General features: G+C 41.3%; 1 protein-coding gene across 1 annotated transcript; it reads left to right on the plus strand.

The window, feature by feature from the left end:
- Window positions 1–7,736: 7,736 nt before the first annotated feature.
- On the plus strand, window positions 7,737–37,466 carry LOC127029099 (interleukin-6 receptor subunit beta-like). Its single transcript, XM_050914740.1, has 15 exons — window positions 7,737–7,803; window positions 8,938–9,249; window positions 10,963–11,095; window positions 12,171–12,331; window positions 12,677–12,828; window positions 15,305–15,464; window positions 27,771–27,853; window positions 29,048–29,267; window positions 30,380–30,556; window positions 30,641–30,742; window positions 31,296–31,442; window positions 32,321–32,461; window positions 33,749–33,845; window positions 35,229–35,310; window positions 36,187–37,466. Exons 1-15 carry the CDS (start codon window positions 7,737–7,739, stop codon window positions 36,910–36,912), a joined length of 2,760 nt encoding a protein of 919 aa, XP_050770697.1. The 3' UTR covers window positions 36,913–37,466.
- The last annotated feature ends 33,991 nt before the right edge of the window (window positions 37,467–71,457 follow it).

A 71,457-nucleotide genomic window follows, 5' to 3' on the forward strand; every position in this document is an offset into this window, starting at 1 on the left:
TTGGTTTATTAGCGAATAAAGGCAAGCAAACAGCGCTGGGTGCGCGGGGAGCCTGGGCTCTACCAACACGCACACCTACAGACAGCAGCATATAGCGTTTATAGTCTATACTCTTACATATTTAACAGGGTGATGCGATATGCAAATTGTCCTTCGCTTCGTATTAAAATGAGCTTTGCAAGTCCCTTTCACATGCGCACTGCCTCTTGGTGGTCTTGGGATGAAGTAAGAGTCTTCCTCAGCGACCTTTATACAGATTTTTAAGGTTGAACTCTTCGCCTTCTTATCTTGTGCAGCGCGTGTCTTCTGTCATTCCTTCTGGTAATCAATCATCCCCCAACGGGTTTTAAGCTTGTACCACTTAGAAACTTACAACCCCATAGATAAAGGAACTTCTGCAGTTTGCGATTACACAATCTTCCCCGTCAGGGTCCGCAGTTGCATTAAAACAATGGTGCTTTCACTCAACTATGTCTTCATATCTACATGAACCAATCCTCCCTCTTCTATTCTGTTTTTACTCACACGAATCACATTCACATTTCTCACAATCCCTACGAGCCTGTGTCTCGGCTGTGGAAAAACTGTCTGAAAAGTCCGAAAAACTGATCGAACTGATCAAAAAGTCCTACTCCCCACCTGTACAGACCAATATCTCAGCTATTAGGAGTGAGCATTCCTCTGATCAAGAGAGAGAATGTAGAAGGTATACACCATGGGGTACCCTGTGGTTTTACCTGCGTGACCACGGAGAGGACATGAGGAAGTGGGATAGAAAACCTACCTCGGTCCTAGATGCACAGGTATGTGAATTGAAAGGAAAAACAACCCGAAAAGGGGATTCTTCCAGGAAAGATGCCGCTCCGGTTTCCAGACAAAGTAGAAGGGCTTCTGACCCTCTTGAAGGGACCTCCAAGTCATTTTTACAAGAAGTGAGTAACAAATACTCTGACCAGGATTAGAGGGGCCCTGCCTCCAGCCAGGTGGAGGAAAGGGACAACCGGGTTTATTGGACTGTGTGGATTCGATGGCCTGGCACATCACACCCACAGGAGTATAAGGCTTTAGTGGACACCGGTGCACAGTGTACTCTATAACTTGATGGCATTAAAGGGGCAGAACCCATTTGTATTTCTGGAGTGACAGGGGGATCTCAACAGCTAACTGTATTGGAGGCTGAAATAAGCCTAACTGGGAATGAGTGGCAGAAACACCCCATTGTGACTGGCCCAGAGGCCCCATGCATCCTTGGCACAGTTTATCTCAGGAGAGGGTATTTCAAGGACCCAAAGGGGTATTGGTGGGCCTTTGGTATAGCTGCCTTGGAGACAGAGGGAATTGAACAGCTGTCCACCTTGCCTGGTCTCTCTGAGGACCCTTCTGTTGTGGGGTTGCTGAGGGTTGAAGAACAACAGGTGCTGATCGCTACCACAAGGGTGCACCGGCGGCAATATCACACCAACCGAGACTCCCTGATTCCCATCCATACGCTGATTCGTCGACTGGAGAGCCAAGGGGTGATCAGCAGGACTCGCTCACCCTTTAACACCCCCATTTGGCCAGTGCGAAAGTCTAACGGAGAGTGGAGACTAACAGTAGACTATCGTGGCCTGAATGAAGTCACACCACCGCTGAGTGCTGCTGTGCCAGACATGCTAGAACTTCAATATGAACTGGAGTCAAAGGCAGCCAAGTGGTATGCCACAAGTGATATCGCTAATGCATTTTTCTCAATCCCTTTGGCAGCAGAGTGCCGGCCACAGTTTGCTTTCACTTGGAGGGGCGTCCAGTACACCTGGAATCGACTGCCCCAGGGGTGGAAACACAGCCCCACCATTTGCCATGGACTAATCCAGAATGCACTGGAAAAAGGTGGAGCTCCAGAACACCTGCAGTACATTGATGACATCATCGTATGGGGCAATACAGCAGAAGAAGTTTTTGAGAAAGGGGAGAAAATAATCTAAATCCTTCTGGAAGCCGGTTTTGCCATAAAACAGAGTAAGGTGAAGGGACCCGCACAGGAGATTCAGTTTTTAGGAATTAAATGGCAAGATGGACGTCGTCACATCCCAATGGATGTGATCAACAAAATAGCAGCTATGTCTCCACCGACTAGTAAACAGGAAACGCAAGCTTTCTTAGGTGTTGTAGGTTTTTGGAGAATGCACATTCCAAATTATAGTATGATTGTAAGCCCTCTCTATCAAGTGACCCAGAAGAAGAACGATTTTAAATGGGGCCCTGAGCAACAACAAGCCTTTGAACAGAATAATCGGGAGATTGTTCATGCAGTAGCCCTTGGGCCAGTCCGGGCAGGACCAGATGTGAAAAATGTGCTCTACACCGCAGCCGGGGAGAATGGCCCTTCCTGGAGTCTCTGGCAGAAAGCACCTGGGGAGACCTGAGGTCGACCCCTAGGGTTTTGGAGTTGGGGATATCGAGGATCTGAGGCCCGCTATACTCCACCTGAAAAGGAGATATTAGCAGCATATGAAGGAGTTTGAGCTGCTTCAGAAGTGGTTGGTACTGAAACACAGCTCCCCGACTGCCAGTGCTGGGCTGGATGTTCAAAGGGAAGGTCCCTTCTACACATCATGCAACTGATGCTACGTAGAGTAAGTGGGTTGCACTGATCACACAACGAAGTCGAATAGGAAACCTTAGTCGCCCAGGAATTTTGGAAGTGATCACGGACTGGCCAGAAGGCAAAGATGTTGGAATATTGCCAGAGGAGGAGGTAATGCGTGCTGAAGAGGCCCCAATGTATAATAAACTGCCAGAAAAGGAGAGGCAATATGCCCTGTTCACTGATGGGTCCTGTCGCATTGTAGGAAAGCATCGGAGGTGGAAGGCGGCTGTATGGAATCCTATGCGACAAGTTGCAGAAACTGCAGAAGGAGAAGGTGAATCGAGTCAGTTTGCAGAGGTGAAAGCCATCCAGCTGGCTTTAGACATTGCTGAACGAGAAAAATGGCCAATACTTTATCTCTATACTGACTCATGGATGGTGGCAAATGCTCTGTGGGGGTGGTTGCAGCAATGGAAGCAGAGTAACTGGCAACGCAGAGGTAAACCCACCTGGGCTGCCCCATTGTGGCAAGATATTGCTGCCCGGCTAGAGAACCTGGTTGTGAAAGTACGTCATGTAGATGCCCACGTACCCAAGAGTCGGGCCACTGAAGAACATCAAAACAACCAACAGGTAGACAAGGCTGCTAGGATTGAAGTAGCTCAGGTGGATCTGGATTGGCAGCATAAGGGTGAATTATTTCTGGCTCAGTGGGCCCATGACACCTCAGGCCATCAGGGAAGAGATGCAACATATAGATGGGCTCGTGATCGAGGGGTGGACCTGACCATGGACACTATCGCACAGGTTATCCATGAATGTGAAACATGCGCTGCAATTAAGCAAGCCAAGCAGGTAAAGCCTCTTTGGTATGGGGGACGATGGCTGAAATATAAATATGGAGAGGCCTGGCAGATTGACTATATCACACTCCCACAAACCCACCAAGGCAAGTGCCATGTGCTTACAATGGTGGAAGCAACCACCGGCTGGCTGGAAACATATCCCGTGCCCCATGCCACTGCCCGGAACACTCTCCTGGGCCTTGAGAAGCAAATCTTATGGCGACACGGTACCCCAGAAAGAATTGAGTCAGACAATGGGACTCATTTCTGGAACAACCTCGTAGACACCTGGGCCAAAGAGCATGGTATTGAGTGGGTGTATCACATCCCCTATCATGCACCAGCCTCGGGGAAAATCGAGCGATACAATGGACTGTTAAAGACTACATTGAAAGCAATGGGTGGTGGGACCTTTAAACATTGGGATACACATCTAGCAAAGGCTACCTGGTTAGTCAACACTAGAGGATCTGCCAATCGCGCTGGCCCTGCCCAATCAGAACTTTTACGTACTGTAGAAGGGGATAAAGTCCCTGTAGTGAACATAAAAAATGCTAGGGAAGACAGTCTGGGTTACTCCTGCCTCAGGCAAAGGCAAACCCATTCGTGGGATTGCTTTTGCTCAAGGGCCTGGGTGCACTTGGTGGGTGATGCGGAAGGACGGGGAATTCCGATGTGTGCCTCAAGGGGATTTGATTTTAGGTGAGAACAGCTAGTGAATTAAATTGTATGATTTTAATTGCTATATAACCTTGTCACTGTATGTTATCATTACTATAGTTGTTATATGCTATATCAACAGTATTATAGTAAGAATAATTTAGATTAATGAAGAATGAACTTTGACAAAATCTGAGTGAAGTGCAGTAGTGATGGAACCAGGACTGACTTCAGCATGCAACAATCCAGCACCACACACCATCCTGCTGCTGCGCCCAATGTCATCTGCCCGCTGCACTGCACCAAAGCCGGATCTTGCTCTGCCGACTGAGCGGACTTTGCATCATCCCTCCTGCCCAGACAGACTGTTATGACAGACGGAGCCCAAAGTCATGGACTGAATGAACTCAACGAACATTTTAAATGGACATTGTAAAGGCTTATACATTAAGGGAATGATATCTGTGTGTATATGTATTAAAAGGCAGTAAAAGTGGTGGTGATTAATTGAAAATGCATTGGAAAGTGTGGGACCTGGATATGATGTAGATGGTATAGAATAAGGGGTGGATACTGTCCTGGTTTCAGCTAGGACAGAGTTAATTTTCTTCCTAGTAGCTGGTATAGTGCAGTGTTTTGGATTTAGTAGGAAAATAATGTTGATAACACACTGATGTTTTCAGTTGTTGCTAAGTAGTGTTTATACTAAGTCAAGGATTTTTCAGCTTCTCGTGCCCAGCCAGCAAGAAGGCTGGAGGGGCACAAGAAGCTGGGAGGGGACACCGCCAGGACAGCTGACCCAAACTGGCCAAAGAGCTATTCCATACCATATGACATCATGCCCAGTATATAAACTGGGGGAGCTGGCTGGGAGGGGGATCGCGGCTCGGGAACTAACTGGGCATCGGTCAACGAGTGGTGAGCAATTGCATTGTGCACCACTTGCTTTGTGTAGTTTAATTCTTTTAGTATTACTATTGTCATATTATTATTATTATTATCATTGGTTTTTTTTCCTTTCTGTCCTATTAAACTGTCTTTATCTCAACTCATGAGGTTTTTTCCCTGATTCTCTCCCCCATCCCAGGGGTGGGGGGGGAGTGAGCGAGCGGCTGCGTGGTGCTTAACTGCTGGCTGGGGTTAAACCACATTACTGTACACTTGTAATTAATATCTAAAGATGTATTACACTTAAAACTGTATAATGGTTTTCGTATCTAGCCCAGTGAGAGTACTTGAGTGTAACATAAAAAAGGAATAGCTTTTTGATTCTCAATTCCATACAAATACAGTCTGATTATAAATGTCTTGTTATTTAGTAAAAAAAATTCTAGTGATAAATATAGATGCTTGTTAACCTAATTGCCAAGTCTTCTAATCAGCAATATTTCTAGTATAAAATTTTTATATAGCAAATTTTGGTGGCCTTTGAGTAATGAACTCGCAAGTATAGATACAAATTGAGATTCTGCTGAGTGATTCTGATGGCTATTATTTTAGTCTTAACTGAAACACACCTATGTTGGTGAGCCCTACAAAGACTCTGCTGTAAAGGTTTGAGATTGGCTTTCATTTAGTTGTTGGTTTCTAATTCTTGTGAATAAATAGTTTCTTTACATTATACTGTTTACCTTGATTTGTAAAAACAGATGGCTTAGGTGTCCTGATGCTTAAGGAATGGGATTATAGCTTGGTATTGATACATCAGTACTTAAATGTCTTGTCTAGTCTTATTGACCTATGTGAAGTATGCCTTGCATCTTTCTATCATTACTAAAAAGTAAACTACTGTTGTGGTTTAACCCCAGCTGGCAACTAAGCACCATGCAGCTGTTCGTTCACTCCTCCCCAGTGGGATGGGGGGGGAGAATCAGAAGAGTAAAAGTGAGAAAACTCGCGAGTTGAGATGAAGACGGTTTAATAGGTAAAGCAAAAGCTGCATGCGCAAGCAAAGCAAAACAAGGAATTCGTTCACTGCTTCCCATTGGCAGGCAGGTGTTTAGCCGTCTCCAGGAAAGCAGGGCTCCATCACGCGTAACAGTTACTTGGGAAGACAAACACCATCACTCCGAACATCCCCCCCTTCCTTCTTCTTCCCCCAGCTTTATATGCTGAGCATGATGTCATATGGTATGGAATATCCCTTTGGTCAGTTGGGGTCAGCTGTCCCGGCTGTGTCCCCTCCCAACTTCTTGTGCACCCCCAGCCTACTTGCTGGTGGGGTGGTGTGAGAAGCAGAAAAGGCCTTGACTCTGTGTAAGCACTGCTCAGCGATAACTAAAACATCCCTGTGTTATCAACACTGTTTTCAGCACAAATCCAAAACATAGTCCCATACTAGCTACTATGAAGAAAATTAACTCTACCCCAGCCAAAACCAGCACAACTACATGCAGTCAAAACCAAGGAATATTTCCTGTCATAAACTGCAGTTTCTTTTCCCTCTGATAATAGTAAATGCAGCTTTTAAACTTTCCTTTCTAAGGAATAATGTGGAATTCCTTTAAACTTATTCTTGAGTTGCCTTTTATTAGGGGTAAAGCTCAGAATACAAGTTTCCAAAGAAGCTTTGTCAGATCAGTGAAAATAAAACTTAAGAAGCAGGGATGCTACAGGAAATCTCATCTCAAATCTTAGTAAACCTAGAGATTGTATGTTTAGTTTCTAGCTATAAGAACAAGATGAAGTCTGCTTGTAGAAATGAGTTTGTGGACTAGATGCCCTATTTGACTAAGCCAATCTACCTGTTCCTTTCAAGATGCATAAATGTAGCTAAACATAATATAGCTCATATGCCTAGTATCTAGAGAATGGTCACTTGCCTTTAGTAATTTAGGGCTGCTTTATAACTGCAAGTTGAGAAATCCAGATGAGACTTTGTGGCTTCAAAACAACTGAAGTGGAAGCTGCCTTGTGAATACTTCAGTTTCTCTAAACTGTTTTGTAGAGTTGTCAAAAGGGAAAACAAGTGACCTCTGCTGTAATACAGAAATAAAGAACATAAGATGTTAAAAAAAACTTTCCAACTTTTGAGGAATTACAAACTCCCTTGTAAGGTTTTTGAAGAATTAGGTAATGCTTTTTCTGTAGTAGTCAACAGTTCTTGATATGAAAGTGTTGTGCTTTGTAATTCTTAAATGTACTTTAAGTCACTCTTGTGAATGAGACACTTGGTTTTGTGGTGAGTTGTTCTGAACCTTGTGTAAGGTGTTTATATCGGTGCCTTTGAAAGCTAGATAAGTATGGTAACCATAATCAAATTCATAGGGTTCTGCTTTAAAACCTGAGCCACAGTGTTATGCTCTCTCTTCTAACGGATAACCTCCCACAGAAGTACCAGTGAAGTTTGTTTCCATATATGACAGGAAAACCTTAAGCTGATGCATTTCTTAAATTTGTAACTAAAGAGGCTTTAAACTATATCAGTTGTCTTAAATAGACATTAGATTTTGTTATAACAGTGAGTAAAATGGAAAGAATATGCCCCATTCTTTCTCTAGAGTGGGAAGATACTAACTCTTTCAGGAAAGTAAATGTGCATACCTGAGAAATTGTCATAGATCAAATACAGGTCTGAATTTGACAGTGATCTAAAGTGGAGAGTAGTAGCTTAAATGAAAAAAAAAAATTCTTTCTCTGTTATAGGAATTCTGTGCAGCATGTTTTCTGGGTGGAACTGGGTGGCTTATGGCTTATATCTGTTCTTGGATATTTGTTCTCTTGAAGGTAAGACTTCTGTCTTTCAAATATAAGAGACTTGTAGAACGTCTTTAATCAGATGCTTGAAGCACATGTTTGCTTTTTGTCTAGATACTTGTGGGGTGGGGGCAGAAAGCAAGATATATTAGGATAGAGAGACCTAGGCTGTGCTCTTAATCTTATGGTAAAATAATGCAATGTTAAACCAATACTAACTTCTGCTTCCATTCATTACTGGTCTGTGTACAGAGATAGCGAAGCGACTTTGGTCAGTGGAAGATTGCTTTGGTTCCACTGACATCACTGGAGTTGGTAACTGTAGCAAACTGAAGTTTAATTTCACATATGCCAAATGGTATCTAAATGAAAGCATGTCTTGGACTAAACAACTGTTAAAGCAATAAGTTACCAGTGAACTAGTGTTGTAGGCTCTATGATCAGGTTAGAGCCACAGGCCAATTCCATTGTATAGCAAATGATCATCCTGAAGATGTTTAGTATGGCTGTTGATTCAAGGCAGTATTTCAGTCAGCTGACCTTTCATCTTTAAAACTTGACACTTTTCTATTCATGTGCCTGTGTAGCAATAGCCACAATTTTATTGTGTTGAAGCTCCTTTGTAAAAAGAGTACTATCAGATGTGCAAAGTTCACTATAATTTGCAGATACTCTTATAGTATACATATTGAAGCTTTTGAAATAGACAATTATTTAACTGTTTGCATGTAACACTTCTAAAACTAGTCCATCACAACAAAGGTGCACACTTATCCCAATTTTTTCTTAACTTTCTCAACAGAAAAATACCTTTTTAACTGCAAGAGTAACCTCAAGTATATTACCCTCCTCCTTCAAAACATACTAAACATTCAGTCCTTGACTCTCCTCTCTCTCTAAAGGCCCTTGTTTATTAATTGAGCTTTTCTTGCTTGGTAAAACGTTTTTGCAAAGCCTAGGGAACACTACACTGGTTTTGCCCCTTAAATCTGTGCTTGGTGGTCCATTAACACATTTCAGTTTTATAACTGTCAAGTAACTAATTCATTTCCTGCTTAGACACATGTTGTAATATTTTTAACATTACAGTAGTGTTGTATCAGCACTATTAATTATGGAATGTTCTGTAGGTTTGGTTTTTTTTATTGATGCCACTCTTTTTAGTTTCAGGTGGACTTGTACAGTCATGTGGTCATATCATTCCAGAGTCTCCTGTATTGGCCCTTGGTTCCAATTTCACAGCATTATGCATTTTGAATGAGAGCTGTCTTGACTTTGGCAATATATATGCTAATCAAATTATCTGGAAAATTAAAAATAGAGTGGTACCTAAAGAACAATATCATGAAATAAACAGAACGGTTTCCAGTGTCACATTTAATGACACTTCTTCACTAGCTACTCCTCTGACCTGCAACATTTTAGCAGATGGACAGATTGAGCAGAACGTTTATGGAATTACAGTTACGTTAGGCTGTAAGTACTGTTTTTCTTGCCTTTTATTCTGGTCTTAAGAAAATTGCTTCTGAGAAACAGGGAAGAGAATGCAAACAATGAAAAGTGTGCACGAGATGCTCAAAGCTGGTAAATATGCACAGAATAAAGTTTTCTAAAAAATAAACTACTCTGGAGTATTTCATAAACAGAAAAATGTTGAAGCAGAAAGATTTAAATTTCAGAAAGATGTGAATTTAACTGAAATAGATCCTAGGAAACAAATTAACTTTTACTTCTTGCTGCTGTTTCAATGTTCAAGAAAATACAATAAGGTCATATGTCCTACTTAATGTTTTCTTCATTAATGGACTGAGAAATAGTTAGTCCATCTGTACCACTAAATCAAGCCTGAACTGCCTTAAGGATGGAACATACTATTTGGATTACTCTATCCTTATACATAAGAAAATACTTTTAACTAATTATAAACTTTCCTTGTTTAAGCACAGTAGCACTTGCATAGTTCTGAGCAAGTGCTCTTTGAGACAAGACTGAGGTCCTTAAAGTAATGCAAATAACTTCATATACTACTGCTTAATTAGTTGGTGGACAGTTTATAAAATGATGGATAAGTGTTCATGTATTCTTAATTCCTGAGTATGAATGGCTGATGAATTATGTTGCCTCCTAGTGTTGTCAAAAGGTATTGCAGTTGTTGCATGGTCTGTATACAAAAGGCTGTCTTGAGTTCACAATTTAAACTACTGTGGTTTTAGCATGAGTTACAAAATGCTTTCACAGAAAAACAATTTCTTCTATTTCAATTTCTGGGGAGTAAATTTCTTACCAGAAAAGATGGGACAGACAAAATACATGGAAAGGTGAGGACAGATACAATATCCTAAGATGATAAACTGAATGACAGTACAGATAACATTCTACAGTTGTAATTCACGTATGAATCTTGATATGCATTTGTATTTAAAGCTGCTGTGTCTTCATTCTGTCAATTAAAGAAAAATTCTGTAAACAATGATAACAGGTTTGAGAAGAATACAGCTATTCAGAAACAAAACTATAAGCATGTTCATAAGGTTCTGTTTAAAATAGCATTTTCTGCTTGAAAATTCAAGTACATTACACTTGTAAATAGTGATATTCTAAAAGCTAGAAACAAACTCAGTGTTATCTTTGTATGCTATGATTTGAATTTAAGAAGCAAAAAAAAAAAATTCAGCTGCTCTCTGAAAAAGTTTCTTATACACTACTAAAGTGCATTGATGAAGATCCTTTATCTTTCTTGTAGGTGTTTGCAACTAAAGCATCCCTCTTCCTTAGCTGGGGGGGATAGACCTATCACAGTTGCCTTAGAGCTCAGGTTATTGGCAAAGCCAGTATATGCCAATGCAACTGTACTGCTTGCTAGTGTTTTTTTCTGTGGGAATTAAAATAGATTTAGATGAGAGATAGTTGATATCTTTTTCTGCCTCAATGAGAAATCTTCTGTGTGGTTTCTTACTGTGTCAGGTGCTTGTTCCTTATACAGCCTACTGTTTCTCAGAGCAGCTGTTTAAACTTCTTGACTTCCATTGCTGGATGGTCTCTAGCACTTTTTACCACCTTGTTTAGAAATTTGTATGACTATAAATACTTCTGACGTTCACTGAAATTGCTCTAATGGGACACTTAACATGATTCTTACTGGATTGAAATGTGTATATAGATTAATTATTGCTAACTTTTTCTGTACAGTGCCCCCAGAGAAGCCCAAGAACTTAAGTTGTGTTGTGCATCAGGTGTCAAAACTCACATATCCTATGACTTGTACCTGGAACCCTGGAAGGCACATGTTCCTGGACACTCATTTTAGGTTGAAATACAGATGGTAAGTAGCTCTCTATAGAATATCTAAATACTTTTTGAAGAATGTTTGTAGGCTAAACAAAACTTCCTTGAAATTCCTTGATACTTTGGACAAATTCTTAACTTAAATCCAGTTTTCTGAAGCATTGTTGTCTATTTTGGGGGGAAGGGAAGAGTTGAAGTTCACATTTTAAAGTAATTTAAGTCCGACTAAACTTTGTTGCGCTTGTTTTGGAGTAACAGCTATGTCCTATTTTTCTATTCTTCAAATGTGATTAGTGTGGCTTGAGTACAGTATGCATAATCATTAGGTGGCTGGACCCAAATTATGTATTTTATGTTTTTTCTGTGGTGACTATCACATTCTAAACAAGTAAAGAAACCAACATATAGTGATTGGATTTTGTAGAGGTGTTGTCTGTTTGTCCCTAAGAATTCAGAATGGTTTGTCCATGATTAATCCTAACATGAAAGCTTCAGCAAAAGTCTTTATCCTGTAAAAGTAAATTGACTTTATTTTTCAAACTCTTCAAATGTCTCTTGTAGTTTAAAATGGAGTGGACAGAATTGCTGCTCCTCTCTGGAAAAAGGAATGGCTGCCTGCAGCTTTCAGTCTCCCCTGTTCCTCTGAAGTGTTTTGGTAATGAGTGTAGTAGAAAGTATGGATAATGCTATGCAAATCTCCTGATGCCCCTAGAACTGTCTCTGCTGTTAGTGCAGCAGCAGATGATGAACAAAAATAATGATGTGTAGTATCTGTAACACTGTACTCTTGAAGGGTATGCAGGTAAAACTGACTACCTCTTCTAATGCATGAGTATGCTTATAGTTACTAGCCATATTGGTTATGATTAAATGTAACAATTTTATTGTAATGCAATTGTAAAACAATTCTATTGTAATACAACCTTGCATTTGTGGCTGAACAAGCTATTCTAATCTCTTCACCTTTTCTTCCTGCCCCCCCCAAAAGATAAGGGCAGAGGGGGAAACGTACGAGCTATGAACTGATTGATCACTCTGATCTACTTTAAAAGATTCTCTAAAGGAAACCAAACTTAATGCTTTCTACCTTGTTTTTCCTTTTTTTTATTTAGGCCACGAGATAACTTTCCTGACTGCATACCAAAAGATGTAAATAATTCTTGTACCATTACTGATGTTCAGTTCTTTGTTAACCTGGAAGTCTGGGTAGAAGCAGCAAATGCTCTTGGGAAGGCTGAATCTGATCCTCTTGTTTTTGATCCCATTGAGATTGGTAACTATATGCCTCTTAAGCTTTAGTAGTACATACAACTGCAGTTTCTGTGCATATTGCTGAATTGGCATATTAATGTTTCTTCAGTATAAAAATTAACACTGCCAAAATATTGTTGACTAGAACTTGAACTGTGCTGGACAAAGGTAGGGAACGTGAGTTATTTGATCACCATTCAGATAGCAAGTTCTTGTTAAGTAATCTGCTTTAGAAACTGGTGTGAAGTAGCAGCCATTTGGGTTTGTGAGAGGCCTTAATGGTAGTGTTACAGCATAGTGTACCAACTGCTAGAGGCATGATAAAATAATACAGCTGTAGAGTTGACTCTAACTTCTTCTCTTCTAGTTAAACCTCTGTCTCCACGCAACTTATCAGTCAACTCGGGAATACTGCCTACTGTTCTGAAGCTTTCCTGGGAGAACCGGATTTCAGCAGCTGTGATGAAACTGAAATTCAATATTCGCTATAGGATCATTGGTGAAACAAATTGGATGAAGGTACGTCGTGGTTTAACCCCAGCCAGCAACTAAGCACCACGCAGCCGCTTCCCCCTTCCCCCTTCCCCTCCCAGTGGGGTGGGGAGGAGGAGGGAAAAAAAAAAAGTAAAACTCGTGGGTTGAGATAAGAACAGTTTAAGAACTAAAGTAAAATAAAATACACTACTAACTAAGAAGAATACTAATAATAATTGTAATGAAAAGGAATATAACAAAAAAAAAAGAAATAACACCCAAGAAAAGACAAGTGATGCACAATGCAATTGCTCACCACCTGCTGACCGATGCCCGAGCAGCGATCTGCCCCTCCTGACCAACTCCCCCCCTGTTTATATACTGGGCATGAGGTTCCATGGTATGGAATATCCCTTTTGCTAGTTCGGGTCAGCTGCCCTGGCTATGCCCCCTCCCAGCTTCTTGCATACCTGCTTGCTGGCAGAGCATGGGAAACTGAAAAATACTTGACTTAGTATAAGCGCTACTTAGCAACAACTAAAAACATCAGTGTGTTATCAACATTATTTTCCTACTAAATCCAAAACACAGCACTGTACCAGCTACTAGGAAGAAAATTAACTCTATCCCAGCCAAAACCAGGACAAAGTAATACAAGTAATGTCCCTTGTCACTCTTCTGCTGTAACCCAGCCATTTGTTAAACTGCAGCAGAAGTTCCCTTACTGCTGCAGTTCAGAGTGTTCACTTTATTATCCTTAGGACTTATGTGGCCTCCCAAGGTAGTCTATCTGGCCTACTCATGAAGGCTGTGAGCTAGGGTTTTTGGCAATCTAGAGTACAGTGACCTTGTCTTTTCTTTGTGGACTTCTCTGCTCTCTTCCCCTTCATGTTGCAGTATGTTTATTTTGAATTTTCATTCTGTACATGCAATATCTAGAACATTCATGAACTTCAGTCTTCCCACGCACATGCAAAACTACTGATCTAAATGTCATTTAAAGCTTGGGCAAATGCTGTACAGTGTTGGGATGCTTTTTTGAATTTGCTGTACCTGTACAGTACAGTTGTCCTGCATACATGCCTTAAGCTTGATGCAATCAAGAAAAGAGTAAGGAGTATGCCTTACATGTAGTGCATGTCATCAAGAGGTTTTTTTTCTACATCAGTCCATGGACATATTTTCAATAGCTCCTCAGTTTTGCCTGCCTTTTAAGCCTTCTCTCAGAGCAGCAGTATTCCAGAAACACTTTTCATCAAGATCTTCCCATTTTTTGTTTCAGTACATAGGACCAAAGGTATTCTGAATTTCATGACTTGTTGGAAGGAAGACTGCTTCTGACTTACCAAAATATGGTGTTTGAAGCAGATAGCATAACACAGCTGCTTGTGACTAATGCAGTGTATTCCTTTGGAGGAACTTTTTGAGCTTTAGATGCAGAGATTAAATTAAGGTCACTTGTATTCATATTTTATAGAGCACTGTCCCGCACAGCTTATTCTGCAACTCCAGAATCTTGATACATTGTCCTATTAAGTCCTTTTAACTTGTCTTCTCCTTTTAACATATGCACAAGACCATTGAAATAGTAACTTTTAAAACAACTGAGCTTGTTTAGCTGTGGTAAAATTTGACTAGTTTCTTCAGCTAGAAGACCAACCTATTAATCAATACTTTGAAAATTCTTTGCACTCAGAATTAACGTCTTGAATGTTCTGCATGTGTGTTTTAATCTGCAGTCATTCCTATTGCAGGGTTGCTCACTATTAAAAAAAAAACCCCACCCTTAGTTGCAAGTGGAATAACATGTGATGGAGTCTGTGTACATACAGGTATCAATTATCTACATAACATATCTGTTTCTGTACATATGCAGTAAGAATATTTTCTGGCATTCAGTTGCTAATCTAAGAGAAAAAGGAAAGAGCTTATGGAAATAAACTCATTATTAGCAAAATTCTAAACTACTCTAAAGTGAAAGTGTGAGACTTTAAAACAAACTATTTCCAATGTCATTTAAGAAACACTGTTCTGTATCACTGGAAGAAATGATCCTGAGTTCTCTAGCTTTATAGGAGGCTTCTAGCACAGGTATTTTGCAATGAATAATCAGGCAGATACCTAGCAAAGCTCCGAAACATGAGGCAGGATATTACAGATCAGTAAGTAGAGGAATTATATGGGAAGGAAGAAACTTTGTATGACTTAAGCTTAGGAGAGGTAGACATGAAGTGATTAAAGAAAATGGAATATGAGAGATTGTCCTGAGATAGCTGCTTACCTATTCTAGTGTATGTATTGTGTTATACCTGGTAAATATACACACTATGACTGATCCCTTGCCAAACAGTGGTTGAGAATTGAAGCTTTTGAAAATAGAGGGGATAAACAATGTTGTATTGGGCGTGTAATACAGGGTTTAAGCTGTTTGCAGTGGGGAGCCATCTTGGATGGGAGCTGTAGTAGCACAGAACTCAGCTTATGCTTTTTGATCAGTGCCTCTAAAATCTTCCATTTACAGGTTCCTCCTGAAGATACAGCTTCACCAAGAACTTCATTCAGTGTTCAAGGGCTCAGACCCTACACAGAGTATGTCTTTTCAATTCGTTGCATGAAGGAAGATGGAGTGGGCTACTGGAGTGACTGGAGTGAAGAGAAAACTGGAGTCACCACTGAAGATAGTAAGTAATATATGAAAGTAGGTCACTGACTTTCAAAATGTGAGTGCTCAGCAGTTTGGCAATAGCCAACTGAAATTGTGTATCCTCACTCGAGCTATTTGATTATACATGCAACAAGGCTCTCCTGAGTTACTTTCAATACTGACTGACTTGACCCATGCCGTCCAAGGAGCATGAGGATAGCTTCCCATAAAGTTAAATAGGCCAGAGGTGCTCCCTGAAAATAGCTAAAACAGAAGGTAGGGAAGAAAAGCTTTCTTTACAGAAAGTCATATTCTCAAAGTCTTTAGGGGAGATGTAGGCTTTATGTTTGTACCTCCTTTCAAGGGCTTGTTTTCTTCTGAATTTATCCTCTGTAACAGAAGCTATTCTGCCTGTGAGAAAGGCAGTCCATCTACCAAAAACTTAGTTTAACAACTTGGGGTTTAGGAGGCCATTAGAAAGTTGAACAGGTGAAAGGTGAACAGGCATCAATAAGTATGAAATAGAAGATTCTAGTCATATAAGGTACATAGACTTCTTCACAGACTTGGTAAAGCAATGATAGGAAATAATATGCATATGGGAAGTGTAACCTCTTGTTCACCAAAGCATTTAAGTTAAACACTCTGGTTTACAGTTTTTCCCAAATCATTCCGCATATACAACGCTTTCTTGCTTGTCACAGTGTCACTTACTCTTGCACCCATTTGTTTACAGTATTCTACCCACAGCAATCAGGTTCTTGCTGCTCATCACTGATATGGTCGTCACTGATGTGGGAGGCATAAGAAAGAGAATGCCATGTATAAACCGCTGGTTTTAAGCAAGTGTGTGGAAACAGATTTCCAATCTGTGTGGAAAATGGTTTTACTTTGGCTATATTCAGTCACAAAAATCACTGTTTCGTTACAATTTCCCTTCTTGATGACACAGTCATTGGGATTGTCATCTTGTAGATCTGGACTTATGGTATCCTGTCCATTTGCAGTAGGGGTGAACACTGAATTGCTGCTATCATGATTTAATGAGGAAAACTTTTTACCAGCAGCAGCTCTTTGGGGGTAGTGTTTGGATCATGTTTAGTCTTGTACAAAAGGACTTTGCAAGCAGGCTATATACAACTTCAAAGTATAAACCAATTCTTAAGACACACTGAAGATAGCTAGGACTTAGCAAACCACTAGGTTAAGCTTAAAGTTCACAGCCCTGGAAGAAAACTACTGAATAGCCTCAGTCAAGTGTCAGCCTTCACTGCTTTGTGGAACAAATCCTCAGCATTGTGAAGCTGCTGCCATGCACCAAATATGTTGTTCACACTACAACCAGCTCATCAACTTGGCTGACCTTCCAACTCCTTGTGACACTTTGTCGTGGTTTAACCCCAGCCAGCAACTAAGCACCATGCAGCCGCTTCCCCCTCCCAGTGGGGTGGGGAGGAGGGAAAAAAAAGTAAAACTTGTGGGTTGAGATAAGAACAGTTTAAGAACTAAAGTAAAATAAAATACACTACTAACTAAGAAGAATAATGATTGTAATGAAAAGGAATATAACAAAAAAAAGAGAAATAACACCAAAGAAAAGACAAGTGATGCACAATGCAATTGCTCACCACCTGCTGACCGATGCCAGAGCCGCGATCCGCCCCTCCCGGCCAACTCCCCCCCTGTTTATATACTGGGCATGACGTTCCATGGTATGGAATACCCCTTTGGCTAGTTCAGGTCAGCTGCCCCGGCTCTGCTCCCTCCCAGCTTCTTGCACACCTGCTTGCTGGCAGAGCATGGGAAACTGAAAAGTCCTTGGCTTAAGATAAGCACTGCTTAGCAACAACTAAAACATCAGCATGTTATCAACATCATTCTCACACTAAATCCAAAACACAGCACTGTACCAGCTACTAGGAAGAAAATTAACTCTATCCCAGCCGAAACCAGGACACACTCCAGTCAGCTGTTAATGACATTGTTTCCATTGAACTGTATGTTCTGCAGGTGTGCTGTTTCAGCCTGGACTCATTCATATTCGTTTAGGGACAATGGCCCTGAGACTGTTACTGCACTTAATGTCTTCTGCTAAGATCTGTATGACTGCATTCAGTAGCATGTTTTTTAACTTCATTGGTTGCTTCCTGTTGCTCATTGTGGTGGGCTGACCCTGGCTGGACACCAGGTGCCCACCAAGGCCACTCTATCACTCCCCCTCCTCAACTGGACAGGGGAGAGAAAATATAACCAAAGGCTGTCACAGATGGAGTGACACACTTCACTCGTAAGAGAGAAGTAGTGATATGTTTATTGATATAAACCAGCGATTTAATAAAGTTTGATAGTAAATGCAACAGTGGTTTAACAAGATTCAAGGGCAAGGTACACTTGATATTTACTGCATAGAGGACAGGGTCAGACAAAACTGGCAGGGAGACCCTCCCATTGAGTCACGAGGTTCAGAAAGGATCCCCTTGCTTTCTAAACTCCTTCTCAGAGAGGAGTCTAGGTGTGGCTGGATCCAGACTGGCTGGAGCCAGATGCAGCCATCGTGACCAGACGCGTCAATTATGACTGCCACTGGTGGTTATCACTTGAATGAAGGTGGGGGGGGAGGGGGAGCACACCACCACACTCTACCCCATGACTACAGTCAATTCGTCGTACCCTCACAGAGTGGTGGTACGGTCACCTCTTGCCTCTGTGCCGTTGTCCTGGTTTCGGCTGGGACAGAGTTAACTCTCTTCTTAGTAGCTGGTACAGTGCTGTGATTTGGATTTAGTGTGAGAATGATGTTGATAACTCTCCGATGTTTTAGTTGTTGCTAAGTAGCACTTATCTTAAGCCAAGGACTTTTCAGTTTCCCATGCTCTGCCAGCAAGCAGGTGTGCAAGAAGCTGGGAGGGGGCATAGCCAGGACAGCTGACCTGAACTAGCCAAAGGGATATTCCATACCATGGAATGTCATGCCCAGTATATAAACAGGGGGAGTTGGCCGGGAGGGGGGCTCGCGGCTCTGGCATCGGTCAGCGGGTGGTGAGCAATTGCATTGTGCATCACTGGGTTTTTTTTTCCTCCCCCCCCTTCTTTTTTTGTTATATTCCTTTTCATTACTATTATCATTATTATTATATTTCATTATTATTATTGTTAGTATTATATTTTACTTTAGTTATTAAACTGTTCTTATCTCAACCCATGAGTTTTACCTTCTTTCCCGATCCTCCTCCCCATCCCACTGGGAGTGGGGGCGGGGGGGGGGGGGAGGAGTGAGGGAGTGGCTGCATGGTGCTTGGCTGCTGACTGGGGTTAAACCACAACAGCCATAAATAGTATATTGATAGTTTGTGCACTTACAGATCCACGGTAAGTAGATAGTGAAGCACTGCCATTTGCTATGTATTAGGTTGTATGTTTTGGGTGGTTGGAGATGAGTTATTTGTTTTATCATGTACCAAACCTTTATATACAATATAATTATAAGCAATAGACATATTAAAGTTAGAGTTAGTAAAATCACAACTGGGTGAAGCATGAAATTAAAAACTCCTGTTGCTGTCGGTGACTGTCCAAGAAGAGTTTCCCACCAGTGGTGTTCTCCATCCTTCTTCACTCTTTCCAAGACATGGTGTATCTCTTCTGTATCATGATGAACGGTGATTAGAGTTTTGTGTCCATTGTTTTGGATGCGTTCCAGCAGTTGACACAGGTCATCGTGTTGTAGTAGTTTCTTCACCAATGTAAGATTCATTCCGATGGGGGTAGGCAATAAATCTTGACTCAATGTATAATTAGATTGTAACAATTGATAAGACATAACAAGAGCTGAATAATTAAAGTTGCATCCCATAATTTTAGTAAAGTTACAAACACAAATATTTGAGTGATTGCTTGTATCTACAGTAATGTTATCTACGAATATAAAATCACAAAGGATTCTCATACAAACACATCCTTTTCCAATATGTACAAGTACAGTTTCAGGGTTTCATCGGGCTATATTTCAAAATGACAAACATTTTGTTCAGTGTCAAGACAAATGTCTTGGGCTTTGATGGTGTTTGTTACTCTCGCAAATAAATCCTTGTTGTGCCCATACAACGTATGCGTTAACATCAATAGTTTGCCATTTGTTTTCATTTCGTTGGGCCCATACTCTATGCCCTAATGGATAGAGTATAGCTCCATTGTGATTTAATCCTAGCACAATGATTGGGAATATGGCATATACCAAAGCATTGCATGTTGTTAAGACAAAAGCTGTGGCCTTATTGTTGATGGGGTCATAAGTGAAATTGACTAAATACCACCAGGACTGGAATTCCTTTTCAAATTTTGTTGCATTATCCCAGATTACCTTTTGAATTTCAGTGGGTAAGGTGCCATCTTCATCTTCTCTTATAATTGCTGCTACCATAGATTGCATCCACAGTTGAGCTTGGATACAACTAAGAGCTAGAGAAACTTTATTTTGGGCTGCATCAAGTGCATCCACAATCAACTGGTGGTCCCTTTCATTAATTCTTTCCCACTGAGGCAATATATCAGATAAGAGCCATTGGTTAGTTCCCAATGCTAATAGAGAAGACTGCAATAGGTGTTCTAATTTGTTTAAATTGCTTGTTGTTGTGCTCAGTTTATAGTAACATGAACACAGCATTTCCGTTTGCCATCCTCTGGGGTGCTGTAAGAGAAAATAGAGACTTGTTTTGGTGGGGAGAGTCTGAACAGGTTACCCCATTAAAAAGAAGGAAAAATCTATTGTGTGCTAATTCTGTGTTTTGCGCCACTGCTATCGGTAGCTTCCCAGGCAAGTGGGCCATGAGGTTTAGTTAAAGTCATAGGCACAGTACCGATGGATGGTAGATTGACCATCACAGGCTCTACCGGCTGTAATGTTGTCGGATATGCTCTTTTCCCAGCAAGTGGAGTGCTAAGCTCAGTTTTTACAAAGAATGCTCAGCTTACAGGGCTTCCAGTGGGCCTATATCGATTAATTAATTGATGGAGTACTTCCCAAAGAAGTCTCATATCCTATTGAGCCTCATGTGGTTTGAGATTCCTTTTCAATAAGCTATTAGCTCTTTCTACCATCCCATTTGATTGAGGGTAGTATGGGGTGTGAAATACCCATTTAATTCCCTCTTGTTTTGCCCAATCTTGCACTTGCACTTCCTTACACGAAAAATGTGAGCCATTATCACTTTGAATAACATCAGTAGATAGATTTGAGAACCAAAACAATAGCCCTCACACTGACACTTAGTTGCCACAAGTAAGCCGGAGACTACTTCCACCCCTGTGAGGATGTATCGATATCCCACAGAGGATTTAAATGGTCCGATATAATCAATTTGCCATGTAGACCATAAAGTTTTCCCTTCATTGATATGTAGAGGCAGTGCTTTAGCAGGGTGATCTGCTTGTAATGTCAGTCTACACTGGGGACATTCTGTAAGAATAGTTTCACAAGTTTTTCTGTTTATAGGCCAGCCTTTACTCTGTGCAGCAAAGTAGGGTGCTGCTTTACCTGTGTGGCCTAGGTTTTGACGTAACCATTCTCCCAATCGATACCACTCGGGGTTTAAGGTGATTTTCCTAATTTTAGTTAGCCCATCTACCTTTTGATTCCACTTTGTGGCTGGTTGATTATCCTTAGCATGAGCTTTTACCCATCCCATCTTGAAAGGTGTTTTCCTGGCTATATCTAGTAATTGCCAATCTTTGCTTCTCCAAACTGGGGATCTATTTACTTCCCAATTCAAGGTTTCCCATTGACAGAGCCACTGTGTGGCACCAGCCCACACAGTATAAGAGTCTACATATATGATTTTTGCTCCGTTCTGTGCTGCTAAAACAACTGTTCTTATTTCTCCTACTTGTGTACTGCCTTCACCTTCTTCTATTACTTGTTTGCTGGTGGTAATATCTAATGGAATGGCCTTATATTGCCATTTACCGTTTACCCTTTTTGCTGAAGCATCTGTAAACCAAATGTTTTCTGTTGGTGTACCCTCAGTGACGGGTGGTGCATCCAGAATGGGTGAAGATTTAAAAGGTGGTTGTAACGCTAAAGGGTCTGTGTTTATGGGCATCTGCAATTTGGAAGCCTTAGTGTGTCCTTCAATTAATTGCATATTTTCTGCAACTCCTGTTAGGTAGGCATACCACTTTCTGATAGTGGGTTTTTGTGCAACTCCTTCTGGGGAAGCAGTCCCCTTTAGGATTGCTTCTAGTAAATTAAATGGACCTCTAGTTTGCACAGGTTGTCCCTGATGTATTTTCTCAACTTGTTTAACTGCTCGGACTAAAGATAAAAGTCCCTTTTCCCATTCAGAATATCATTGTTCTGTTTCTTTAAATGCAGTTGAGCTAAACAATAAAGGTCTTTTTGGCCCATCGGGGCCAGTTTGGAACAGGTTACAGTAAGTAGCACGTTTGGCAAAACCCCATTCAGCTATAATAGGGTCATGGGGGTGTACTGGTCCCAGTGACTGATATGTTTTTAATTCTTCAGTTAGAGTTTTGACTGCCTCTCTATGTTCTAGTTTCCACTCCCAGGGTTTGCCTTTCCGTAAGAGTGAGTATAATGGATGGGAAATGATAGAAAATCCAGGTACATGCTTCCTCCAGTATCCTAAAGTTCCCCTTAATTGTTGTAACTCCTTCCTTGATTGGGGCATTTGCAGCTCTTCGATTTTTCTTAAGGTATCTGGAGGAATCACTGCACTGCCTTCTATCCACCAAGTACCTAAAAATTTTACTTCTTTACTTTGTCCCTGACATTTTCCTGGTGGAATCTCAATTTCTGCTTGTATTGGGTCTAGCTGAGATGGAGTTAATTTTCCCCATAGCAGCCCTCATAGTGCTGTGCTCTGTATTGGTAGCTAGAAAGGTGTTGATAACACACCAGTGTTTTGGCTACTGCTGAGCAGTGCTCCCACAGCATCAAGGCTGTCTCTCCAACATTGCCCCCCCTCACCAGTAGGCTGGGGGTGGGCAAGATCTTGGGAGGGGACATAGCCAGGACAGCTGACCCAAACTGACCAAAGGGATATTCCATACCATATGACGTCTGCTCAGCAATAAAAGCTAGGGGGAGGAGGAGGAAGGGGGGCATTCGTGTATTTATGTTTGTCTTCTGGAGCAACCGCTACGCGTACTGAATCCCTGCTTCCCAGGAAGTGGCCGGACATCACCTGCTGATGGGAAGCAGAGAATAAAATCTTTTGTTTTCGCGCGTCACCTTTGCTTTTGCTTTATTAAACTGCCCTTATCTTGACCCACGAGCCTTTCGTTTTATTTTGTCTCCCCTGTCCAGTTGAGGAGTGGGAGTGATAGAGTGGCTTTGGTGGACACCTGGCATCCAGCCAGGGTCAACCCACCACAGTCCTTTATGGCGCCCCACATTGGGCAAGATAAGGGCAGGGAGATCACTTCACCAATTACCATCACAGGCAAAACAGACTCCACTTGGGGAAAAATTAGTTTAATTTATTACTAGTCAAAAATGGAGCAGGATAATGAGAAATAAAACCAAAGCTTAAAAACACCTTCCCCCCACCCCTCCCTTTTTCCCAGGCTTAACTTTACTCCTGATTCTCTATACCTCCTCCCCCCCGAGCGGCGCAGGGGGACGGGGAAGGGGGGTTTGGGTCAGTTCATCACACATTGTTTCTGCCACTCCTTCCTCCTCCTCAGGGGGAGGACTCCTCACACTCTTCCCCTGCTCCAGCGTGGGGTCCCTCCCACGGGAGACAGTCCTCCATGAACTTCTCCAATGTGAGTCCTTCCCACGGGCTGCAGTTCTTCACAAACTGCTCCAGCATGGGTCCCATCCACGGGGTGCAGTCCTTCAGGAACAGACTGCTCCAGTGTGGGTCCCCCATGGGGTCACAAGTCCTGCCAGCAAACCTGCTCCAGCGTGGGCTCCTCTCTCTCCACAGGGCCACGGGGCCACAGGTCCTGCCAGGAGCCTGCTCCAGCGCGGGCTTCCCATGGGGTCACAGCGTCCTTCGGGCATCCACCTGCTCCAGCATGGGGTCCTCCATGGGCTGCAGGTGGCTATCTGCTCCACTGTGGACCTCCGTGGGCTGCAGGGGGACAGCCTGCCTCACCATGGTCTTCACCACAGGCTGCAGGGGAATCTCTGCTCCAGCACCTGGAGCACCTCCTCCCCCTCCTTCTTCACTGACCTTGGTGTCTGCAGAGTTGTTCCTCTCACTCCTCTCTCTCTGGCTGCAATTGCTGCTGCACAATAACTTTTCTTCCCTTTCTTAAATATGTTATCCCAGAGGCGCTACCACTGTTGCTGATTGGCTCGGCCTTGGCCAGCGGCGGGTCTGTCTTGGAACCCGCTGGCATTAACTTTATCGGACATAGGGGAAGCTTCTAGCAGCTTCTCACAGAAGCCACCCCTGTAGCCCCCCCCGCTACCAAAACCTTGCCACGCAAACCCAATACACTCATGAACATGTGCATTGCTTGAAATGTACTGTGGCATTAAAGTAACTACAGCTCTGTGTTATGAATTTAATATACTTTACAGCTCGTGGAAGTCATTACAGTATCTCCCACTAGTGAGGCTCTCCTGCAAGTTTGTCTTTACAGAGCCTGTGCCTTCTGCCACTGAGTTGTGCCAAAATCATTAGTTGAGTATGTTTAGCATTTTCTGTTACTGATTTTTTTGTTTGGCTGTTTTGTTTTGCAGCGTTTCATGACTTAGCAATTGTTGCAGCAACTGTAAACTCATACAAAGTAAAATTGCACAACTACTGAGCAGTAATTATTGGAACACTGACATTAAAATCGCACCCATGCATTTGTTACAGTATGAAAACTTCTATTCTCAAATAGTGGATTTCTTACATTTTCCATTAACAGGAACAAAACTACATGCAGTATGTATACAAACACAACCTAGACCTATGCATTTGGCCCTTTCATTAAACAAACTGGGTTTTTAACAAGTCACATACTGCAGTATGCTCATCCATAGGATCCAAACCATGATCTCCAAACAAAAGCACCATGCTTTGATGTATAACTTATCTTTCTGTGATCTATTTTCCTTTTGTCATTCATCTGAGTAGTCCACTTAGACTGAACTAGAACTAATTTAAGATCTTTAATAGATGCCTTGAGAGGTGCTAACTGGTATCTTCTTGAATCTGAACCTCTTGGTGTTAGAATATCCTGTATTAGTGTCTTGCTTCTTGCTAAAGGTAAAATGAACTAATTTCAGTGTGCAGTAAGCTGTTGGGGAATACCTGTGATACACTGCAAATGTAAATACAGTCTGTTTTCTGCTGGTAGAACAGCATTTTAACAAATTGTTGTAGCTACAATTCCTAATAACAGGATAGTCACTCTTTTTCTGCATTGCTTGCTAATCAGTTAGCATGTTTTTGCTATTGTAGCAATAAATTGACAGTAAAATAATTTCCTGTTCTGAGTTTGCTTACAACTTCAGAGGTGTGGTTACCTCTTACAAATACCTAGATACGTTTGCAAAGTTATAGGCTAGTGGGATAATTTAAGCTGGAAAGGACCTCAGGAGGTCTCTAGTTCCACGATCCTTTTTCTACTAAGTGTTGTGCTCAGACAGGGACTTCAGGTTACAATATTGGCAAAACCTGTACCAAAATTTTCTTCTATTTTTTACTGTACAGTTGCCTATGGCAAAGATTAAATGAAACAAGCAGACACTGGACACTTAAGTTACTTATACCATTGTTATTGCCCTCATAATCAAATTACAAAACTGACTTTTGGATGCTGTACTTTGTCTAAGACTGTATTAGATCCATATCCCAGAAGATTCCACACCTACTTGCCTTCTCCATTCAAAAGATTTGGTGTTTGTCTCAATAGCAAGCTACTGAGATACAGGTGTATTTACCACTACTATATTCAGGAAGGTATACTTCTATATTTCCATATGGTTTTATCCAAGTGTTATATACTGTAACTATCAAGTGAAGTTTCAATGGAATTCTTAAATGCAAAGGTGCAAATGTACAATCATGATGCTGAACAGTAATGCGAGCATTCTGGCAATATTTAAATCTTTTGTCAATTGTTTCCTGATAAGGATTAGGTAGTAAAACATCTACTTTGTACCTCCAAATAATGACTGTAGCTGAGGGTCTTTATATATAGCAGAGCAGGCTTGCTGCATAGCTGTGTATATCACAATGATATACATTGTGATTTCTGGGGATTGTAAAATTAGTAAGTCACCCTTAAAGGGATTTGATTTTAAAAAGCTTGTTTGGTTTCCTCCTAAATCAGTAGCAGCAGCACTGGGAATCACTTGCTGACTTCTGACTTTAAAGAGAATTAAACGATATTGGGAATTTATGTCTTGTTTTTCCAGTGAAGAGTGAAACTATTTTAGCTTGGTCCTGTTTCCATTTAATTTCTACTTTGATGAACTGCAAGATTGACTTTGTTTCTGGTCTATACTGATCCTACCCAATATGGAGCCAATGAATGGACCTTCTGGTTGTATGCTTGATACCCAGTAGGGAACCTGTTCTTCCCTCAGACTACTACAAATACTTTGTGATATCTGTTTAGCTTCTAAGTCAGCCTAATTGTTCTTTTTTTTTTCCTGTGTGTGGTTGTTTTTGGGGGGTTTTTATTTGTTTTGGGGTTTTTATGTGCTTTAGCCTTTCCTGCTTGCACTCTTCCTGGACTCCTTTCTGTAATATCCTATCTGTTCCTTAGTGCCTTCCAAGGCACCCTCTTCTTAAACAGCCTATATAGTTCAGCATTTCAGTGCATCTGTCTCCTAAACAGAGTTAAACCAATACAGGTTTCATTATCAAAACACCACTTTGTGCTTGGAGCTTAACTGCACTGGTTAAAAAATCCTTCCTTATTTATCTTAATTGAATTACCAGTAATGAGTTTTGATTGAATTTACATGTCATCTTATTTATATTGGATAGGTAAGAAGAAGACTGTAGTATATACCCTACTTGTTTAAACAAAATGGAATTCACGTACAAAATGGCATTGTTTCAGCTCTACTCAAAATTTATTTTCTCTGGGGAGATATTGTAAAAATATTCTTTCAATATTCTAATCACTTCTTTTCAACTCCTAATGACAGTATGTTTTTGTTTTGGGGTTTTGTTTTTTTTTTCTCCTGTGGTTACTGTCTCAACCTGAACAATGAGAATTTCAGGACCGCTTGCTTATTAGACTGCATTGCTGTTCTGCTGTGGTGACTGGCTCTGCAAAAATACTGCTATTAGTGATTAAGTATCCATGTCTTATTTTAGCCTCAGAACAAAGGTGTTATGGTAGGAAATGAACATGAGGCAGGTCATGTTGCATTCATCATCTTATATTAGGCAAGATGTACAATTGCTTCTGTTTCACATGAATCAAAGTGGCGTACTCCAATGAGATTGTTAAGAAAGAGCTCCCTTTGCCTCAATTCCCAGTTCTCCTTCCCTCCTGATGTAAAGCATAAGAGACAAGATGCACCCTCTAGACTTGATATTGCTTTTTGGAGGTAAAACAGCCAAAACCTCGTAATAATTAATGTTAAAAATGCAATAAAAGAACTCCTAGAGAAAATAGTCTAGCAAGATTATAAATGTAAATGCATTTTAAGATAATCTTTCTTTCTATTATGGCTAAGGCCCTTGCAAAGGATTGGCCACTCTTTTGCTTTATGTACTATAATAGATTGATTCGTTCTACTTTGAAATGAAATTTGTAGTGGAAATACCACTTGAATTTTTTACAGTACTGACACCAGAAAGTATTGTAGCATTGTACAAAAGTACTGCAGTTCTGTTACCCTTTTTGGAATAAAGGATATAGGAAGCTTGGGGAATTCTGACAGGAGAAGCATCTCTCCTCGTTAACTTTTCTGCACTTTCCTTTTTTAGGTGACTTGATATTGAGAGGTGGGAAGAGTGTTGTAGCTACAGGCCATAGCAAGGTTTGCAGTATACAGAAGCGCAGGGCTGTGCCTCTGGACACACGCTGCCCAGTGTAGGTTTGGTTGTGCCTCACTCAGCACTGTCGTGTTCAGCCCGTTATCGCAGATGCTCAGCATGGTGACACTCAGTTATTTTAATATTGTGCACTTAGAGCAGAACTGGTGTTTTGCTCATCCCTTCAGGAAACCTTTCTATGGAGGTATTCCACTTAATGTACCAGGCATTATTTCCTTCTGAGGAACTAGGGACACTTTTTTGTATATGCTTTAAAAGAAGAAAAAAAAAAAAAAAAGCAAGCAGCTAATGATAGTCAAATGATGAATTCAGACAGATTAAAGAAAAATATTTCTACTCTTAAGCATTGATTCTTTCATCAGAACCGTCTAAAGGACCACCCATATGGAGGATCATTGATGCATCTCACTCGCCAGCTTCCTGGACTGTGCATCTGATGTGGAAGGTAAAGCAACATGATAAACTGCAGGAATTGAGCATTATTTTAAAAACATGAGTTTTTAAGTGAAAAAATTTACCTCAATGAACTTGAGTAGATAGCTGGGATATAGCACAGGTTTTACTGATATGATGAGTGACTTTAATTTTTCATAACTAATTATTATAATAAGAACACTAAAAGTACAGATGTAAAGGCCATCAGTTAACTGACACACATCTGTGATCCAGAGTATACAGAATCCACTTTCAGATTCCCGACCTGCTGTCCTTAAGCAGTCTGTGGAATTGGAAACTTTCACTTGAACAAAGTAAACCTTCACGTTATGCCTTCTGCTGTATCCTAAAACTTTTGTAATGCTGACTGGACAGGGATACTCCAGCTGCAAAATCCATTAAGCCTAGAGACATTCCAGAGGCCAAACTTATTAAATGCAACACTGCGTGTCTGCATGTAGTAGGTTGCTGTGTCTAGTTGGCTGATTAGTCTAAAGCTGAGAAAGTGAATGCAATTATGGTCAGTCCACATCTCCTGCTTTCTTCTGGTCTGCGAACTTTGTGTCACATTTGATCCAGCTGTCTTTTTATTATTAATTTTTTTTCCTATTACTAGATGGCTTGGGTGAAGTTACATGTATATTGATATGGCATCATTTTCTGATGTAATTCATATGCTACATGCCACTTCTGACATTATTAATTAGCTTAGATTTAGAAAAATGGTGCTACTTTACAGCTTACCCTTTTCAACAATTTTCTGTAAGTTACCCGAAAACTAATACCGTTACAGATAATACAGAAACAAGTATTTTTCCACATGTAATAAAAGAAAACTACTCAGGCTGTTTTGCATTCAGGTTCAACCCAGGTTATGACATGAGATTCCTTTTATGTCATTGTGTTGTAAAGTCACACAAAACACAGGTTTCATCCACACATGTTCTGCAATCTTGACAGAAGAGCTTTTATTAGACTACTAGATAGGATTGTGAGCCAAGAGAAAGAATTTAAACCAGAAATAGTTCTGGAAGTTACTGCTTTAAAGAAATGAACTCTGAAGTTGTTTGTGCTTTCCTTACGTAGGTCAAATAGCTGCATATTTAACTTGTCTTGCTCTCAGATTTTTAAATTATGCCTCAAAGACAATAAAGGTTGTCACATTTGTTCAGTATCAGTATAATCAAAGATGTGTTTCTAACAGGCATTGGAGTCATTTGAAGCCAATGGAGTAATCTTGCAGTATGAAGTGACTGTCAGAGCTAAATCATCTCTCTCCAGTCCATCAGAGAAATACAATGTTAATACCACCAACCTTACACTAAAGCTGCCAAATGGAACTTATGAAATGACTGTGATTGCCCATAACAGAGTTGGGGCATCCCCTCCGTCGATTTTACTTATCCCAACAAGTAATTCAAAAGGTTAGTATCCTAGTAATGTCTCTTTCAAATGCATCTGTGTGGCTTTTGTTATGAGAAATCTTCAGTGTTGTAAAATTGTACCTTTTACATGGACGCATAATTGCAGTACTGCTGAATGTATTTCCACTCTTACTCCTTGTAATTATGCTACCACTTGTATATTGGGGAACGTGCAAATTTATGTACTCACAGGTTCATTTGAAGTTATGCGTGCTATTTTGCTGTTCTTTTTGATCCGTAGAGCTACTATGCACTATATTCCCTATTTTTCTTAGCATAGCAGACACTTTTGTTTTCTTTTTTTAAAAAAATCAAAGGGTTGGGGAAGCAAACATCCTTTACTTCATGTATATACCATTTTGCCATTGTTCTTATTCCTTCTGCTTTCTGATCCTCACCCCCCATTTCTTCTCTTGTCTCAGTCTCACCCTTCCACACTTACAGTATCTTGCCTGGTTGCCTTGTCCTCTGCTTCCACTGTTTCCCTACTGTTCGTGTTCCTTTTTATCATGTTCATTTCATTGTGCAGTAGTAGTAACTACAGGAGGGTTCCTCCTTATTTCCAGCCTCCTCTTAGACAATCCGAACACTACCAGTGTTCTGCTATCAGATCTGCTGCTTTTAGTGTAAACACCAAGGGAGAGCCACAGGTTCTAAAACTATTAGATGAGCTAATTAAGGGTACGTTTCAAACAGAGTAGCATTGCAGCCAGAAGTACTTGGTAAGGTACATGAGTGTGTTCAGGATTAGAATGGGAATTTAGAAGTGTCTCAAGGTTTGATTTCCCTCTGAAATAGATCCTTTCTTTTGGAAGAAACATAGTATCTCTTTACTGTGTAATAAGATAACTTACTGTGTTTGAGAACAGAGAAGCTGAGTCTAATTTCCAGTTTTTAAATAGCCTAATACTGCTTAATTTGGATCTCTGATATAAAGATTCAGATGTAAGCTTCCAAATTTCAGAAAATGGCTTTTACATTTACCTAGGTTCTGTCAAATTGTCACCATTACAATAACCAAAAGTATCCACACTTGACAAAATAGCTATTATTATGAATATCTAGTGGAAGAATGTCAATATTTATTAATTTTCTATTTTCTTTCATTACAGCTCCTGTGAAGAATATTAGAACACTACCTAAAGATGGCAAGTTGTGGGTAGGGTGGACTGCTCCTAACAATTATGTTCTTAAATATGTGATCGAATGGTGTCTGGTGTCCAACAGCTCAGACTGCATCATAGAATGGCAGAACGAACCAGGGAATGTTCAAGGAACATACTTAAAAGGTATTTAGCTTATAAGTCTACAAATATTTTGTAGAACACTCTAAAAACCTAACAAATATTCACATTTTAAATTCCTTTTATTAGGTGATATAAAGCCGTTCAAGTGTTACTTGATAACTGTGTACCCTCTATATGCTGATGGTCAGGGAAGTGGACAGTCTGTGAAAGCTTATCTTCAGCAGGATCGTAAGTACAAAATAGTCATCTTGGAGCACATAATCTGACTTTCTTGGCTAAAATGAGACCTTTGCTTTAATGTGGACTGCATAATGAAAAATGGTCCTACATTTGAGGGTCATCTGACATAATTGGTCTTGTCCCCTCTGTTAACATCCATTCTGCTAATTCACAATATTTAGGAATTAAACAGATGTCTGTAGCTGACTTCCCCCCTTTTCCAACTTTTATCAGATAATTTGGCACAAGTTTGTTTTATTGGTATAGTAATATTTCTATGCTGGTTTATTTTAGATTTCAAGTATGAAGCCAAGACTAATTAACTTCAGTTGAAGATTTCATGTGATCTGCTGATTACTGTTTTTCATATCTTTTCCTAGAGGTTTCTCTTTTAAAACATCTTTGGAGTTGCTGTATTGTCTGAAAATAATGCTTTGCAGATGAGTTAGTCCAGCTATTCCATTGAAGTTTTTATGCAGTAACAATTCAGTGCTCATTAATACACTGCTTCTGTGGATGGGCAGGGTCCCCAACAGAAACTAATCTTCATCTCCCATTACAGGTCCTTCAAAAGGACCAACTGTTCAGACAAAAAAAGTAGGAAAAGCTGAAGCTGTTTTGACATGGAACCATCTCACAGTGGATGAGCAAAATGGATTTATCAGAAGTTACACAATATTTTACAAAACTGTCGATGGAAATGAAACAGGTAACAGAAAGCAGAGAAATGCTTTGTGGCATTGAAGTATTCCATCTCTTTCCTTCCTAATACATGTTCCTGAAAAACAAGATAGACTCAAGTGTGGTTGACAGTCTGTTCTGATGACACAAAGCTGGTGTCTGAAGTATAGCTCTCCTACATACCAAACAGAAAAGTCCCTAATAAAGAATTCAAAACATTCAGTCTGTGTATAACAGGGCACTGATTTTAGTTTCTGAAAGCTGATTTGTGGGTGTTGTGCTCACATCTTTCTGTCTAAATACAGGACAAGATGGTGGTATAGCAAGATGAAGCTAGACCCTTCAAAATGTAAAGGAGTTGCCTCCTATGATAAAGCCTTAAAAAAGAGGATTTTTAATCCTTCTGAAGCTCTAGATCAATATATTACTGATGTAAAACATCTTGTTTGAAGTGCTTTTTAGTTCTGAGTAGTCTGTATGACCTGCAGGCATAAGGCCATTTTTAATATTTTTTTTTTAGATCTGCTTAAATTGGAAGGGCCTGTTGTTTATGCCTACCCTACTTTTTGTTATTTCTAGTTAGCCATGTATCCTGCTTATTAGATACCTTTAAGCCTCAGCTTTACTACCAGTTTAGTTTGTAGATACTTGGGGGGGAGGGAGAAGGAAATTAACACATAAAGTATCATCAAGACAGACACTAAATTCAAACACTTGAACAGAAACAAATGAATCTCTGCATTTCTTGTACAAGTTTATAGTCTTTCTGTGTCTGTTGTAGTTTCCATGCAGCTATGCATTCTACTAAAACTGTCTTGTACATCTGAAGACACGATGTCCTAATGCTACTGTTTGTAGAGATCTAATAAATTGTACAGAAAACTAGTATAATTTTTTCCTCTCTAGCTGTGACAGTGGATTCTTCCAAGACAGAATATACCCTTTCTTCTCTAACCAGTGACACACTGTATACTGTGCGGATGATGGCATACACAGATGAAGGAGGCAGGAGTGGTCCTGATTTTACGTTTACTACACAAAAATTTGGTAAGGAAGAGGGACAAAATTTAATAGAAGTAGGAAGTAATGTTGCAACAGTATAGCAAAGCTCTGTGAAAGATCTGATGGGAGGGGAAGGTGATTTTATTTAAAAGAAAAAAAAAATCAGTCACACTCATATTCACAAGCAGCAAGGCACGTGATATCCAGGTAGTCTATCTAGTACTCAGTCACCAAGAGGTATTTGTCCAGGTTTTCTTCTGATTGTACAGAGGACAAGGGACACCAGCTATCCTCTGCAGGTCTCCTGTATCGCTCTTATGTTGGCAAACATGCTGGTTTTGGATGTGTGTTTTGTGTATACTTTAGGGTATAGCGACTATTCTTTTGCACCACCTTTGTGCGAGTCATTAGAATTTACTCAGTGTATTTGTCTTCTCAGTTGGTGTCTGATGGCTCCTACCTGGTCTTAGAGTCCAGAGTCTGTTTTAATCTGAGGGTATGTTGGCCTTTATTATCCTGATCCGGGTTGTCCTGAGAAGCTGCAGAGATGTGTTGGGATCTTGTTCTGCTAATCTAGGTGCCAGTCAGCACATGCCATTCTTACAACCTCAGCTTCCACATGCCCATTCATATAACTTACTAAAGTTTGTTACAGTTCTCTACAGAGACTCATTTTGAAGAGTTAAATTTATTGTGTGCGCAACTTTAGAGTGCTTCCTATTTGTAATAGTAAGAGCAACAACATTAACTGAACTGTGTTGTAGAAAGCACTTTTTTAGATTTAGCAGGTTTTTTTAATGTGTTTTTTTTCTGTATAGTGTTGCTCTTCTCTAAGGATTCTGTAAGGTATACTTGAAAATGTGTATAACGTTGGAAAGGATACATAACAATAATGCAACCTTAAGTGCAGAGGATATTTTCGTGTACAGAATAAACTGATGGATGACTAGGGACTTTGTTTACATTAGTCATTTGACCATGATGTTGATACAGCAGCCAGTATGCCACTGAAACACCTGGACCACAGATGCATTCACATAGATGTTACTGTCATATCTGCCTAAACTGTAAAATTACTTGCTCTGTCAGTATTACAGCTTCTAGAGCAACCTGCGTGTTTTGTTGATGCAAGGCATTAGATTGTTGGGATGGAGCTTTTCATGTTTTTACCAACAGGCTCTTTTCATAGGGTGAAAAGGTTCTTCTGAAGATGAATCTTAAGACTAAGTGCTGTGGGTGTATTCAGTTTCAGATTCTCCCTGTCCCTTTGGCTGCTGCCAAGTTCCTTAAATGTCAAAGGTGGCTATAACTGCTTCTCTTTGTTTTCTTCAGGGAAGGGAGAAATTGAAGCCATAGTTGTACCTGTGTGTCTAGCGTTCCTGTTGATTGTACTCCTTGGAGTTTTGTTTTGCTTCAACGAATGTGACTTGTAAGTATAAATGAAGTCTTTTTCTTATGCTTCTGATATTTCTGGACATAACAGATGGCAATAATTCAATATAAACAAGTAAATGTTCTGCAGTTAGATCAGAAAAAGAAGGTAAAACACATATACATTGATTGGTGATAAAGTTCTGTGTTTTCCTTGAGAAATCAGGGCCTCTTCTGATACTAATTTCTTACTGTTAATGATTAGAATTCAAATGTTCCATGACTCAATCCTGCAAGGAAATTCCTGCTTTTCTTGCTAGACTTAGTCAGGATTAGGTTTGTTAGGTTTTGATCAGGATATACTGTCTGTGCTGTTTTCTTAGTCATCATATGAGAGCGGAATGATGGTCCTCATTTTGTGAAGCACAGAAGAATCTGTTTGCTGGCTGTGTTTGAGCTATTTAATTACAGTGTTAGTAAACTTTAAGCTTTGCAGCAAAAAAAATTAGGCAGACCTCTTATCTACCTTGCATAACCTCAGTCAAACCCTGTTTCTATTTACTATCTGCTGGGAAACATCCTGCCTCCTCCTGCTCCCTCTACCCCAGAGCTCTTGTCTGTGGCTTTAGCTGAAAGCTTATTGCTGAAGTGTTTTCCCTGGCAAAGAGTAGCACCTCTCACATGTCCCCAGTCAACTATCTTTTCTTTCTAATTAAAGACAGCACTTTGTGCCCTTTTCCTTCTAACCTCCCTGCTGTTCCTAAAATCAGTTCTTAATGGACTTCAGTTGAAAAGCTCATCTTGCAACGTGTTCTGAGTTCTATAGAGGATCTGTTGTTGGAGCCTGTTTCTAAAGAGCAGGATAGATGCATCAATTTCAAAGTTAGTTTGGTTGGGGGTGATTTGTCTACAGAAACTTCTAAACTTCTACTGTTAAGTAACAGTTATTACATTCTTAAACTTAAGAGTTCAGAGTTACAAAAGACCAAGCAAGTTTTTCTTCAAATGTTTTCACTTTTTTAGTTGTGAAGTTGGCTTAGATTTTGAGAGCTGTGATATTCATAGTTATCTTAAAGAAGCAACAGTGAATTTTTATACTGATATGCATCATAGACTCTACCTAAATAATTGTTCTGTAGCTTCTAGAGTACTATAAATTTGAAAATCCCTCACTAACCATTACCATTTGTTGGTTTGCCTTATGTTATATGGCTACAGCTAATGTGTGGAGGATTTATAAGTGCAGTGCTGTGTTTTGCTACGTAGTACAGCTTCTTACAAAGATGTAAGGAAGTGCAGGAAGTATTTCTATTTGGAAATAAATACTCTGGCAAAACTGCTGTGTAAGGGACTGGTGTCCTGGATTATGCAATACTTGCTATCAACATAGGAATTTGGGGAGTGCATCTTGTAATTTTATTCTGGTTTTAATCCTTTACAGAATTAAAAAGCATATCTGGCCTAATGTCCCTGATCCATCCAAGAGTAACATTGCTAAGTGGTCTCCTCAAGTTCCAGCTAAGGTAATATTCATCTTTCTGCATCCTGTATCTTCCTAGTCTACAAGGTTTCAAATAAATTAACCAGTGGGAGTCTTCTCTCTTCTAACACGTGCAGGCTTCAGGAAAAAAAAATCCCTGGATGTTAAGTTTCAGGACACTGTGATATGATATGGTTAGAAGACTTTATTGCATCAATAGATTCAGCTTTAGAAATACATGGCCCTTAGCACAAGCTCACAGCATAGAGCAGGCTTTAACATTGTGAATTATATTCAGTTTACTAGTTTGAAGGGTCAAGCCCTAATTATTTTACTCATTCACAGGAAATCAGGATTAAGTAAACAGAATTAATGATTCCCATTCTTAAAACCCTGAAGTGACTTGTTGCACAGTTAAGTCATAAATGAGAGAGCGAGCTCTAAATAAGAGTTCCTCATGGATGAGGAGATGGCAGCAAAATTTATGCCCCATGTGGGGTGGATGACTCAGCAAATTCTGTTCAATAAGCTGCGGCAACTTCTATGAATAAGTGCTCTGATGTTGAATATGTTATTGGAAGTATTGTTTGTATGGCCTCAGTACAGAATGTTCCTGTGCTGCACAGTAAATGGTTCTATGTTTATGGCTCTTCAGAATAATTAAAACTAGAGCAAAGCTTGCACACCCATTATGGTTTTAGAATATCTGCGTAATTAAAATTTTCTATTGGAAACAAAGCTATGTCCTTCATTTTGTAACAGATACTTTGGAGATGCTGTCAAACTCAGTAAGGAGAAAACTTATATGAAAAATCTCAAAGTAATTACAGACTAAAAATTCAGATATTTAATGAGGTTTGGGGGTTTTTTTTAACCTAAATAACCTTCCTCTTGGGCATCATCCATCTCTTTCTTTCAGCATAACTTTAGTTCCAAAGATCAGATGTACCCAGAAGGCGGCTTTACAGATGTAAGCGTCGTAGAAATAGAAGCTGATGACAAGAAGTCTTTTTCAGAACAAGATCTAAAACCCTTTGACTTGCTTAAAAAGGAAAAAAGTACTTCAGAAGGGCACAGCAGTGGTATTGGAGGATCCTCGTGCATGTCTTCTCCTAGGCAAAGTGTCTCTGACAGCGACGAAGGTGAAACTACACAAAACACTTCAAGCACTGTACAGTATTCAACTATAGTACTTAATGGCTATAGAGACCAAACACCTCTACAAGTCTTTTCAAGGTCTGAGTCAACTCAGCCACTGCTAGATTCAGAAGAGAGATCAGAGGATCACACTGGAGGGAGTGACAGTACAACACAGAGGCAGCAGTATTTCAAACAGAATTGTGGTCAGCATGAAACCAACACAGACAGGCCATGCTTCGAAAGAGCAAAGCAAATTACTCCTGCTAACGAGGGGGATCTTGTTGGATTTGCACAACTGCAGATCTCAGGTCCGAGTTCACAGCCTTTGGGCCTTGGGCTGGAAAAAAATACCCAGGAAGCTGCTCTATCAGATGTTTTACAGACAAGTACTGAAGGACAAACTGTAAGACCTGAAACAGTGGAAGGAAATCCACTGTCAGTTGATGAAATACCAAAAAGTTACCTCCCGCAGACTGTGAGACAAGGGGGCTATATGCCTCAGTGAGAGAAGAGACTGGCTCTATTTAGGCCTTCATTAATGCCTGTTCACACTTTCTCCTGTGTTTCTGATAAATTAAGCTAGGTATTTTTATCTGAATGCAGATAGCAATATTGAAATTAAGTGAAGAATAATTTAACAAAGTAAAATAAGGACTGTGTTTCTGTGGAAAATTTGCAGTCCAGACCTACTGGAGACTTACTTTCATGCACTACATAAAATCTTATTTGTCTGAATAGCTGAACAAGCCTTTTTACTACCTTGCTTTTTTTTTTGTCTTGTCATATCAGATTTACACATGATTGAAAATGGCAAGCTTCAATTAATCACATCAGCCAATAGACCTCTTAAAAGAAATACTTTGATTTGTGATGGTGTACAAGCCTAAAAAGCCAGCTTTAGTTGCTTGGAGCATCTTTGTGCAAAAGTAAGGCTGAAGTTTAATATTCTAACATGGAAGAATACTTGCATCATATACTTTTCAGTAGCTTGACTGACTTTCTGAATTTTGACTTGGCCCAGCGTCACAGTTTCCAACTTACCAGACATGCAAATCATGTTCATACCCATTTAAAAATTATAAAAATTAAATAGAACTTGCTATAGTGTGCAAATAAGAAAATGCCATTGTCGTGGTTTAACCCCAGTCAGCAGCCAAGCACCACACAGCCGCTCCCTCGCTCGCCGTCCCCCTCCCCCTGCTCCCGGTGGGATGGGGAGGAGAACCGGGAAAGAAGGCAGAACTCGTGGATTGAGATAAGAACAGTTTAATAACTAAAGTAAAATATAATACTAACAATAATAATAATGAAATATTATAATAAAAATAATAGTAATGAAAAGGAATATAACAAAAAAAAGGGGGGTGGAAAGGAAAAAAAATCCAGTGATGCACAATGCAATTGCTCACCACCCGCTGACCGATGCCAGAGCCGTGATCCGCCCCTCCCGGCCAACTCCCCCCTGTTTATATACTGGGCATGACATTCCATGGTATGGAATATCCCTTTGGCTAGTTCAGGTCAGCTGCCCCAGCTATGCTCCCTCCCAGCTTCTTGCACACCTGCTTGCTGGCAGAGCACGGGAAACTGAAAAGTCCTTGGCTTAAGATAAGCGCTACTTAGCAACAACTAAAACCTCAGAGTGTTATCAACATCATTCTCACACTAAATCCAAAACACAGCACTGTACCAGCTACTAAGAAGAGAATTAACTCTGTCCCGGCCGAAACCAGGACAGCCATGATTGCTTGACTCTGCTACTATAGTAATTGATATTCTGCCTACATTTAGATATGTGTGCACATGAACTATATAATAATTTGGCCTAAAATGTGCCTTGCAACTTGACACACAGTGATTCAGTCTTCATGTTTAAAAGTTAAAAATCCAGATGAAAACACAGATAAACAGAGATTTAAAGGTTTCGTACCCAAATCACTGTCTGATTATATGTCGTGGTTTAACCCCAGTCAACAACTCAGCACCACGCAGCCGTTTCCCCCTCCCCCTCCCAGTGGGGTGAGGAGGAGGAAAGGAAAGAAAAAAAAAGTAAAACTCGTGGGTTGAGATAAGAACAGTTTAATAACTAAAGTAAAATATAATACTAACAATAGTAATAATGAAATATAATAATAATAGTAATGAAAAGGAATGCAACAAAAAGAAGGGGGGGAAGAAAAAAAAACCAGTGATGCACAATGCAATTGCTCACCACCCGCTGACCGATGCTCAGTTAGTTCCCGAACCGCGATCCGCGCCTCCCGGCCAGCTCCCCCCTGTTTATATACTGGGCATGATGTTCCATGGTATGGAATACCCCTTTGGCTAGTTCAGGTCAGCTGCCCCTGCTATGCTCCCTCCCAGCTTCTTGCACACCTGCTTGCTGGCAGAGCATGGGAGACTGAAAAGTCCTTGGCTTAAGATAAGCACTGCTTAGCAACAACTAAAACATCAGAGTGTTATCAACATCATTCTCACACTAAATCCAAAACACAGCACTGTACCAGCTACTAAAAAGAAAGTTAACTCTGTCCCAGCCGAAACCAGGACAATATCCACCCCTTATTCTATACCATTTACGTTATGCCCAGATCCCACACTTTCCAATACATTTCCAATTAATCACCATCACCTTTCCCGTCTTTTAATATATACGTATAGATATCATTCCCACGGTCTATGGGCCATCTCTATCAAATGTCTGTTGAGTTCATATTGAAGTTCTAGCATGTCTGGCACAGCAGCACTCAGCGGTGGTGTGACTTCATTCAGGCCACGATAGTCCACTGTTAGTCTCCATTCTCCATTAGACTTTCGCACTGGCCAAATGGGGCTGTTAAAGGGTGAGCGAGTCCTGCTGATCACTCCTTGGCTCTCCAGTCGATGAATCAGGTTATGGATGGGAATCAGGGAGTCTCGGTTGGTGCGATATTGCCGCCGGTGCACCCTTGTGGTAGCAATTGGCACCTGTTGTTCTTCGACCCTCAGCAACCCCACAACCGAAGGGTCCTCAGAGAGACCAGGCAAGGTGGACAACTGTTCAATTCCCTCTGTCTCCAAGGCAGCTATACCAAAGGCCCACCGGTACCCTTTCGGGTCCTTGAAATACCCCCTCCTGAGATAATCTATGCCAAGAATGCATGGGGCCTCCGGACCAGTCACAATGGGGTGTTTTTCCACTCATTCCCAGTTAGGCTTATTTCAGCCTCCAATACAGTTAACTGTTGAGATCCCCCAGTCACCCCAGAAATACAAATAGGTTCTACCCCTTTATAGCTTGATGGCATTAGAGTACACTGTGCACCGGTGTCTACTAGAGCTTTATACTCCTGTGGATCTGATGTGCCAGGCCATCGAATCCACACAGTCCAGTAAACCCGGTTGTCCCTCTCCTCCACCTGGCTGGAGGCAGGGCCCCTCTAGTACTGGTCATAGGATTCTCCACTCACTTGTTGTAAAAACGGATTAGAATTCCTTTTCATAGAATCAGGAGTAAGATCAGCCCTTCCACTCTGTCGGCCACACTGGTCGCAGTGCTCACTGGAGGCTGAAGCAACCATTTTCCTGGAAGAACCCTCATTTGTAGTTGTTTTTCCTCGCAATTCCCGTACCCGTGCATCTAGGACTGAGGTAGGTTTTCCATCCCACTTTCTCATATCCTCTCCGTGGTCAAGCAGGTAAAACCACAGGGTACCCCGTGGTATATACCTTCTCTCTCCTCTCTCTTGCTCAGAAGAATACCTTCTCCTAATAGCTGAGGTATTGGTCCGTACAGGTGGGCAGCCAAACTTATCCTCAAATCGCTGGAACTCTTGGGACCATTTCTCGGCTAGCGTGTCTGGCAGTTTCTCCACAGCCACGACGAGGGAGGAAGTGAGACTTTCTTCGTATTGCCGAAGTCGGTGAGCCAATTCATCTACTGTTGGTCCCTCCTCGTCTTTCCAGTCCACTACTGCCAATGCACTGGCATACGATGATGGTGCACTTCGTACAAACTTCCGCCACATGGGTCGTGCGCATTGGACTTCATCTGGATCTGTGGGTAACTGCCCATTGTCCAGGTCATAATAAACCATCTCCCGCACGGCTAATTCCCTCAGGTACTGGATACCTTTCTCCATGGTGGTCCACTTGCCTGGCTGACATACAACATCTTCCTTGAAGGGATACCTTTCCCTCACACCTGATAGAAGTCGCCTCCAGAGGCTGAGGGCTTGTGGCTTTTTCCCAATCGCCTTGTCAATGCCCCCTTCCCTAGAAAGGGATCCCAATTGCTTGGCTTCCTTACCCTCTAATTCCAAGCTACTTGCCCCATTATCCCAGCATCGGAGCAGCCAGGTGATAATGTGCTCGCCCGGATGACGGCTGAAGTCTTTTCGCATATCTCTCAGCTCACTCGGGGATAGTGACCGGGTGATTATCTCCGGTTCTGCCTCTTCCTCCTGTTCTCGTGATGACCCTGCTTCACCTTCATCCTTTGCTAATCGAACTGATTTTTTTGTATATTTCCTCTTCTGTATAGGGGCGATTGATATTGGCACCGGTTGATTCTCTAGTTCAGCTGCATCACCCATCGCCAAGGTTTGAGTTGCCATAGTGCCTGTCGCTGGGGTTTGAGTAGCCACAGTGCTTGTCATAGGGATTAGAGTAGCTGCAGGAGCTGTCGCCAGAGTTTGAGTAGCCACAGTGCCTGTTGCTGGGGTTTGAGTAGCCACAGTGCTTGTCATAGGGATTAGAGTAGCTGCAGTAGCTGTCGCCAGAGTTTGAGTAGCCACACTGCTTGTCGCTGGGGTTTGAGTAGCTGCAGTGCCTGTCGCCAGAGTTTGAGTGGCCGTAGTGCCTGTCGCCAGAGTTTGAGTAGCTGCAGTCGTGGGAGCTGATCTCTGGGTGGTATTTTTAAATAGTTGTTTAACCCTAAACAAGATCTGAATCACATTCAGGAACAGGCTGATTCCTAGCAGTACGACCATACTAAGTTCAACATCCCAAGGATATTCAAAATTTACAAACTCCTTCAATGCTATTGCAATTAACCTGGCACAGAAAAGGAAGATGTGGGAAGATGTCTCCCCAATAGGTTGGCTCCCCGAGGAGAAAAGGTAGAAAGTGCAGTTATTAATATTCTCTAGGAGATAGCACCCGAAGTACAGAGATGTCTCCTCCATAGATTGGTTCCCAGAGGAGAAAAGGTAAAAGGTACAATTATTAATAGTCTCCCATAGGCAGCTCCCGAAGTACAGAGGTGACAACAATGCCGAGTACAAACACCCGATTAGTTTCACGGCTTGCACTTCTATCATATCATAAACCAGTGTTACAAACAACAACAATGTGATAACTCTAGCCCGGTTCCCACAGATGATAAACAGCACAACAGGGAGCATATACTGCAAGTAGGGCATTACATAACGCAATTTCAAGAACCACAACACCAACTTTGAGAGCAAACGAGCCCACATTGTAACCAGTGACTATCAAACCAATACAATGAATACTTATAACAAGTTTGTTTTAACACACTCTGATCAGATCCGTCGTTATCTCAACCCTTCGTGCCCCACGTTGGGCGCCAAAAAGGCTGTCGTGGTTTAACCCCAGTCAGCAACTCAGCACCATGCAGCCGCTTCCCCCTCCCCCTCCCAGTGGGGGGAGGAGGAGGAAAGCAAAGGAAAAAAAAGTAAAACTCGTGGGTTGAGATAAGAACAGTTTAATAACTAAAGTAAAATATAATACTAACAATAGTAATAATGAAATATAATAATAATAGTAATGAAAAGGAATGCAACAAAAAGAAGGGGGGGGAAGAAAAAAAAACCAGTGATGCACAATGCAATTGCTCACCACCCGCTGACCAATGCCCAGTTAGTTCCCGAACCGCGATCCGCGCCTCCCGGCCAACTCCCCCCTGTTTATATACTGGGCATGACATTCCATGGTATGGAATACCCCTTTGGCTAGTTCAGGTCAGCTGCCCCGGCTCTGCTCCCTCCCAGCTTCTTGCACACCTGCTTGCTGGCAGAGCATGGGAGACTGAAAAGTCCTTGGCTTAAGATAAGCGCTACTTAGCAACAACTAAAACATCAGAGTGTTATCAACATCATTCTCACACTAAATCCAAAACACAGCACTGTACCAGCTACTAAAAAGAAAGTTAACTCTGTCCCAGCCGAAACCAGGACATTATACCATACCTCTTTGGTCATATAAATTGCCTTTAATATGTGCACCTTTGCTATATACAGCTGGAGAGGTAAGTAATGAGTAAGTTTTTACCATTTTTCTAACTGCTCAGGAGAAAGGGAATATGATCTTTCTGACTACAATGATTAGTGTGCTGTAACTTCACTGCTAATGCTGCAGGACCTCCTGAAAACTGAAAGCAGCAAAAACCAAAGCATTGAAGTCCTTGAAGCTCTCAGAAGAAAAAAAAAAAAAAAACAAAACCAAAACTATACTCTGAATTTGAAAGTTACTGGTACTATGTATCTATTATCCATCATGAGCCTCAAATAACAATTATGTGGTTGCTAAAATTCCTTTTTTCTTATGTCTCAGTTCTCCTCTGTTCATACAGTTTGCATTTTATTGAAGAAGATACATTTCTTGGAAAGTGACTCTACCAGGGTTTGAAGAAAATGAAATTACATTAAAATAAACTCCTTCCCCAATGATAACTAGAAATTTTATGGCATTCTTCTAGGTTTTTTTTTTAACCTTAGTCTAGTCAGCTTTCTAATCTGACACTAATAAAACCTTAATTCAAAACACTAAATGCTGTGTTGTGAGAATAAAACAAGGGTTTTATTTCTCCTTCAGCAAAAGAACTATGTATTTAAGACCACCTGAAACTTTTTGTGCTGTGACCTCTGGTGCTGCTGTTCTGTAAAGCACTTGCTAAAGGCCCTGGAAAGACAGGTGTCTATAATTTCAACTTTCCTTGTCTGCCAGCTTGCATGGAAGGACAGGTATACATATAAATGTTCACATGTGTCTTCTGCTTTTGTTACAAAGAAATTCAATGCTAGAGTAAATTCATAAGATTACCTCTTGAAATCTGGACTATTTAAAACAGATAAAGAATGCTGAATCTTTAATAACATTTCAGTATTCCACAGTTCCTTTCTCCCAACAGCATTTTTTGTATCTGGGCACTTTTTTTAAACTAAAAAGCTATGTTGCAGCTTACTATAACTACACCTTTCTTCAAACCAGTCCCCTTCCTTTTCTCCCCACTCTACCTCAGCACCTTCAAACTCTCCCCCAGAGGGCAAAGGCATAATGAAAACTATGCTGTCACTAGACAGCAGAGAACATCTTTTGTTTTTTCAGAGGTCGAAGGAGCATTCCTTTGTCAGAACACATTCCTCTTGGAAAATAATAGCAGTTAGTTTACTGGGGGATGGGTAGTCTTTATGCAAACTTCATAGTGACTGTAGAAACCACAAGTAAAAGGAAAAGTCTCTGTTGAGCAGTGTGCATGCTTATTAGAACTGCCCTGTAGCCACATGCATCTAATCCACCTTCTGCTCATCTCTGAAATACCATGGGCCACAACCTGGCTACTTAGTCTGAACATTGCTTCAAAGGCCTGGATGTTTTAAAAAATATACTGATGATTTTTTTTTTTTTGTGATCCAGTGATACTAACTTTTGATAGCATATGTCATATTTGAGGGACAACTTCAGTTATTCCTAAAGTTGCTATTTTCCTTTCTGTTGTGTAAAGGGAAGGCATTTTGTTCTCAGTTGCTGTTAATCACAGACCATTTCCAAAGTTAAACAGTTTAAAGAGAGTCTCATTTTCAAATGTCTGTGCTAACAAGAGTTCTGGCCTGTCACTTCTGGCATCTTTCTTTCTTTCTTTGTTGTTTAGGGGTCAGTGGTAATACATTCTTGTACAATTCTGTAAGTTTTTCCTGGAGAGAATTCTGTCTGTGTGGCAGAGTTCTGTTCTGTCTTTCAGTCTTGTGTGCTTATCTAGGGCTAAAATACTAAAGACTAAGCAGGAGATACTTGTGGGTGAACAGCTTATAGAAGCCACAATACATATGAATAACAGGTTTACAGCTTGTTCATAAATCTGAGCCAAAAATATTATATCATGCAGTGTTCAGGGCTTAACTTGATTTTGTACTTTAGATGGTAACAATCTAATTGTATCAAACAGTTGCACACAGGTTTTTAGAGTATCTGTAATGTAATGCATTATAGCAGTCCACTGAAATTCTCTGAACTTGGCCCTAACATCATAATTAAGGGAAAAGCTTTTTTTTTCTCCCCCAATAACTATGGTGCACTTTACAAAATAAAGGCATCATTAAAATAAAATCACACTTCAGTATTGATACTTTCATGTCCATCTTGATTACCTGGACTGGAATTTTTCAAGTAGGCATGGGAGAATAGTTGTGAAGACCTTATTACTTTGGTAGCAAGGAAGGGGGGGCTAGTAAGAATAAAATATTTTTCCTGTATTAGCACGTTTGAAACTTCTCTTAAGTGCAGGCTGGCTAATTGTGCCTCTGCTTACAAGAAAAGTGAATATATTTGTCTCTGTAGTAGCTTGTGGTTATTCTGTTAGAACAGGAGGTTGTTTGGGTTGTTTCTGGGGTGTGTTGGCTCTTTTTCAGGGCAGTTAGCCTGGGAATATCCTTTCCCCCTGTAGTGAAAGTCTTGGGGTTGTTTCATATGCCTACTGTAGTAAACTAAACTACCTGTTAAGCCTTAATCTGGCAATGCAATGCAAAGCACAGCAGAGCAAAATGTTTTTAAACTTAGTTCTGGATTGTTTGTGACAAGCACGTGCCTATCCATGCTACGGCAGCCTAGCAAAATGCTAATTATCTAGACTTGCAAGAACTTTGGCTCCATCACGGGGCCAAAAGGCCAAGTGCTCCCTTGGCTTCACTTATAGCTCCCCTGGGAGGAGGGGGGAGTTTGCATGCGAGGGCTGAGTCCAGTTCTTGGGCACTGGAGATGCCCTATAGCCTGGGATGGGTTTTGCAGCTTCAGCTTTGACTGTAAATCATGAGCACCACCAGATGGTTAAAACTTACATTAGTGTGCCCAATATGTGGGAATCATCATGCTGATTTAACTTCAGTAATTTAACTTAATTAATGCCAGGTCTTGAATATCCAAGACCCACATTAATATATGCTGCTATGGTATATAGCTAATATATGTGCTAATATATGCTGCACTGTGGGATCTGAATGTCCAGTGATTCTCCAATTGTTATAGTCAGACCTGCTCCAGGATATACACATTTTAAATTGTAATTTATGTGCATTAAATGGGACTAAATATACTAGTTTATTTTCCCTGTGAGACAGTTGTAATTGAGATTAAAGGAATGTATCCAAATGACAGTTAAATATGTTAAAAAGTTCTCCTGATTGATGGATTGTAAAACTTCATTAATCCCCTGTAACCTCTTGTCTGTTTGCCAGGATGGATACATATAGCCATTTTAAATTCCAAGAGTTGCTTTTAATGTTATTTGGAAGCAGTTTATAACAAAAATGTTGAATCTCTTGTCATGAAACAGCCAGTTGGGAATTACAGCCAAACCCATAGTCTTCAGTTTAGCTCTTGATCCAGAAAACTGCAGTAAGGTGGAGGTATAAGTGCAGAAGTATGGAGAAGGGTAAAATTAAATATTCTGCATTTGAAAAAAAAGCTAAAATGCATATGTGTGTGTGTGCTTTCTTTGTTGTTTCCTTTGTAGTACTTGTGCAATCTGAGGCGTTCCTAAAAATGAAAGCAGCAGTGCTGACTTAAATGGACAAGGATACATTTTAAGGCTGTAAGATTTGATACAGACAAATTTTAAATTAATGACTAAGGGCCAGATCTCAATGATCATCCATTTCCCCCCTTAATGGATGGCTTATGCAGCCTTAGCCACTACTTGTGTTTATTTGCAAAGACAACCTTGGAAGTGGATATATGCAATAAAGTCATTGATACTCTGCCAAAGCACACTTATGTAATAATAGATTAAAAACAAGCATATGGCACAACTGTCAACAGACAGCTAGAAAGCTAGACTTCCTCCTGCTTAGACTGAAGTCTCTTCTGCACCCAGCACCAACTGTTCTTCACTGGCAATTGCAGACATGGTAGATGAGCATTCTCTGCAGCATTTGAAACTGGTAACACCTATTGCTTTTCTTCATATCAAAGCCCATTTGTTAATGGATACGGTCAACTTGCCATGTTTGGTTTTGGTTGGTTGTTTTTGTTTTTTTTTTTTTAATAGACCAGACTTGTTCAGTGTCACATATAGCCTGACATTTTGATACAGCAATGGATTGTCTAATAACCAAGTGCTTTTATTTGGGGAGAGGAGTTAAGGAGTCTATAGTAAAGGTTACCGGTCACCAAACGTTACTGTGCTGATATATGCATCTAGGTAAGCAGAGTCATGGGACAGAGGGACATACTAACAAGGAAAGTGCCTTGATGCTGGATTAGATGGTTAGTGAAAGTAAACATTAAATGAAATTTTACTATGTACTTAAAGTAACTATGGCTGATTAAGCTACCAGTAATTTGTATGCCAGCTTTAAAGGGCTTGCATACTCCGACCAGAGGTTAAACTTGTAAATTGCTGCATAAGCTGTCTCTGTATAGAAATGCGTTTTAATACTGGTACACTATCTTCATTCTTTTGCAAGCTGCATGTTTATTGTCATATAAACTTTCTACAATTTACTTTTTACTGTCAATTTTTAATGTCTTCCTCTTTCTTTGTTATCTAACTGAGCCTGAATATTACATTTGTCTACTACATAACACACAAAAAGAAAACAAAACAAAATTCTGTACTTACTTTGTGTGCTGGAGTTGGTGTTTTTGTAAGGCTGACTTAAGTGGTAACCACAGAAGGAGAAGAGTCTAGGCACTACCTAATAGGCAAGAAATAGAGACATTCCCAGAGAGATATGTGACTGTGGTATATCAGGATGCAAGCCTACCTACTTGGGTATATTGGGGAATTTCAGCAGCAGGTGAAAGCTGTTCAGTCCTCCCTTTTTAATTGCTCTTGTAAATAGGTGTTAGCTGTGACTGGCTGAAGCTATGGTGGTTAGACGGGTCAGTGTCCCAGGGACCCGGCTCTGTTCCCACTGCTGGCCATTTGTGTGTACGTTCTGTGTTCTTGCGAGGGAAGGGGTGGTTGTGTCTGCCTGTGGCTCTGTGCTCTGAAGATGTAGGAGTGGCATTCCAGGCAGGCTTGTTTAGGTCTGATGAAACTGGGAAGAAGAGTGTCCAAAAATCCAATTCTAAGGAACAGTATGGGAGTGAGGAGCAGAGGATGCTGTCTACTCGCACAGACTTATTTCTAAGAAAGAAGTTAGAATCACAGACCTGGCTACATCTGACTGCCCTTAGCCTCACCTGGGTTTGGTTCTTTTGTTTCTAAAGGATCCTCACAGGCCTTTAGTGAACTTATGACTTGGTACTGAAAAAGCACAGTTGGATCTTCAAAGGACGGTCACAGCAAAAAGCTTCAAGGATGGTAGCTTCCCCTTCCTGGCTAAAGTTCTGATTTTTGTAGGTTGTAAAATGTTTAATAAGGGCAGACTCAGACCCACATAAAACTGGGGGTGGGTGGGTGTTTGTGTGTGTTACACTGTGTAACCTCCAACACCAAAAATAATTTCTGTCACTGCCCCAGAACAGTAATCCTAGACACATCAAGCCAGTTAACGCTTCAGTGTTAAATTAGGTGCAAATCTAATACTAGACTCCTTTTCCACAGGTAATTCCAGCACTCCAAATTGTTAGTTCACTATGCAGTTTTACTCACCGCTGTTTCACATAAGGCCCCTTAAGTTTCTACAGGAGCATGGGGGTTTTTTGTGCACCCTCCTCACCCGAGCTTGTAGCTGCTGAGCATTTAGTGTACTTGTGCTTTACAACTGCAGGGTGAAGCACATGCAGAAAGAGGAGGCAGCAGCTTTATTTTTATTGAATGCCTCACTTCTGACAAAGCAAGATTGCTTCATCTAACTGTTAAAATAAACAAAGGAAATAAGGTTGGACAGTGAATGATGGGAATGCCCTGCTTTCCACAGGAAACGTATTTGTGCAGATTACACATCAGAACACCAGAAGCTGCCAGGTTTCTGGGAACAGCTTTTCATCCCCATGGCTGAGGGCCAGCAGAGCCCGCAGAGGAGCTAGGCATGTGTGCTAGCTGTGGGGCAGCCCAGGTTTGTCCAGTGAGGATGGGCACTGGGCAGCAACATAGCACAACAGCCATGGAGCAACAAATTCACAGGAGCCCTGCCAGCCCTATGCACCTCAGGGTGATGTGTTTGGAGGGCTACTGGGGGGATTATAGCTTCATTTTGACCACTGATAATCAGAGTAGCAGTGAACCTGTCTGCAAAAGCATCTTACGTGTATTTTCCAGACATTTGTGCTGTTTATGGTACAGCAACCCATCGCCTTCTTGTCTTCCCAGCAGTCTCCAACTACCATGAAATAACTAGCAGAGCCAAAATATCCCTCCCACCCCCTACAAATAGCTAGGCTGCACAAATGCTAGGAAATTCCTGGCTCAGCCAGGGAGGCTCTGAGCAAGAATGACCCAGTGGAGAGGTACAGGATGAAATTCAGAGCAAGTAATTTGACTCCAGGCTCACCTGCAAAATGGAAACATATTGTATACTGGTGTGCTAGGCATCACACTGGCTTTCCTTTTATGATAATACATAAGTCACACTGTGGGCTCAGGCACTGAGCTGGGCCAGGGGCCAGCGACAGGTTTCAGTGAGGGAACAGCTCTGCAGGAGCCATTGGCCCATATCCACCTCAGCCAGTCCTCTGCAACTTCTGGCATGGCCCATTATCCTGAATGCACAACATAGTGCAGCAGGTTCTGGGCACCAAAACCACAAATAAAGCTACTCAGAAAACGCTCCTCAGGGCTGTGAGTGCCTGGGGCGCTCAGTACCTCCAGGCTGCAGCCGAGCAGTAGACATGTGCCAGCACAGCTGAGACCAGTAAGGGAGTGCCTTGGTGCTGGGGCTAGGCATCATCTGGGGACCCAGAGCACTGCAGAGCCGCTGCTCTCAGTATCAGGCCTGAAAGCAGCATAGCATGGCCCCACTCCTGGCCCTCCAGGTATAATTCTCAGAGGTCCTGGGCAACCCAGCCTGGCCCCAGCCCCGGGGCATCCCCCAGCCTCAGCATCACAGGGCCCATTCAGCCCACCGAGGCCATGCCAGGAAATGGCAGCAGCATATCACCTTTAACAGCTGAACAGGCTGACTGCTCCAGCCACAGCCCCTACCTACAGTCAAATTACTCATGTATTTTTTTGATATTTCTTTTCTGACAGTTTAGCAAGTCCCCTTGGCTTCTCTCCCACCTCTCCCTTTGTCAGCAAAAGCTCTGACCCTTATCTTGCGCTTCCATCACCTGTGATCCTGAGTGGGACATCAAATCCAGACCCATGGACAGGCTCAGTGCCTGCATGCTCCCAGGCAGGTCAGTGTCTCAGTGCCTTCTGGCACACATTCCTGTCTGTAGGAGGAGCACAATAGCCAGCCCACACGCAACAGGCCTAGATTACTGGTTCCTTGTCCCTGTGGGCTGACTAACTGCTGGGATTTGCTAATAGGAAGCCTGTTCTCATGCATTGCTACAGCCTGAATCACTGCACTGCACCATCCAGATAAGTAATCACCACTGACCCTCATTTGTTACCAATAGACCAGGCTGTAGCAGCAACTCTTCCTGCTTGAATGGATGCAGCTTTTTTTTCCCCTGTTTTGAGGAGATTTAGCACAGGAGAAAGAACATGCGTAGCTGTATGTGCACCAAAGAGCCACAGGGCCCACCCCACTGTGCACACAGCTTCTCTCCATCACCATAGTAGGACTGGGTTATGGATGAGGCGAGGGTGCTATTTTGGTACTAAGACAAATTTTCCTAGATGGGGGTACTGTAATAAGCTTTAAAACATACTCCAACTGCCATTTATTGTGGATTATGTGAGGCTTACAGAGCCCCACTGTGTTGAATCAAAGACACCTGAAGAGGCTTCCTCCCCTCCTTCCCTCCCCATCTTCCTCTCCCAGACATTTGTCATAGACAAGCACTTGCCATTAGCCTCAGGACAAAAGCAGGTGCCTCCAGAGCCTTCTATGGGCAGGGCTCTTTCAGCAAGTCCCTATTATGCTGCACTGGCTGCATGCATGCAGGGGGGCATAAATGTACATATTACACACATACTTCCATATGACATTGGGATTTTGCAATAAACACCAGCCCAGGCAACCACTTACCAGCTAGAAGCTCCTTACCTCGCAGTTTCTCATCCAGACATCTATTAATCTCACTTAAACAGGAGTAGTGGGATGAGAAACTCAGCTGGATTTAATGCAGATTTTCCAGAACTGCAAAATGGAGCTGGCCACAATGGCGGAGGCCTGGACTCAGCGACCCCAGGGAGTGAGGGAGAGATGAGTGTGCATTGAAGCGCTGTCAGTTTCCTTATTTTAGCCCAGCTTCCCCTCTGTTTCAAGTCTGGACTTTCAGACCTCTGCACCTACACGTGCAATGTCCATTATGGTGCTTCCTACTCTGAAAAACTTTGCACAATTTCATGTCAGACTGCATGAAAACACTAGCTTTTGCAGCAAGAGTCCCAAGTTTAATATACAAGTTTTCAAAGTAAGTCGCTTGTGAACAGTTTGAATTTTAACAAAGAAAGATTTCTAGAGTGTTGATTTAATTTTCTGTAAGACCTGATATATGTAGTTTTGGTTTCCTACTTCAAGGTGATTTTTAATCACCTTTTTGCTGGATGTCTTCCTTCTTTAAGTGAAACTAATAACACTTCTGTCTGTCTGTGTCAGAGAGCCTTTTCATTTTATTTATTAATATAAATTAATGCCATTTCAGTACGAGAGATTGAAAAAAGTCTGCTACTCTTCTGAGAAACACAGAATAATCTTTTGTTACTGGAGTAGATGATACACATCTGTACATGAAAGCAAATTGAATCATTACACAAGTATGAAAAAATAAAGGAACTCATATCAGCCTTTAAAATTAGCCTGAATGCAATGCAGGAAAAAGGTCGGACTCTGTGAGAGTGCAACATGTGGAGTAATTTAAAGAAAAAGGTCAACATAGAAACACTGAAAATAAACAAAAACTGCCATAGCACAAACTCCTTTAAAGGCAGTGAAACTGAGACTCCACAAAAGCTGGAGTAAATAGAGATATCTCACGCTAGAAGTGTTTCTGTCCAGAGAGAAACTCAAGTTAAAGCTGGCCCTATCATTAAAGAAAAAATCAGTCCCTACAAGAGTAAACCTCAGCGGTGGGAGCAGAACAACCACAAGCTAGAGACAACGCATCCAAGAATTTATCTGAGGACATGGCAACAAAAAGCAGTCACCACAAAGCAAGTGGGGACACATGAGGGATTTTCCCCGCATGCCTACGCTTCTATCCCATATTAGATGCAACATTGCCAGCTCACTTTCACTGAGAAGTGAGCTACCTCGCTCCTACCTTAAACTCAGATCAGGAACTTGGGCCACGTCTACAGACTAGCAGACCTACTAGTAAATCCAAGGCTTAGGTAGCTTCACAGCAACTTGTTTGGTAGTTTTGCATTGAGACAGTTGCAGAAACTGATGGCACGAGGAAATTATAGCTAGTCAACAGCACTCAGAGGCTGGCAGAGCACTCAACGTGCACAATGACAGTTTCCAGAGTAACTCAAAGTATTCAGAGCAAATTGGCAGAGGAAACATTTTCCAGCTTTTGCTGGCAGAGGATGATATCTGGGGCAGACAAGAAATGCCGCGGGACTGCAAGCAAACAGGCACAGGGTAGCGGCAGCCTGCCATTCTGAGAGGGTGAAGTATAGCAATGTGCAGCAGTAACTTTATCAATACAGGAGTGATCATTCGATACACTGCTCAGGAAAAGGTGGGCAAGTTTTCCACACTGTGAGGAGGGAATGCAGGCAGAAGCTTCTTGGAAAAATTGGCTGACAAGAAGAGACAGGTGAAGCTGCCTTTCTTGTGAACTGCATTCACACCACCTACAGTTATACTTAAAAAAAAGTTCTTTATCAGAATATAAAGCAAAGTAGTCATTTCAGGAAAATTACCCTAAAATGTAATTTATTATACATCTGATATTTACTTTATATTCATGCTTGGAATTTGCTACCCCCCAGATAAAACATGTTATGCACCAACTGCTTGGCAGTAGCCGTGCCCTGTGCAGGAAAAAGGTTTCTGCACTTGCCTCCCAGCACCAGGGCAGCTGGCCCCTGTAGGACTGAGGGCCCCTGGGGACATGGGGCTGGGGAAGTGGGAATGCGCACAGGGAGGGTGAAGAGGGATGTGGGGAAAGGATGGGATCACCTCTATTCAAGATCAAGCATCTCCTCTCCCCTGCACCCCAGTATATCAGAAGACTTAGCGCACAGCTTGTATCCAGGATCATCCATCAAACACAGTATAACCAGCTGGTCAAAAGAGGTGATTATCCCACTGTATTCAGCGTTGGTGCGGCCTCACCTTGAGTACTGTGTGCAGTTCTGGGCCCCACAATTTTAAAGGGATGTTAAGGTCCTTGAATGTGTCCAGAGGAGGGCAACAAAGCTGGTGAAAGGGCTGGAAGGCATGTCCTATGAGGAGCAGCTAAGGACTCTGGGTTCATCTAGTTTGGAGAAAAGGAGGCTGAGGGGCGACCTCATTGCTCTCCACAGCTTCCTGAGGAGGGGAAGTGGAGAGGGAGGTGCTGATCTCTTCTCCCTGGTATCCAGTGACAGGACACATGGGAATGGTTCAAAGCTGCTTCAGGAGAGGTTCAGACTTGACATTAGGAAGCATTTCTTTACCGAGAGGGTGGTCAAACACTGGAACAGGCTTCCTAGAGAAGTGGTCAATGCCCCAAGCCTGTCAGTGTTTAAGAGGCATTTGGCCAATGCCCTTAATAACATGCTTTAACTTTTGGTCAGCCCTGAATTGGTCAGGCAGTTGGACTAGATGATTGTTGTAGGTCCCTTCCAACTGGAACTATTCTATTCTGTTCTATTCTATTCTATCCTTTAGTTTATAAAGACAGTACTTCCAGACAAGAGAACCAGCCCTGTGTGCTGGAAAGAGGTGAAAATTAGCAAAATCTAAACTCGTATGAGTCCATTTTCACCCGAAATGATTCACCACTCCCCTACTTCCTGCCTCTCACAGCTCAGACGGCATGAAACCTTGTTAAGAAACTGCAGATACCCTTCATCAAAAGTGTAAAAGCAATTAAGCCCTTCTGACAATAAAAGCAAGAGCAGAACAGAGATGCAGTCCCTAAAGACAAGCAAAACTCAGGGCCTATTCATGAACCAAGCTATGAAACTGTAAAAAAAATCACTGAGGATGAAAGCAAATGCAGGGAACGTGTTCGAAGGAGCTTTAAGCTCATGGGAGAAAGAAGCAGAGAGCAAAGGCAGGAAGCTGTGAAGGCAGCTGGATATAAGAGTTTCTGGGCAGTATGCTAGTTATAAAAAAAGCTTTACATTAAAAGCAAAGACACTGTCCCCTGCTATTTAATTCTTCCTGTGTTCAGAGGATTTTTAAACACACTTTGTAAATAAAAAAGTTTGTATTTCAAAAACTACTGACTCTAGCATAAATTCCTACTCCTAAAAGGGAAAAAAAAACCCAAACAGGAAAAGGAAACAAAAACTAAAACCCCTCCCAGCTCAAAAAACCACAGCTAACTGCTTGAGTTAAAGACAGTAACAGAAATATAACCTAGAGGCCATGTCCAGACTTAGTAGACACTGACTATGAAAAGATTCATTTCAGAAGTGTGCTGTGCTCATTTGGTAGAATTAAGGATAAGAAGAAATTTCTTGCATTCTCTTACATTAGGACGTAATTTGCCATAATATCATTTTAGAAAGCCTTTCAAGCTCTTTTTCAGAATAAAGTCTTGGTTTTAGTTCAGTTATGTTCTAAGTGGACATCCCAGAGCATTTACCCTGATTTTAATCTTATGCTCAATTGTTTCTGACATCCCTGAATACTACTGCATAATCTTTCCATGATTATGAAACATGTTACTTCATCAAACTCCATTAGACATATAGTTTCTCATATAATGGTGAAAATTCTGTAGAACTTACCCTTGGCTAGAACAGCACTGCACTCTGGGGATAGCAATGATAGACCCAGGAAATCTAAATAAGGCTGCTTTTCTGAGAAATAAGTACTCACTTCAAAACTTCAGTTCTATCGAGTCAGACACTGAAATCTAGATAACATAAAAGTTGGCTCAGCAGGCTTTCAGCAATGATAAAGCACTTGTAGCTCATCAGTTCGGGGCTAAGCAATGCCTGAAAATCAAGATGATAGAAGAGGTTGAGAAAAATGCTGGTGGCGGACATTCAAACTTCAAAGTGTTGACCTCATTACTCAATAGGACTAGTCAATGTTAAAATAGCACTTTGGAAATATAAAACACCATATTATAGCATAGTTTCTTTGACTGCTTGAATTGGGAAACACAAGCCCACTCCAGGCTTAGACGGACTATCATGTTACTGGAACTTCGATTACTGAGCACCAGCTGGGCTGCAGCAACTCTCCCAGCATCCTCATCCTGCAGTGGTGGGGTAACCCTCCACCCTCCTCCATGCTCCCAAAGCTCACTTGAATAACCTGCTGCTGCTGCAGCAGCAACTCAGGACCCTGGGAATGGACATTATTAAGCTATGGTTGGGGCAGCTCAGGGCAGCTCAGGGCAGCCTGAGCCCTGAAGTACTAATCTCTCAAGACAAACTGATATACATGACTGGATTGAAACTATTCCCCTTTCCTTTTGGGGAGAGCATTTTCTAGAAATGCGTTGTCTTTTAAGAGCTGAAGAAAGTAGAGCATAGGAAGGGGCAGCATGAAATACTGTATTTACTTTTCAAGTATCCTGTTTTAAACAGAGTTAGGAGAACAAATCGACACCATACATATACACATCTGCTTCAGTTCATGTTTTGATATTCTATTAAAAAAATAATATCTCATTTCACAGAATAACATGTTAGTCAAACATCTGTTCCAACTTTTGGATTGTTACTGTTCATGTTCCTGTTCTGAGTTCCAAAGACCTAGGTAAAACAATAGTTTGAATTAAATAGCAAGGTGATTATTTACTCTTAGAAAAAAGGGCAAACAAAATAATCATAGGAAAGCCCAGGAAAAGACCAGGCAAATTAATCCAAGGAACAAAAGTTCACTAGAATAATTACATTTTTGTCAAATACTGAAAAAAACAATTTCTCTTAAGTAGGAAAACTGTGAACAAAATTGAAAGACAAAGGATTAAAAGGACAGGAGGGAGGCTCTAAGCAAAATACTAAGTTATCAGACTGGGAAGCACAACATATACACAAACAGGGTACAGTTAGTATTTTGTAATAAATATGCCTAATAAACATTATGATTAAGAACAGTTTGTACTACAAAAAGAATGCTTAATGTTTTTCTGTCAGCTCCATTTACAAATGTCATCCTTTGTATATGGGACAAAACAATTGCTTTAGGTATGCTCTATTTTTAAGCCAAGGGTAGCACATATTTTCTGATAAATGATGAATAGCCATAATACAAACACACCACAAGAACTTATTTCAACCATTGTATATTTTACTTCTGTCTTGTCAGGAGGCAGAAGAGGTTGCTATTAACAACTACCTGAACTTGCAATAAGTCCATATACTTATGGGCTCAAGACTTACCTACACTGAGGATGTGCCCTGCTTCCTGCTATCAATATGGCAAACATTAACACAGAGCAGAAAAACAAGTCTTTCACTATCTTTGCAGTAGATTTGAAACCAGAGCAGAGCAACTCGGAACACTAGCTCAAATTAATACACATTTCAGCTATTTAAAATCAAGTTTTATATAGTCTCAAATAATTTATGGTATATAAGCTCTATGTGTTATTTCCAAGCAACCTTTGGCAGAGTATCTTACCTGAATATTTCAGAATAGCTGCTAGTAAAGCATAAAGCTATTGAATAAATATTCACAAATTACCTCTTATAATCCTAAGGAGCATGACATTTGTTATTAAAAACACTGTTTTGTGTGACCACTGAGATTTAGAATTGCATTGCTTGTTACATAAACAACTTCCCAGATGTTGTGCTGCTGAATCTTCAATATTTTGTATTTTGACATCTAGGTTAGCAAAGTTAAAATGTTACAATCTAATACCTGAAACTCCATGGCTGTTATAACAAAGTCCTCTTACTCAAATTCATCAAGGGAGATTTCAAAATTAAAATCTGAGAGTTCTTTGAAATAGAGCTTCAGAGTTGGTTCATTATCTTTTCTTGTGATACTTCTAATCTCTGACAACATAAGGCCAAAGGATTTGGTACCATTCAACTGCAAAAACTATCAGCTGAAACCTCGCTTTCATGACTACATCGCATTGTGTGCACCACAGTTCGTCTGAGGCTGCAGATAGCATGATCTCCAGCATTTGTTTTTCCCAGCCTTTCAGTGTCGTTTTGAAATGTATGAAACAGCCCAACCTACTCAACTTAACCATGACAGTTGCCTTGCCTATCATCACAGCTGCAATCACCAGGCATTTAAAGTGATTATCCTATTATTGACCATAGTAATTATCTATACCAGGGGAGCACTGGAAGATATACCTACCCTGTCATTGTAGTTCTGGATTTGAGCCTGCCTGTCTCTCAAGGTTCTTGATCATCCACACTGCTTAAGCGTTGGTTTGCACTGAACTGCGAATGGAACAAGCCAGCCACCTCCTCACATGGGAAACTCAGACGTGAAGACAATGCACATACTGAAACGAGGAGCATCAATTTAAAAGCATAGCAACAAATACAGTAAACACATAGATTAGGATTTCTGGTCAAGGACCAGGATCTTGTGAGCTCTTATGCTAGACTCCATGCATAACATAAAACAGAAGATCCCAACAGTGAAGTAGCTTGCAATTTCATCTATGCTGATGAATGAGACTGAGCAGCAATATAAATTACATAAACACCTTCTTTCCCTGCAGGTATTGCTGCACAAACACTAGATTAATTATGATACCTCACTGTGTCTGGGCTTAGACACATGCATACACAAACATATTTATATGTACACAAACACTTCAACAGGCAGTTTCTCAGAGGAATCAATGTAGTTGATACATATCTGCATAACTGCATCACTTCTGCTGAAGCTACACCAACTTGCAGCAGCAACAAGGCCACCTCAACTTCTCTTCTAGAGAGACTTTCAGTCTACATCCAAAGATACTCTGCTTGCACAAAATCTAAAGGAAGTAAACAGTGAATGTAACATTTGCACTTTCCTTACCTGCGAATGTTCAACATACTGGAAAATCATACTGTGCACAGATACAGCACAATATGCTTTCCATTGCATATGTAATTTTGTTGTTCTCACAAGGATGCTTAAGTTTTCTCATACAGGCCAACTTGGTGAAGACAGGCATATATGCATAAAGCATGATAACTCTTAACACATCTTCATGTAAAGTCTAATAACCATTAGGGAGACAACAAAGGGGAAAAAAAAATCAAAATGTCCATACAAGTAATTTAAGACTAGCTGGCAAGAAGCTCAGAACAAGCAAGACATGAATGTATCGAGTAGGTTAAAAAGCATTAAGATAGTTCTAATTTTTGTGTTTAGGAGTGGTATGCATGGGTGTACCTACAAGAAATCTGTAACAGGATCAAATTTCAGATCTCATTAAGTTCTCAGCTCCTGTTTGCCCTGGGAAATAATTAAGATCAACAGAGTGGATTATATCTAGAATGCATCTTGCAGTGTTAAATCTCAAAGCGACATACAAACACGAAGCCTATGCCAACACAGTGAAAAACTGGTAAAAAGAAATTGTAGCAGAACTGTTGAAATGACTGTGCAAAGGTGACATGAACCCTATTCTATTCTATTCGCTGAGCCAGGAGCAGAAGCTGTGAGTCCCCCACACACACTCTGTGCTCAGATTAGGGTTCTATTGCATGCAAACATTTACCTCTGCTACATGAGATACCAAACTCGGACTAGCGATGAAACTCTTCTGAGTAAGTTCTCACTTGTGAACAGAAGTTGAAACATCTATCTTGAGAAGTCATCAACTATCTCAAAAAGAGATATCTATCCATAATAAATTAATCTTTCAGGAATAGGAAAAGATAACATGTTATCTGTAATGAAGTACACATTGTGGCAAGATAAACACTAAATAGCACCAGCTAGGTCAGACCCCTTGCCAGTCCATCTATGGCAGCTGTTCAGCAGCAATCACATCATCTGTGGAGGAGCATGCACTGACCAAGAGAGTGCTAACTGGAGGAAGAAAGCTTCCTTCTCTCCACTGCATTAACCACTAATATACTTTTTCCTTCTATTTGGGCAATTTTAAAGGGCATGAGGAACACAGAAATATCATAGGTTACATAGTATGGAAAATTTGTCTAGAATAGGTTAATCTGTTATATCAAAGAGTTTGTGGGATTCCTGTTCAAAGAATTTGAAATTCTGGGGAGCTAAAGGTGAACTCAGGTAACAAATGACTGAACGTTTAATTTAGCTAAAAATTTGGTAAGTGAAAAACATGACCTATTAATAATTTGCAGGGCACAAGCCTTAAGGTCAGAAAGGAATTATTTGTATGATACACAGAAGAATGACAACTGTGAAGATGCATCAATATCTTCTTGAAATTATGCCACAAACTGATGTCTATTAACCTTGCAAAGACCCATACACCTGAGAGATTAATTTTCGGCATTTTAAGGAGGGGTAGACATGGGCATTTTTCAGATTAGTGATGGTGAAATGAAATGAAATCTAGGAAAACTGCTCTCTAGGAATAATTACACCAGGTGTCCGATTAAAAAAAAGTACCAAAAATGTTAAAGTATTGTAATGTCCAACCTGCCATTGCCACTTGACATTATACAAGTGGAATAACTGCCCAAATACACAATCTATTTGTGGATCCCTCTCAAAAAAGGGTCACATTTCTAAATGAATCTGAAAATCTAAAATGTCCAAATGGTATATTTAGTATAACTTGATAAAAACTTTTCCATGTGCTCTCAGTTTTATTTTTTTCAAGGTTCACAGCATTAGTTTGAAAGACAAATTGTAAAAAGTCAGAAAGAGTACAACTCTGAATGCAAAACAAACCAAGTCCAAGAAGCTGGCATTCCAAAGCATGGGCAAAAGGCAACCCAAATTTCTGGGATGTACTGAGCCCACTTATTGCATTACTCTTTTCCAAAGAAAATAATGGTCAAGGAAATCAGAAGTGAGGAGAGAAAAGCAGAATAGCAATAGAGATGGAAATAAAATGGGATGGAAAAGCAGGTTCTTTCTTACCCTCCAGAAGCTAAGAGATGTTATAGGGAGACCCTACCCAAACCACCCAGCAAGAACTCCCCCTTTCCCCTAATGATCCCTTAAAGGTTGCATTATTTTTATTTTTTACCTGACTCAATCATGCAGCTCAGAGTATGCAGCTTTCCTATGGCTGCTCTTAGATAGGTCCCAAAATATCTCTGTATCTGTTTATTTTTAAATCTTGTGATATTAAAAAAAATATTGAGATTTAAGAGAGAAAAAAAACTGCTGTGACTGAGTCAGTGACTTCTGAAACCTAGGAACTCAGCCGCCGAGGCGAGCAGCTCCGGTGCCGGCACGATCCGCAGCGGAGCGCTCTAGCGCGGTGCACAGGGAGAGTTCCTGAACCGGGGGAACCTCAGGGGGAGCCGAGAGAGCCGCCAGGAGCCCGCAGCTCGCGCGACAGCGGCTGATGAGACCTGGGCGGGGCCAGGAGCAACGGCGGCCAAGCCCCCCCACACGTACAAAAGAAGCCCCTGATAGAGCGCTAGCGATTAGGGCGTTGTGTGGCAGTTAACAGGGCGGGCAAACAGACCGTGGCGCGCCAGCAAGAACGTGGCTCGCAGGCAGGGCGCTGAAGCTCTGCCAGCTCGACCAGGGAGCAATGGTATCCACCCGGCAGAAAGCCATGGCCTCTCTAGGCTCTGCACTTGCCACGACTGACGCAGCTTCCCAAACAGAGCTCTGATGGGAACATGCTGCCACCCAGGTGTCAGGCTGCAGGGTGTGCCCTACTCTTATGCCAGTACCGGATGGCAGTAGTGAGCACACCTGTGGGAGGTGCACCCAGGTAGAGGAACTCCTCAGCTTAGTGACAGAGCTCTGGGAGGAGGTGAGTAGGTTTAGGAGTATCAGGGAGCCTGAGAGAAAGATAGACTACTGGAATCACACCCTACCTTCCCTGAGACAGGCCCAACAGGCAGACAGGACAAATGATACAGGGGATTCCCTATCCTCTCTCTACCTGGCAACAAGTTCCTGCCTGGCGCAGCAGGAAGTCACTCCTCTGTGACTACCCCACCTTCCCAGGTGCCCTTGCATAGTAGGTATGAGGCTCTGCAAGTGGAACCAAACAATGATGAGGATGATGGTTCATCTAGCTTGGAGATGTCACTGAGGTTAAGTCAGCCTACGCCCTGCATCAAAACTGCTTCCATAAAGAAAAAAAGATGAGTCATTGTCATAGGAGACCCTCTCCTGAGGGGAACAGAAGGCCCAATATGCAGACCGGACCCACTTCTTAGGGAAGTCTGCTGCCTCCCTGGGGCCCAGGTTAAAGATGTGATGAGGAAACTTCCTACCCTGGTATGGCCCTCAAGTTATTATCCATTATTGATTTTTCAGGTAGGCAGCGATGAAGTTGCAACAAGAGGTCCGAGGGCAATCAAGAGACACTTCAGGGCCTTGGGATGCCTGCTTAAGGGATCAGGAGCACAAGTAGTGTTCTCCTCTATCCTTCCAGTTGCAGGGAATGATGAGGGAAGAAACAGGGTGACCCAGCTGATCAATACCTGGCTCTGAGCCTGGTGTCACTGGCAGAATTTTGGGTTTTTTGATCATGGGTCGGTCTACATGACACCAGGCCTGCTGGCAACAGACAGGGTACACCTGTCTCAAAGGGGGAAAAGGATCTTTGCACAGGAGTTAGCAGGGCTCACTGAAAGAGCTTTAAACTAGATTTGAAGGGGGAAAGGGATAAAACCAGGCTCACTAGAGATAAGCTGTGGGGCGGCATGCCAATGTTTGAAGGACGGTGTGCTAGTGAGGTCCTTGGGCCTGCCGTCTCAGTGGAGGTAGGGGATGGAGAGCCACGCGGCAGCAAAGACGCAAGGGTTATTGATGTGTTAGTGTATTGGGTTTGCGTGGCAAGGTTTTGGTAGCGAGGGGGGGGGCTACAGGGGTGGCTTCTGTGAGAAGCTGCTAGAAGCTTCCCCTATGTCCGATAGAGCCAATACCAGCGGGTTCCGAGACAGACCCACTGCTGGCCAAGGCCGAGCCAATCAGCAACAGTGGTAGCACCTCTGTGATAACATATTTAAGAAAGGCAAAAGAAGTTACAGGGGAGTAGCAGTTGCAGCCAGAGAGAGGAGTGAGAAGATGTGAGAGCAACAACTCTGCAGACACCAAAGTCAGGGAAGAAGGAGGGGGAGGAGGTGCTCCAGGCACCGGAGCAGAGAGATTCCCCTGCAGCCTGTGGTGAAGACCATGGTGAGGCAGGCTGTCCCCCTGCAGCCCATGGAGATCCACAGTGGAGCAGATATCCACCTGCAGCCCATGGAGGACCCCACACCAGAGCAGGTGGATGCCCGAAGGAGGCTGTGACCCCATGGGAAGCCCGTGCTGGAGCAGGCTCCTGGCAGGACCTGTGGAGAGAGGAGCCCATGCTGGAGCAGGTTTGCTGGCAGGACTTGTGACCCCGTGGGGGACCCATGCTGGAGCAGTCTGTTCCTGAAGGACTGCACCCTGTGGAAGGGACCCATGCTGGAGCAGTTCATGAAGAACTGCAGCCCGTGGGAAGGACTCACATTGGAGAAGTTCATGGAGGACTGTCTCCCGTGGGAGGGACCCCACACTGGAGCAGGGGAAGAGTGTGAGGAGTCCTCCCCCTGAGGAGGAAGGAGCGGCAGAAACAACATGTGATTAAACTGACCACAACCCCCATTCCCCTGCACCGCTCAGGGGGAGGAGGTAGAAAATTCAGGAGTAAAGTTAAGCCCGGGAAGAAGGGAGGGGTGGGGGGAAGGTGTTTTTAAGATTTGGTTTTATTTCTCATTACTCTATTCTGATTTGACTAGTAATAAATTAAATTAATTTTTTTCCCCAAGTTGAGTCTGTTTTGCCCGTGATGGTAATTGGTGAGCGATCTCCCTGTCCTTATCTCGACCCATGAGCCTTTCGTTTTATTTTCTCCCCCCTGTCCAGCTGAGGAGGGGGAGTGATAGAGTGGCTTTGGTGGGCACCTGGCATCCAGCCAGGGTCAACCCACCACAGTTAGAAACCACGGAAGTGCCTAAGAATGGTCATGTAGGAATTAGGGCTTCTCCCCCAAAAAAAGGTGGCAGGATCAATAGCCCAAATGAAGTGCATCTATACCAATGCACACAGCATGGGCAACAAACAGGAGGAGTTGGAAGTCACTGTGCAGCTGGAAAACTATGATATAGTTGCCATCACGGAAACATGGTGGGATGACTCACACAACTGGAGTGCTGCAATGGATGGCTATAAACTCTTCAGAAGGGACAGGCAAGGAAGGAGAGGCGGTGGGGTAGCCCTGTATGATAGGGAGTGTTCTGATTGTCTAGAGCTTGATGATGGTGATGAAAGGGTTGAGTGTTTATGGGTAAGAATCAGAGGGAAGGCCAACAAGGCAGATATCATGGTGGGAGTCTGTTATAGACCACCCAACCAGGATGAAGAGGCAGATGAAATATTCTATAAGCAGCTGGGAGAAGTCTCACGATCGCTAGCCCTTGTTCTTGTGGGGGACTTCAACTTACCCGATGTCTGCTGGAAATACAATACAGCAGAGAGGAAACAGTCCAGGAGGTTCCTGGAGTGTGTGGAAGATGATAACTTCCTGACACAGCTGGTGAGTGAGCCAACTAGGGAAGGCGCCCTGCTGGACCTGTTGTTTGTGAACAGAGAAGGACTTGTGGATGATGTGGTGGTTGGAGGCTGTCTTGGGCACAGTGATCATGAAATGATAGAGTTTTTGATTCTCGGAGAAGTAAGGAGGGGGGTCAGTAGAACTGCTACCTTGGACTTCCAGAGGGCAGACTTTGGCCTGTTTAGGGGCCTGGTTGACAGAGTCCCTTGGGAGGCAGTCCTGAAGGGCAAAGGAGTCCAGGAAGGCTGGACATTCTTCAAGAAGGAAATCTTAAAGGTGCAGGAGCAGGCTGTCCCCATGTGCCAAAAGATGAGCCAGCAGGGAAGAAGACCGGCCTGGCTGAACAGAGAGCTTTGGCTGGAACTCAAGAAAAAAAAGAGAGTTTATGTTCTCAGGGTACCCAGCCCACTGAGCTAGAACACAGAGATGGGGAGCAGAATGAAGCCCCCATAATCCAAGGAGAAATGGTTAGCGACCTGCTACACTACTTAGACATACACAAGTCTATGGGGCCGGATGGATCCACCCAAGGGTACTGAGGGAGCTGGCGGAAGTGCTTACCAAGCCCCTTTCCATCATTTACCAGCAGTCCTGGCTAACCAGGGAGGTCCCAGTTGACTGGAAGTTAGCAAATGTGACGCCCATCTACAGGAAGGGCTGGCTGGAAGGAGGATCCAGGGAACTACAGGCCTGTCAGCCTGACCTTGGTGTCAGGGAAGGTTATGGAGCAGATCATCTTGAGTGCCATCACACGGCATGTACAGGACAAGCAGGTGATCAGGCCCAGTCAGCATGGGTTTATGAAAGGCAGGTCCTGCTTGACTAACCTGATCTCCTTCTATGACAAGGTGACCCGCTTAGTGGATGAGGGAAAGGCTGTGGATGTTGTTTACCTGGGCTTTACTAAAGCCTTTGACACCGTTTCCCACAGCATTCTCCTGGAGAAACTGGCTGCTCATGGCTTGAATGAGCACACTCTTCACTGGGTAAAAACCTGGCTGGATGGCTGGGCCCAAAGAGTTGTGGTGAATGGAGTTAAATCCCGTTGGCAGTGGTGTTCCCCAGGGCTCAGTATTGGGGCCAGTTCTGTTTAATATCTTTATCAATGATCTGGATGAGGGGATCGAGTGCACCCTCGGTAAGTTTGCAGACAACACCAAGTTGGGCGGGAGTGTTGATCTGCTTGAGGGTAGGAAGGCTCTACAGAGGGATCTGGACAGGCTGGATCGATGGGCCGAGGCCAATTGTATGAGATTCAACAAGGCTAAGTGCCGGGTCCTGCACTTGGGTCACAACAACCCCATGCAACGCTACAGGCTTGGGGAAGAGTGGCTGGAAAGCTGCCTGGCAGAAAAGGACCTGGGGGTGTTGGTTGAACATGAGCTGGCAGTGTGCTCAGGTGGCCAAGAAGGCCAATAGCATCCTGGCTTCTATCAGAAATAGTGTGGCCAGCAGGACTAGGGAAGTGATCATTCCCCCTGTACTCGGCACTGGTGAGGCTGCCCCTTGAATACTGTGTTCAGTTTTGGGCCCCTTACTATGAGAAAGACATTGAGGTGCTGGAGCATGTCCAAAGAAGAGCAACAAAGCTGGTGAAGGGTCTAGAGAACAAGTCCTATGAGGAGCAGCTGAGGGAACTGGGGTTGTTTAGTCTGGAGAAAAGGAGGCTGAGGGGAGACCTTATCGCTCTCTACAACTACCTGAAAGGAGGTTGTAGCAAGGTGGGTGTTGGTCTCTTCTCCCAAGTAACAAGTGATAGGATGAGAGGAAATGGCCTCAAGTTGCACCAGGGGAGGTTTAGATTGGCTATTAGGAAAAATTTCTTCACCGAAAGGGTTGTCAAGCATTGGAACAGGCTGCCCAGGGAGATGGTTGAGTCACCATCCCTGGAGGTATTTAAAAGATGTGTGGATGTGCTGCTTAGGGACATGGTTTAGTGGTGGACTTGGCAGTGTTAGGTTAACGGTTGGTCTCGATGATCTTAAGGGTCTTTTCCAACCTAAATGATTCTATGATTCTATGAAATGGCAACATATCTGTGAGTGAGAAGTCCAGAAGCGAGTGAAGCAGCAGGAGCATTGACCCAAACAAATCTGTATCCCATGCTCATTTGAGAGGATGACTTATCTAATTAAACAAGGGCTTTTAAGAACATACATACATACATTTTGGCTTATAGTGCTGTGGTTGGGAAAGTGATCCAACAAACTGGGGAAAAAAAGAAATTGGTGTTGCCGTACAAGCAACATTTGCAGAAATTGTTTTTTTCATCCTTTCTTGGAAAGTAAACAAACATTGCTATAAGTAAAAGCAGCTTCCAAACTATAGATGAAAAGCCTAAATGCAAACTTTACCCTGTCTTCCCCAACACAACACAAGTAACAGCCAACACATCCAGAGTAAGACTCAGCCTCCTCATTCATGCTGGACAATATTTTTTCCATTCTTCCACTCCTCTTCCTGCACAGAAAGGGAAGACTTTCTATTCCTATTCTCATTTCTCTCCTTTTTCCATCCCCACGACTCCTGTATCTTTTTCTCCCCTAAAGAAGTCTGTAGTTATGCACAAACAAGACTGATGACATCAAGCCTTTAAATACTGCGAAAATAGTTTAGTCTTAAAATTACTGTATGCCACACGTCACACCAAGCACCCCTTTAACACATTTTATTTAGAGTTGACTCTCCATCTTTTTTTTTACCTGTCATTTAATAGAGTAAATATTTCAGTAAGAATTTTACAGTAATAGCCTCTTTCCTGCTGAAAAAAAAAATAGCAGGATGGAGAGTTTCCTGCTTAATTAACACTTTTGCTTCCTATATAAAATGGAAACTACAAGTAGTTTTTATAACTTATCAAAATCATAAACCAAAAGACAAAAGTTATAGTCTTCATGTAGAAATCTCTAATCCTAAATCAGTTATCAGAGGACATTTGGGGATATTTTGTAGACTTAGTGTTTTTTCAATACCACCCAGAAAAATACTTTCCTAAATATAAACTCAGTGCTTATTCCAACACAAGATGCTGTATTTAGTTGAATTTTTTTCAGTTCAAAATACCAAAATCTCAACTGGGAAAAGCAGTTTTAAACTAGGAGAAATTAGAGGCAAAGGAACAAGAAGATAAGAAGATATCCTGCAGTAAACAGAGTTTAAAAAAGCAGCAAAGAAACATGAGACACAAAAGCAGCACAAAATGCAGAGGATGATTAAAAACAAGAGAGAAAGGGAAAGAAGTAAGAACACCAACATAACCCTACCTTTTCCAAAATGCAGATAAGTCAATAGCATATACATAACAAATATCCTCTTATTAAAGATAGGGAAACTGTGAGCCAAGCCACTGATTCAAGAGTCAGGATGCAAAAAGACCATTACTGAAGTCTACCAATTATTTCCGAAACAGGAGGAACACTACACATAAAACCAGATATAAAACAATCGAGGGAAATAAAAACAGGGAAGTATTTCTACTTCATGTAAATTAAGGAAGTATTCAGCAGATCCTGGCTCTGTTCAAGTTAGTCCACATTGCCCCAACAGTGCTCAGCCATCGGAACTGGTTGCCTGGGGGGAAAATCGGTGAGCTGCTTGCACTGCTGGATGTTCCCACAGTGAAGATCAGTTTGTTTTAGCAAACCGAAATGGGAGAACTAAGAAATAAGAAAAGCTACTTCCTTTGCCTCACTACTGACATATCTATCTGGTAAAAATCCATAAACAAAAAAACCCCACCCCACACTGAAAGTGAACCCTGATGGGTATAAACACAGTACAAAAATTACTTCAGTTCAAAGGAATGGGGTATTCTCATCCAAAGTAACAGAGATCAGCCAGGTTAGAACATATGAATATATACAAGCAGCACTGCCAAGATATCTCTCACAAGGGGACTTTACAAAGCAAAGTTTTCTCATGCTAATGAGCCGGGGCCAGCCCAAACATGTCCAGTGTTACATAGGATTGTCCTACAACATTTTGTTGAAAAGGAGGTAAGACAGTTGACTGGCTTTTGAGTTCATTCTTACTGTGTTCTGGCAAGTTTGCAGAAATAAGAAATTCCCTTGTTTTAACAGAATTTTTAAGGTATGGATTGAACAGTGCTTTTTCACTGAAATCTTCCAACTTTAAAACTTCTTCATTATCATTTTCTTCATTTTTAATTGAAGTCTGTTGGGATTCACATAAATCATCTTCCAGCATTTCTATGGGTTGGATTTCCTTGGCTGGTATCAAAGCCAAATGCATTTGACTTCTGATATCTTGATCAGTAATTATATAAGGCATGGATGGTGAAAGACATTTAGCAACTTCATTTTCTTCATTATACAGTATCTTTTTATCTCTGTTAATCATGCCTTTTGTATTAATATCAGTACATTCAGAAACATGGTTTTCACAATTCATTAGTAGTGATCCTTCCTGATCTTCTCCAGGAAAATGTTCCAAAACACTTACATCTTCCAAGTCTATGGTTTTATCCTCAGATGTCACTCCCTTAAAAAATGAATTATTCTATCAGTACAAAGAGATAAATTGGAAAGTTACATAAGGATAGATAATGTATCAGAAGATTTTTTAATACATAAAATATTGCCATTTGAGCTGTTTGACTCTTAATTTTAAAAGTGCATTAATAAAGAGTTCATGTGCATTTCAGCTGGAATGCAGTTATATGTGAATGAGTACTAAAAATGACAATGTTATTCTGTCCATTTGTTAAACACTTTCATATTAGGTTTTCTGTGCTTAATAAAATAAGGAGTTTCAGTGAAGGCTCAGAATCAAGCTGGACTGTTTCCATCTTTTCCACTCTAATCAGCCATTTTTCAGACAAAAGTTTAAAACTAATTCTCTACAGATTACACTTTTTATGTAATCCTGATCAACTCCACTTGGTTCAAATAAGCATCAAAACTTTAATAAGCAATATATATCAAACAATAAAAAAAGATGGAAATGTTAGTACAATAATATAGCTTAGGATTACCAAATTTTATTATATGTTGCACTACATTTTTTGTGGAGAACGGAGGAAATATCCAGATGTGGGGATCCGACTCAGTAGACTCAATAACCTGAGAAAATTTAATTGACTTTATTTAATAAGCCATATCCACCAATCACTTTATAATTTCAAAACATTATTTCTCATTATCATATAAGAATTAAATGAATATACTTTATAAAGATGCATCTTTTCTATTAGTTTGAAATACAATGAAGAGCATTTTATAGCACTTAGAAGAATGAAACTCAACACTTTTTTTTTTTTATTTAGTCATAAAATGACTGTCAGAGAAGGACTTCTCTCCATTTGATCCCTTCTTTAATAAACAAAATTGCGATTATTACCTTAGATGCATCAAGAGGCCATTCCACTGCAATGCTCTCCACAGGATTGGGTATATCAGGCAGGCAAACCTTTTTAAACCTATAATTGAGAAAGGAATTTTAGTCAAATGATGAAAGAAATATATTATTAAAAATAAAATAAGTATCCAGAAAGTCCAAATACTGCTAAAATATCAAACTTTCACAAAGCAAGTCTTTCCTATATTAACACAATCTTTTTCAGTAAAGTTGTTTTCCCTCACATTAATTTTTATTACAAAAGATCTCAACAAGTAAAAATCTTGGGTTACAGAGACATTGCAGAAAAATTGTTAATGCACAGAAGTCAATGTTTTTATTATATAGTAGATCAAATAATAGCATGCCAAAATAAGGCTGTATACAAAAACTGTTGTGATCATGTTTAATAGTGGTTCTTCAGTGAAAAGCAACCTCAGGTAAACTTTGCTCTAGTGAAAGTGTCCCTAGCACTACACCACACTAGAACTACACTGAATTCTTATGTTAACAGCAGATAAATTGTGCTAACTGACGCTGTAGCTTATAATTGTCCAATGGAGTAGTAAACAGGAAACAAAATGAATCACTCATTCATACTGGGTATATATGTTAAGTGAATGACAACCAGGCCATAGCTTGACTTTTCACATTGCAATTTCATCTACACAAGAATATAAACACTCAACTACATCTCAAAGTATTCTCCAGAATCAAAACATAGTTTCTTACTATTGTGAAAAATCAGAATACACAACACAGATGGAGATGTAGAAGAGTTGGAAATTATACTTAATACTTCAGTTATACTTATTACCCGATGCTTCGCATAACAATCTTGGTTTTAATATCTTAGAACCCCCCAAAATAGTTAAGATTTTAAAGCTTCTTATTAAGCTTCAGCCAAACAACCCAGTCACTTTTCATGCTACAGCACATTTTGTAACCTTAAAAATTCCTCACAGTCATCTTCGGGATGTTGTAGCATCCCCATGCTCTAAGGAAGCAATTTAAAATCTGGCAGGGGACATCTGTGATGGCAGATAAAAGGATTATGGATCATGTAGAGTTCCATATTAATGGATCAAGCATCTGAATGCTTTCACATAATGCAATTTCTAGTTTCTTAATGACTTCTTTAAAGCTCAAGGGAAGTGTCACAAACTAATGAAAGTAATATTAATGTAGCTAAGATAAGCAATAGAGGTTATGTGAAATGTGTTCTAGTGGTGTACTAGCAGATATATTAAGAGTGCCTGGGAAACTTTACTTTTAGTATTATTAACTTTTCAGTAACTGACTTAAAGTGTGCTCCCCTCACTTGATTGACCATGGAATTGCAAATGGCATGTAACATTTTCCATAAACTGATATAGATGATATGTAAATCTTTCTCCTATTTCCTTTTTTTTCCTGATTTACTGCACTTTCTGAAATTAATATTTTTTTGACTATAGCATATTAACTGCAGTTACAAGATAATCTGTATGCTTAGTTATTTGTTACTCCAATTGCTTATTTTCTTAACTTGACATTGGTTTGGAACCCAACAGAAGCATTTAGAAGATAAATAAAAATTTGCCTTTTACAAGTTAAAATGAACTGATTGCATTCAGCTTTAGAAGGTAGAAAATGTACTCACACGTGTTTTTTCAAAATGCATGTTATCCAAAGGCCTAATAGAAACAGCATGCTTAATTCAATGGGTATAGCAATGAAAATAACATCTTTATCTTTAGAGGGGGAAAAAAAACCCAAACGGCCACCACAGATGTTTATCATTTCTTCATGTATTCCCTTAAGAAGACAGCTAATTTTCAACATCCAAGTCACCTAATTAGTACAATTCTCAAGAGCTCTGTCAAAACTAGTCAAAATTACTCAGAATACTGTATGGTACTCATTGTATGACGCATCAAAAGATGAGAATTTTGCATCCAACAAGTCACAGTTACTGAGCCAGAAAAGCAGCTCATGACAAGACTTCTCAGGATCTCAGGAACAGATGTATTGCATTTTAAAATTTACTTTATTTAATAGAATCACACAATAATTCAGATTAGAGGGGACATCTGTAGGTTACCTGGTCCAACTTTGACATTAGAATCAGGTTGCTTAGGGTCATACCAAGCCAACCTTTGAATGTCACCAAGGATGAAGAGTCTACCACCTCTCTGGGCAGCTGTTGTTTTAGAGTCACCTAAAACTGCTGTACAGTGCCACTTCTACCTGTTACTACAAAATAAATAGTAAATTAAATGCAGGAGATGATAGGTTTTAAATATACAAAAAATACAGTTACTCTGACTGTACAGAGTACACAGTAGAAATCTGTAGCACAGATTTCTGAGCTACCTTCCAAGTACTGACAGCAATAGAGACCAGACCTCAGCGTAGCCTAACTTACCTTGCATTTGAGTAGCAAAATAGCAGATGAATTTACAGGCAAAAAAAAAAAAAAAAATTAGCTTCAAGTCCCATAACAAGTTTAAAAATAGCTCATATCTTTTTTTATATTTCAGTTTGGCCACTGTCCCGTCCCACTCGGTGGGTGAGGGTGAGGTTAACCTTTTGATTCTCTGTGCGGTAATCCGGAGCAACGACAATTACTCGAGAGGTTCAATCAGATCAC

This window comes from Gymnogyps californianus, unplaced genomic scaffold, assembly GCF_018139145.2.
Source record: "Gymnogyps californianus isolate 813 unplaced genomic scaffold, ASM1813914v2 HiC_scaffold_70, whole genome shotgun sequence".
In the NCBI taxonomy this organism is placed as follows: domain Eukaryota; kingdom Metazoa; phylum Chordata; class Aves; order Accipitriformes; family Cathartidae; genus Gymnogyps; species Gymnogyps californianus.

Coding starts and splice junctions, on each gene's coding strand:
- LOC127029099 (XM_050914740.1), top strand. CDS start 7,737: ATGTTTTCTGGGTGGAACTGGGTGGCTTATGGCTTATATCTGTTCTTG. Junction 15,465..27,770: donor TGGAGTCACCACTGAAGATA/GTAAGTAATATA, acceptor TTCTTTCATCAG/AACCGTCTAAAGGACCACCC. Junction 29,268..30,379: donor CCCAACAAGTAATTCAAAAG/GTTAGTATCCTA, acceptor CTTTCATTACAG/CTCCTGTGAAGAATATTAGA.